Here is a 72,089-nt window from a genome sequence, read left to right as displayed (position 1 = left end):
CTTGGCGCGGTGGCTCACACCTGTAATCCCAGCACTTTGGGAGGCCACGGCAGGTGGATCACAAGGTCAGGAGTTTGAGACCAGCCTGGCCAACATGGTGAAACCCCTTCTCTACTAAAAATACAGAAAATTAGCTGGGCGTGGTGGCAGGTGCCTATAATCCCAGCTACTTGGGAGGCTGAGGCAGGAAAATCACTTGAACCTGGGAGGCAGAAGTTGCAATGAGCTGAGATTGTGCCACTGCACTCCAGCCCGGGCAACAGTGCAAGACTCTGTCTAAAAAAAAAAAAAAGGCCAACCAAAAAAAACCCCAAAACAACAAAACTGGTGTCTGCCTTCTGTAGTCCACTCCAGATGAACAAAGCTGCAGACAGGAGGAAGTGACACCTCAGAAACTTCAAGTTCGTACTCTGTTTCTCATTCTATCCACCCTCCCCTTTCTGTTCTTCCCAATGTCAGCTCTCCTCCTGTGAGTGTGACAGATTACTTGGTCATGAGATATCGAGGTGAACAGTAACACAAGGAAGTGTTTTCTATGTGGGTTTTCTGTGTATGTGTCCCTCCCTTCCTTCCTTCTTTCCTTCCCTTCCTTCCTTCCTTCCTTCTTTCCTTCCTTCCTTCCTTTCCTTCCTGTTTTTTTTAAGTTTATTTTTGCTAAATGAGCAACAAGAACCTCAAACTTACTGTTTCTCAGGATCAACAGTAAAAGAACCCTGCGCTGCTCATAATGTTTGGAGTTTTTCTCTCTCTGGGATTATAGGCCTTTTCACAATGCTGATGCACCATTTTTAGCTATGTTAGTTCTGTAATGTTAGTTCTGAATGTTTTCATAATATTCCCCTGGTAGTTAGAAGCAGGGAAAGATTTATTTTAAAGAAGAAAAAAAAGGATTATTATTTCAGCCCCAGAGTCACAAGTTAAGAAAGGAAACTTGGAAAGTGTAAATGCAATACTCTCAGCTCAAACTCCAAACCACCTCCGGTTTTGCCCAGCTCTATTTATTTATCATTTCAATTACAGAAGAGATCTGTTGCTACAAAGAGCCATATTGTGTCTATTTTCTAAAGGAAGAAAAGGCAATTTAAGGCAATTTAATCTTTAAACTCTTTTATACGATATTTTTTCTACTATTGAGCATTTTAGGAACTAGAAAACTTTACCTACAACCAGTTTCTTTTTATCTTCAAATCATCTGAATTCAATTTGTTTTTCATCTTTTGTGATACTTCCTGTGCCACTTTCTACTGAAACTTAATTATTATTCTTTACAATGATAAACAGGTTCACTTATTTTTAAAGCTCTATGGTTCTTATAAGCCAAGGATGTTTAAAGATTCCACTGATTTACATGCTACCTATGGCTATTCTCAAACAAATTTTGTATTTGGCAGTGTTTTTCCTACAGACTATTAAAGAATTCACATGGCATATATTTTCTCATAATACCATAAAGATTTTAAACTGCAAAAACAATAAAAAACAGCAATCATGTGTTTATGTATATTTTAAATATGTTGTTGGCTATTCAGAGTAAAATGCAATCTTCACATTTCAGTGGGAAAATTAGATACGTCAGGTAAGAATCATTTACCACTAATTCAGAGTAATTATTGAGCCTAGTGAAAAAAATCACAAGCTCAATTAAAACATCTAATAATAAAGATATAAATATGCTCTGGAAACACAGAGCTCTTTCAGTATAACTGTACATATTCATATGTTTTTATAGTGTATTGCAAAGTTTAAAACTAGAAAGTTGGCTATTTCTCCAAGTTTTCTGAACAGACCAAAATACTGGCATTAAATTTATGAGCTAGGATCACCCTTAGAAATAAAGTCGGAAGGCAAGAAAACTATTCTAAGAAAATAATCACAATTATATAAACATTTGTTCAAAAACTATACTTTCTGCAGCACTATTTATAGTAGTAAAAAAAATGAGGAAACAATATAAATGTTTAATAACAAGAGATTGTCTAAATAAATTAAGATTTGTCTTTAATCTGCTGCCAATAAAATTAATTTTCCTAATAAGTTTAATCTCATAAGAAAATGGTCAGGACAGTGTTAGATGACAAAAGCAAGATTTAAAACTGTACACATTATATGATTAACGCATCTAGGTAGACCAAAAAAAAAAAAAAGAAAATACTGAAAGGGAATATTCCAAAATATTGACAGTAATGAGATCAAAGATATTTTTATTTTCTTCTTTAAAATTTTCTACATTTTAAAGTTTGGTAAGCATGTATGCCTTCTCTAATAAAAATTAAAATTAGCTATTTAAAAGTTAAGGAAAAAAGATTTTAAAGTCAGATTTGATGACAAGCCCAGCACTAGATTAATGAGTATTTATTCTTTAAAATCTTGAAATCCACATACCATAATTAAGTACAGAATGTTTTATGTTGATCTGTCTAGTTGTTTTAATGTCTTTTTTGTGTATGAATGAAAATAAAGGGTGGTTACGTTTAAATCAAATGGAAATGGATGACAATGAGAGGAAACTTCTCTTTAAATCAAGTGGCAATGACCAGTTTTTTTAACTCATTCATTTCTCCAAAGCATTTTTGCCTAGGAAGATTACTGGTTGGGCTGGCTCCTACCTGTGAATCTGGAGAGTGTCTCACTTGTCTGAATGAAAGAAACACACCCTAAACTTCTGGGCCAAATAGAGGTCAATTAAAAAAAAGCCCACACATACCAGAACAAGCAAATATATGAATACTATGAATGGTGGAAAGAAGGAGATAGATTGTGTAAGGACCTCAAGACTTGGATTTCCTTATTGCCTCCCGTATATCCTGGATGGGGCTTTGCAGAAGCCTTCAATCTGGAATCAGCAACAGGTACAAACAAAAAAGCCTCCAAGAAAAGCTTTTTTACACTAGCCAAAGCACTGAGAAAGGGTGGCTTAACAGAACAGAAAAACCATTTACAGAGCAAACTGTTGGCATTTTACTCTGAAATAGCCAACAACATCTTTAAAATATACCTAAACATGTGATTGTGGTTTTTTATTTTTTTATATTTTTTGCAGTTTTAGATCTTTATGGTATTATGAGAAAATATATACCATGTGAATTATTTAATAGTTTGTAGGAAAAACATTGTCAAATACACAATTTGTTTGAGAACAGCCATAGGTAGCATGTAAATCATGGTTTCGGTGGGGCTTAGCAGGGAGCTGAAATTTCACCCCAGCCCCATCTCTCTCCTGTCTCTCACCTTATGGAAACAGCTTATGGAAACAAGTAGTAGTGCTCTCATTCTTCTACAGGACTGAGTGGGGAGCTGATGTCCCATCCCCAACCCCAACCCTCCAGCAAAGCAGTCAGCACTCCTGTTACTGCAGCAGGGTCCCATAGGAGGCTGAGTCTCCACCTCCACTGGGCAGCAACAACTCTCAGAGTGAGTATGAGATAGCAGGGGAGGGGATACAGTCACCACTATGCTTGGCTCCTCCCTAGCCCGATAGGTGTCACTGGGGCCAAGCGGGAAACTGGTAATGAGACTGAATGAGGCAGTGCAAAGCAGGGTGAGTCTGCACTTGTCATCCCCTGCGCCCCCAAATCTGGTGTCTAACAAGGCTGAATGAGTTAATAGGAAGCAGGAGTAGTTGGCACTTCACCCCCTGTCCTCCCCTCTCCTGGTGTCAGGAGGAGGCCCATTGTGAAGCCGGGTTTACACTTTCAATGGAGGCAATGCTGTAGTGCCAGTGTTGTCCCAATTTGCAGGAAGGTGTCAGCCTGACCAAGGTGGGAGATGAACTTCACTCTGCCAATATGCAGGGGCAGCTGGAGTTAGCACTCCACTTTTACAGAAGTGGTGTTATGGGTGAGGAGATGAGAGGTGGGGCCCAGCAAAGCAGAATATGCACACCCACCTGGCACTCTCATTACCCTTCAACAGTTGGACTGCTTGTAAAAAGGAAGATCAAGTAAAATCAAGACACTCACAATATAATAGCTAAAGTATCCAGGATGCATTCAAATATCACTTGTCCTACCAAGAACCAGGAAAATCACAACCCAAATGAGAAATGACAATCTCCAGATGCCAATACTAAGATGAATGCTAAGTTGGAATTATCTGACAAAGATTTTAAAGCAGCCATCATCAAATGTTTCAACAAACAATTGTGAATTCTCTTGAAGCAAATGAAAAAATAGAAAATCTCAGCAAAGAAATAAAATTATTTTAAAAAACTGAATGAAGATTAATAGAACTGAAAAATGTAGTAACTGAAGTGAAAAGCTTGCTGGATGCACACAGTAGTAGAGTAGAGATGACAGAGAAGAGAATCAGTGAACCTGAGGACAGATCAATAAAGCTTATCCATCCTGAATAACAGAGAGAAAATAGGCTGAAAAAAGTAAAGTCTCAGGGATCTGAGCTAACATTTGTATAATTAGAGTCTCTAAAAGAAAGGAGAGAATGGGACTGAAAATTTTTCAAATGAATGGCTGAAATGTTCCTAAATTTTCTGAAAGACATAAATGTTTTTGTGAAAGATTGGAGTTGAGTGAACCCTAAATAAGATCACATACCCCCTCTGATTACAGGTACTAGCTAAAAAGGATAAAAGCATCTGGGCTAGAGAGAAAGGGTACATTGTATTGCTTAATGATCCTTATTGTTCTTTTTATTAAAAAAAAAAAGAAACACCCTTAGCCAGGTGGAAAGCCATTTCTGAGCTACTTATTTGCATGCTTATTTTTTCAAATATTTGCTTCCCTTACTCCCTTTCTTTCTTTCTTTTGGATCTTTGTTTTACAAGAAAGCATTTTGTGTTTTCTTTACCAATAAGCATTGATTGAGCATCTACTGTATTCTGTTTTAGGCACTGCAAAAGGTTCAGGTGACACAAAAGGGAAAAAGATAAAGTACCTTCACTCTAGGGTTTCAGAGTTCAGTGAGGAGACTAGCATCGATATGACCATGTAGTAAGAGATGTCAGTAGACATTGTGCCAAATGGAGTCATCATTTGGTTTGGTTCTTATGGGAGAACATATATTTATTTGAAAATGATGGTGCTAAACCTATTATTAGGTGATAGTAGCAAAGCAAAATAGTTCATGTGTGGAAACATTTCTATTTGTTGATGGGTAGTGACACACATTACTCCAGAATAGAAAGATTATTCAGATTGGTAAATAATTAAGGATTGGCTTCATGAACAGACCAGCTTCCTTTAAGGTGGCTTTGTGCAGGGCTGATGGCATTCAGCAACCTCAGAACGGCTGCACCCAAGTTCAAACTCATTGGTTTCCACATTTAGATTATGTGACATCCTCAATGTGGAGCACCCAGAGGGAGCTCCAGAGGGAACATAACCACAGAGGCCAGGATCCTTCTCTTGGAGCCCAGCTTCATGGTGGAACCAGTGCTACTCAGCTAAGTACATTGTTCCACAGAGTGGCATAAGAGCTGGGGAGACACACTTCTGCCAACCCTCTGCCGTAGGGCTCCAGTGTGAACCAAGTGATGCCTTCTGGTGTTGCTCGAAAGCCTGTTTGTTAAATATTTTTAAAATCAATATCTGTATGAGGAAACAAAGGTTCAGACTGGCTAAGTCCTTTGCCCAAGGACTCAAAACCAAGAGAGGTGGAATTACCATTTCACAGCAGTCTCCTCACCATCAGGCTGGGGGCCTCTCTATCTCATCAAACTATCATTCTTTGAAGGATTGAATTCAAAGTGGATATAAATTCTGAATGAAAAAAATATGAGAAAATGTATTATTCATAGCTTGAAAAGTTAAACAGCAAACTCTTGTGGCTTAAATGTTTAAAGAAAGGGGAAATTCCCATTATTGACCAGATAGAAGGCATCAATGTTTCATTTACTAATGTTATGAGGTCTATGTGTATTTATCTTTAAAATTTGAGGAACTGACTTGATCAGCTCCATTACAAAATATTCTTTTTTCATGTGCCATATGCCTTAACCTCAATAAGAAATAGGTAGACCACACAATTTTCAGGTCCTATAATACCAAACAAGAAACAATCATTAGTGTTGATATGATTTAACTGAATTTTTATTTTCTTTCTTTCTTTCTTTCTTTCTTTCTTTCTTTCTTTCTTTCTTTCTTTCTTTCCTTCCTTCCTTTCTTTCTTTCTTTCTTTCTTTCTTTTCTTCCTTCCTTTCTTTCTTTCTTTTTTTGTTTTTTTTTGAGACAGAGTCTCACTCTGTTTCCCAGGATGGAATGCAGTGGCATGATCTCGGCTCACTGTAGCCTCTGCCTCCTGGGTTCAAGTGATTCTCCTGCCTCAGCCTCCTGAGTAGCTGAGACTACAGGCGCGCGCCACCATGACCAGCTAATTTTTGTATTTTTAGTACAGATGAGGTTTCACCATGTTGGCCAGGCTCTTCTCGCTCTCCTGACCTCGTAATCCGCCCACCTCTGCCTCCCAAAGTGCTGGAATTACAGGCATGGGCCACAATGCCTGGCCCTGAATTTTTCTTCAAATTTACCTTTGCTTACAAATGGTAATTAATTTTACTAGGACACATGTTTACCTGCGTCTGTCTCTTGATTTATCTGTCCCTGATCTATTTTGGTGTTGACCTGTTCTGCACAATACTATCAGGGTAATTTTCCTAAAATATCTTTTATCATATTGTTTACCTTCTCCTTATTTGATTACATAAGATATCATATTTTAACTCACCCACTATCTGTAGTGGACAACTACTGGTGACCAGTTCAGCCCACAAGGATGCCCCTCCTTTGGGAGACCCTTGATTCACAGGGTGACCTCCCAGCAGCCCTATGTGTGCCATGTCATCCAGCCTCCTGGCCTATAGTTGATTGAGTTGGTGGGGGACATCTGACCTGAGCAGAACCCAGTTATTATCTCTCTGGGGATTTGATATTGGAATCTAGAAATGACCGTTCTGTGCCTGAAACTGCAACACGTAAACAAAAGCTGAGAAAACCAGTCTGCAGAATGAGAGAGAGAGCGAGAAGAATGAAAAAGACAAGTCAAAGAAGTAAAGGTAATGCTCAGAGAAAGTGCTTCTGCCAGCTTTCCCAGATCTGACTCTCGATATTTTGTGAGTCTTGAAAGTGTCTCTGCATTTGGATTCCTTTAAGTACTCCCATATCATTTAAATAATTTCTCCTCTTTGGCTTATGTTTACTCAATTGGTTTCTGTTACTTGCAGTTAAGGTGTCTAATGTAATGCATTGGATTTCAAAGACTCTGTAAGATCTGGGCCTATACTACATGACAAGCCATTGTGTCCAATATTTTTTAATGTATTCTTTACATTTGTTATTCTCTTCTTTTACTCACATAAACCCACATCTCTCATTTTATTCAAGTTGAATATCCCAATCCAGAATGTTTTTCCTTTTTTTCCAAATAATAGTCATTCTTAATATAGCTCAAGCTGAACATCCTTTGAGACAGATTTGCTCCATCTTTCAACTCATAACATATATTAGTCAGGATTGGTAAGGTGTGTTAATAAATTACTTTGAAATATGAGTCATCAAACAAATCTTTATTTCTTGCTCATGCTACATTTCTAATAGGGTCATCTGGGGTCTTTTACCGTCATTCAGGGACCAATTCATGACTTCCAACTGGAAAAATAATCCATTCTATCTGGAACACACAGTAGCCTCAATTATTGAGATTAGATTGTTTCCTTCTGAATAATTTGTGGAATATACTATCCCAGTTATTTAGAAAAAAGACTTTAGGTATACCCAACATATGGCCTGTGAACCCAGAAATAAGTGAATAGAAACCAGGGGATTCCAAACTATCTGTTATGACATTTAGCACTTACCAAACAAATTATTTCCTGCCCAAGTAGATGCAAAGGCTTTTACATTTTGTTTGTAATGTTCTAACACTGAAATGTTAGGAAGACAAAAAAAAGGACAACAGGTGGCAGCCAATTTTGGTGAAAAGTTTCCCTACAGTTATGTTTTTCCTTCCTTTAGAAAAAATAGAAGCCAACACTCTGTCAATATTCAGTGTTCAAAGGTGAAAACTGCTACGTGAATTAAAAATATTCCTATTTGGTCAACATGATGTAGTCAGAAGAGATATGCTAATTTATTTAAGTTGTATCTTTAAGTAAGATTAAGAAGCTACTACTGTGATAATTTATCCCCTATACATCTGCTTATATTTTAGAAGGAAGTAAGTCAAGGCGAGAACCCTGCTCCTGTTTCCTTTTGCTTCTATACCACTTAAAATTTTCCTCGCTCCCACCTCACTGTCTTTAGTGAAATGACATTAGTGAGAAAGGAAATGAGATGGGAGAAGGGGTTCTTGTCACAGAATAGGGTTTCTGGGAGTGGTATTATATGAAGATAAAGTCCTGGTACCCATCCCAACTCCTCTAGCTCTTGCTGGGACTGTAGTCAAGATGAGGACTCTTTTCTTTCTTTAACCCTGGGTCCATCATACGCCATCTATCCAAAGAGGAAGAATGATTCTACACAAGAACTCAAGAGCCTTCCACCTCTCAGCCAAGATGAGATGAAGAAGAGTTATGGGATACTAGAATAACTGAACTTTATTTTCATTTTCTCTCTATAAAAGGTCCCTTTATTCTTCCTTAAAAGCAATTGATATTAAAGAATTTTTTGGCTAAAACATGAGAGAGGGTTAGTGAGAAGTGAAACAATCTTTCTGTAAATCTATGAAAAGCCTTCACAGAAGTCATTTTGTAATAACAGCAGAAGTGACTGTTGACAGCCCAGGAAGAGATGACACCCAAAACCAGTGCAGAGCATAGTTGTGTATTATAAGGAATGGGTAGTCATAATGCTGACCCTGTTTCATGAAGAAAAGGTGGGTATTTTCACTGTTTTCTGCCTCAGAAGTCAGGGAAATACAGGTTTTTTGTTTTTGTTTTTGTTTTTGTTTTTGTTTTTGTTTTGAGATGTAGTTTCACTTTTGTCTCCCAGGCTAGAGTGCAATGGCGTGATCTCGGCTCACTGCAACCTCCGCCTACCAGGTTCAAGCAATTCTCCTGCCTCAGCCTCCTGAGTAGCTGGGATTACAGGCACCTGCCACCATGCCTGGCTAATTTTTGTATTTTCAGTAGAGATGGGGTTTCGCCATGTTAGTCAGGCTGGTCTCGAACTCCTGACCTCAGGTGGTCCACCCGCCTCAGCCTCTCAAAGTGCTGGGATAACAGGTGTGAGCCACAGCGCCTGCCGGAAATACAGCATTTTTTTAGGCATTTCTCATCAAGTAGGATTAAGAAGAATACAATGTGGGGCTTGGCTGCAGATAAATTTCAGTTATTTTGCAATGTCTACCTATGTGGAGCAACTCCTTCCTTAATAAGGACAAGTGAACATAACAACACTGAATTTTAATTACTACAAAGGGGTTTCCTCAAATCTGATGAGAAGCAGAATATATTTTGTATTTAGAAATAAAGCCCAAGAGGGAAACAGAAGAAAAATGAATATCTGGTAACAAAAGTCTTAGGTTCACTGTTAAACAAACTGGGAAGAATCTCAGAAAATTGTATAAACCAACCACATCACTTCAGATTTTTAAAAAAGTCTAAAGACATTATGACAGGTTTTAACACACTTTCTTCTGGAACCCTCCTACAGTAATGATCCCATGTATCTTCTTGGAGCTTTCCAAGGAAATTCTAATAATTCTAATAATCGTAATAATTAAATTATTCTTTAAAAAACCTAGCTCCAGACTTTCCCCATTAAATTTTTAAATAACAGCTCATTGAGATATAAATCACATAGCATAACATTTACTCTTTTTAAAGCATATAATTCAGTGCATTTTAATATTCAGAGTTGTGCAACCATCATCACTATTTAATTTTAATACATTTCTATCAGCTCAAAAAGAAACCCCATCCCCATCAGCAGTCACTTTCTATTCTCTCTTTCCCCTATTCCCCCAAAATCACTACTTTCTTTTTCAATGGTTTTTGCCTATTCTGAACATTTCATATAAATGGAATCATACAATATGTGACTGTTTTAAGACATTTGGGCTGTTATAATAAAATGCCATAACCTGGGTGGCTTATAAACAACAGAAATTTATTTCTCACAGTTGTGATGCTGGGAAGTCCAAGATCAAGGCAATAGTAGATAAGGGGCCTCTTTTATAAGGACACTAATTCCATTTATTAGGGCTGTGTACTCTTGACCTAATCACCTCACAGAGGCTCCTGTCTTCTGATACCATCACCTTGGTAGTTTTGGGGGACATAAACATTCAGACCATAGCGGTTGCTTTTTGTGTTTGGCTTCTCTCTCTCTCTTTCTTTCTTTCTTTGACCAAGTCTTGCTCTGTTGTCCAGGCTGGAATGCAATGGCACGATCTTGGCTCACTGTAACCTCCACCTCGTGAGTTCAAGTGATTCTCCCACCTCAACCTCCCAAGTAGCTGGGACTACAGGTGTGCACCACCATGCCTGGCTAATTTTTGTGTTTTTAGTAGAGGCAGGGTTACATCATGTTGGTCAGGCTGGTCTTGAACTCCTGACCTCAAATGATTCCCCCGCCTCGACCTCACAAAGTGCTGGGATTACAGGCTTGAGCCACTGTGCCCGGCCAGGCTTCTTTCATTCAACATAATGTTTTCAAGTTTTATTCATGTTGTAACATATATCAGTACTTTGTTTCTCTTTGTGACTGGATAATACTTCACTATATGGATGCAATGCATTTACGCATCCATTCAAAAGTTGATTGACATATGGCTTGTTCCTACTATCCGGCTATTATGAATAATACTGCTATGAACATTTATGTACAAGTGTTTTCATTGAGATATGTTTTCAATTCTTTTAAGTATACACCCAGAAGTGGAATTACTGGGTCATATGGTAATGCTATGGTTAACTTTTTGAAGAGCTGCCAAACTGTTTTTATAGTGGCTGTGCCAATTTATAATACAATTAGCAATGTATGAGGTTTTAAATTTCTCCACATCTTGACAATGCTTGTTATTGTCTGTTTTTTTTTTTTAAATTATAGACATGCTAATGGCATCTCATTGTGGTTTTAATTTGCATTTCCCTAATGACTAATGATGTTGAGCATCTTTTAATGCTCATTTGTATATCATTTGTATATTTGTATATGAAGGCATGTCCACCAAATTCTTTCTCCTTTTTTAAAGTTGGGTATTTGTCTTTTTATTATTGAATTGTAAGAATTATTTATGTATTTTTGATACAAGTCATTAGACATATGATTTGCAAATATTTTGTCCCATTCCAGAGGTTGTATTTTCACTTTCTTGATGGTGTGCATTAAAACTCAAAGTTTTAATTTTAATGATCCATTTGTATTTTTTCTCTTTTGCTTTTATTTTGTCTCATATCTAAGAAAACATTGCCTAAGATCACAAAGATTTACTTCTATTTTTTTTTCTGAGCATTTTATAGTTTTAGCACTGACATTTAGTCTATCTTCTATTTTGAGTTAATTTTTGGGTGTAACTGAGGTACCAGTCCAACTTCATCCTTTTGCATATGGATATCCAGTTGTCCCAGTATCATTTGTTGAAAATGATTCTTTCCCCACTGAACAGTCTTGGCAACCTTGTTGAAAATCAATTGACCATGAATGTAAGGGTTTATTTCTGAACTCTCATTTCTACTACATTGATCTACATGTGTAGCCTTATGCCAGTACCACACTGTCTTGATTGTGGGATCTTTGTAGTATTCCTACTTAAATTTAAATTGATTTCTTCTTTCTATGACAGAGAGAACAACTTTACTAGCCTGCCTCGTCATTATAAGTCCTTCTTATCACAGAATTATGGAATCTCTCAGCTGGAAGGGAGCTTAGTGATTAGCTGGTCCAGTCACTTCATTTTACAGATGGTGACTGTAAGCCCCAGAGATTTGTCTACATGATGTGATTATATGGGCCTTTCTGCATACATAGTACCAAGTTTAAGAAATCTTATCCGTTTGTCCTATTTGCTTCAAGTATTTTGAAAGACATCAAATATTATAGACTGTGTACTGCTGCCTGATTCTCTTCTTCTCATTCCAATCCCAGGAAAAACTACCATTCTGAATCTAATATGTATAATTTCATGTTTTTATACTTTTCCAGAGCCAACACAAAATAGCATAATTTTTAAAAATCACTCAACATGTTTTCTCATTTCAACATTGTTTTAAAGATTTATGTTGATACGTATAGCTTTGATTCATTTATTTTAAATGTTCTATCATATCCCATTTAATGAATGTATAACTTTTATATATCCATTCTCCTGTTGAGAGACATTTAGGTTTTTTCATTTTTTTTTCCACTGTAAGCAATGTTTGTATGTGTGTCCTTGTGTTCAGATGTGACCACATCTCCAGTGGAGAAATGCCACTGCAGAGCAGCAGAGGACCTGCTTTTTTTTTTTTAACCAGATGTTGCAAATTGCCCTCCAAAGTGGTTACCATAGCTCCTGCTTTTCATATCCTCATTTGTATTTGATATTGTCACACTTTAAATTTTTTGCCAATTTGATAGGTGTGTAATGGCATCTTATTTAATTCACATTCCCTGATCACTAGTAAAATTGAATTGTTTTTTCTATATGTTTATTGGGCATTTTTGCCCTTCCATTACATGCTTGAAAATGTATTTTGGAATAGTATGGGTTTCCTTTTTTCTACAGCATGAAATTATTGCTTTTTATTTAGCTTGTAGTTAAATATGATTTCCCAAAGACTAGTCTATTCCTACTGCCACTGCTGTTCTCCTGCAGCCATCACTGATAGCTCCTCTACTGCTTATTTTCTGAATGGCTCTTCTGTGAGGGAAATACTTATTACTCTAATTCTCATAAGAAACATGCAGAGATATACTATAATTTCCATTTTAAAGATAAGAAAACTGAGTTTGAGAGGGACTAAGTGATGTATGTACATTTATACAGCTAGAAAGTAGAATAGTTTTATTCAAGTTTAATTTCATTTTTCTAAAAGCACTTTTTCTCCCTGCCTCCCTATTTTTCTTCTATCCAGTTTTGCTCCTTAGTTATTGTCTCTAAATATATTGCATGGTTTCCATTGATTTTGTACTTATTAAAGCTACTTTTCTATTTGTCCGGGATATTTCAAATTTTCTTTCGGTCCTCTAATAATTACTTTGTGATGTATTGACATTTCTTAATTGCAGTATTGAGTTTTTAAATTGGTCATTGTTTTTATACAAATAGATTGATTAAATGGATAGCAACGATGAGCCATTTGAGCCACCATTTAAAATTGTCAAATGAAAAGTGAGTCATTTTTAAATAACTCTAATTCAGATCATCCTAAGTAACAGTGATGGGGACGATGGCTTGTTTCCTTGAGTGTTAATATTTGTGATAACTTCTAACACTTTATTAAAAGCATGTAATATTTCTCCTTTGTGTAATCTATGCTTTAGCATAGGAGGAAGCTAAACCAGTATAAAATGCTATGTTCTTCTGTAAACCATATTGATGCTTGCACAATATTTTATGCACAAAATAATTGCTACTTGATTAGTGACTTCTTCTGTTATTTCAGGTAGTGATGGCAATCTGGCCTAACCTGTCTTTGTGAATTAATCCTATTCAACAAGCATAGATTTAGTCCCAATTGTATAACATGTACCGCGCTTGGCTCTGGGAATAATAATCCAATATCTCATACTAATTGAGTACCTACTATGTGCTAGGCACTGGGATAGGAACTTCACATGTATCTTCTCCAGATCCTTTATAGGGTTATTAGCTCATTTCTACAAATGAGGAAGCTGAGGTTTATGAAATTGGGCAATAGGCCCAAGGTTACAGAACTTATAAGCATTGGACACTTCATCAGTCACACACATTACTTAGTTGATTTTTACAGCAAGCAGTTGTTAGGCAAAATTCTTGTGTTTGATTACCTATGTTAGAGTCTTGAAAGAAAGGAAGAAGAGAAAATAAGTACCAACAGGGAATAAGAAGGAAAATGTTTAGGTCTAACTTGAGGCATCTGAGTGTGGGCTCCTGGGAAAGTAGTTAGCCCAGCATCCTCAGGACTTGGAAGCTGGGGACGAGAAAGGTAAGTTTATTTAAAATTTTACATGTGACAAGGCCTGCTATTATCTTTAGATGCTGTGGGTAGGTAAAGTAGAGAACAAAGGCCTGGCTCCTGAAATAAAAATGAATAACTTTATTTATTTATTTATTTATACTATTAATTCACCAGCGATTTTGTTTATAATAACTGATCTTCACAAAGAGCTGTGTAGTGGTCCATAAACAATTACTTTCAGGCTTACTTGTTTAGAAACTGACCTACATTGCTTTGCAATGGATTCTGAATATAGTACAAATGGATTTTATCATTACCAGCATCACTATTTTTATTAAATGTGAAATATGACAAAGAGGATTAATGCTTGTCAACAAGCCTACTTAGCACTTCATAGTTTTCCTTTTCAAATGTGCTTTTGCAAATATTAACCAGACAAATGATTCTACTGTGATGTGAATAGAAGCCACACAGCTGTAACTCTATACTCTCTGAATATGTTTCCTGCAATGTCAATTAATTTTGCTTCCTGAAGCATATTCTTTCATGTATAGTTTCATCCGTGCTGTGTGTTCTGCCTGGAATGATTAGAGGCCTGCAAAAGTGGATAAAAATAACAAATTAAAACAGAAAAAAACAACAAAACATAATAGCTTTTCAGGAGTTAGGCCCAAACTCAGAATCTGTTTTCTTTCCATTTTCTATGTTTTAATTTATAGTGTAAATTAATTGCCTTTCTCACACCCCTTGATAAGAGTGGTCTTTTGCACTCTATTAACCCCAGGTTCTAGAAAAAGGCAATATCCTAACAGGTGAATTAACATTAGATAACATTACCTCAAATGCCAAGTCATTTAATGTGTAATTGAAAAAAAATTTTGGAAGGAGTATTACAATGTCTTAATTTTTTTTTAACATTATAAAGGTCTTTACAAACTAACTATAGGCTCCCAACCTCGTGAGAGTGATTTGCCTATTAACAAAGCTCAAGAACAACTTCCACTACTAGTACACGAAGAAATAGCCCCCAGTTTCCAATTACTTTTGCCGCTGACAGTTCACTGGACTGTTAAGACACATTCTTCACCACTGTGTGGATGTGGTGAAGCCAGGCAGCCGTGTATGCTTCTCTTTTTGATTATGCAGTAATTAGACTGTTCCATTAATGGAAGAAGGGAAAAAAGTTTCTAGAGAAAATGACATCCGGTGGAGCTAGCTTTGAAAAACTCACTGGCACAAAGAAGAGTAACCTCTTTGTCATGAACACTGTGAAAGGTTTTATGCGTTAACTAAGCAGCATTAAAAATGAAAAGTTGGAATCTCAAATTAGCTCAGGCATCACTGTGTGTTTGTTTGCAAATAATAAAGCAAATAGGTGTTTTAGACAAGCTCATTACTCAATAATAAGGCCTTTCAGAGATGTACACAAGAGACTTTCTGGATGTGGACGAGCATCTCTAAGAGTTCTGGATTCTGTGTCTCAGCTCCGTGAATTCATTAAAGATCCCTTGACAGTGTTCGGAGAGTGGGAGTTTGCCCTTTTGTCCTCGAACCGGCTTCACCTGAGAGCTCAGCTCTTTCTGTAGGTTATTAATGTATTAGTCACCCTATAAAAGTTCCCTTGATTTATTTTTCTGGTGGAGAATTTAATTCGTATGCCTCTTAAAATTAAAAACTCAGTTCAGTCTCACCGCTCTATCAGTCCTGCCCAAGCCCCCACAGTCTTCTTTTCCCCTTTCTCCTTTCCTTCCCAATCACTTTTCTTTTTCCTCACTCAACTTTGTATTTTTAGTATTTTGTGTGAATGTGACATTTTCGTTTTTACCTATAGAATTTTCCCATTCTCTTTCCCCTGTGTGAATTGAAAACGGCAATTCTTTATTCAGTGCACTGCAAATGACTGGCAATCTATTGCAGGTACGAATATAACCAAATGTCTCCCTTTTTGGTCTTATAAATTCTTAGAAGCTTGGATGCCCTTTGCAGTTTCTCCTTTTTTTCTTTTTCTTTTTGTTAACAGACACAGTAAAAAGAGTTCGGAGAGGGAAAATGTTAAAATTATCAGTTAAATGAATTGCTCTGATGAAACACAATTTTTATTTATCTGGGATTTCATATTACTGGTTTGTAACTGAGTTATACCTAAGTAAATATCTGGATGATGGTTCTCTGGTTCCATTTCTTTTTTATTTGACAATTAAAAAACACGTTTTTAGCAGATTTCTATGATGACTATATTTTTCAAACAAAAATTCAGTATCCAGAATTTGACAAAAGATTTTTGTGCCAATTCTGCCGTTGAGAAGCATATTGTTAGATTTAGATTAGATTTAGATTAGATCTCAGTCTTGAATACTGTGATCTTTCCTTGTTTATGAGAAGACAGAACAATGGAAGTGAAGATACATGAAGGTTTTCACCGTGGGACTGTGGCGTGAGCAAAATGGAAGGGTTTTATTGTGCAATTTTTAACATACTAGTTGTATCTTCATTTTTCCCCTTGCAAGAGAGCATAATTCGAAAGCAAATGGGTGAAAATAATATAATTCATGGTGGAACCTCAAATAACACTGGTTTATTAAAAATCACATTTTAAAGTACTTTCTGTATTAATATCTAATTGTATCACACGCTATGACTGATCTTAAAGTACTTCACAGCTGTTATGAACAAATGAGTATGTCATGACACCTTGGTTGAGAACTGGTGATTTAAGTTATACTCTCCTGTGTCAAGGAACATAATGTAGTTTGAAATTATTTGTGATTCTCTACCTATTATTGCCAATGGAGAAAGGGGGAAAAAGGATGAAATGACAATTTAAAAGGGCTCCTTTCAAAAATAAGATTTTTCATTTTGCCAGTCTTGAATACCTCTGTTATCCACATTATGACTGTCATTAACATCATTAGCTTGATCACTGCCATCATCAGACCCTGAAAATCTGGAATTACAAAAAAGGACACTATGAATTTTGGCTCCTGAGGGCCTGACATTGTTGTTGTCGGTATTAAAACAAAGCACAAAAAACCTTTTCAACAAACACTTGGAAAATATACTTTTAAATTGATTAATTTACTCTTAAATAAATACTCTCAGACTTCTATTATGTATTTTATACTGCATATTCCATTCATTATTAAGACATGTAACATGCAAATTAAGGTTGGAAAAAGCAGACATTCAATGACATACACAAAAATGGAGCTGCTCCTCTTTATGCAATATTGGTGTGAGTTAAATTTTTGTAAATAAAAGAAAGTTTTAATTGAAACATGCTTTTGCATGAACTTTGACTGCTCAATTTTAAATTAACCTTGCAGCAAGTTATCTATTAAATAGAATACATTTTTTTCAACAATGGAAATAATTGCTTTCCAACCTTTTAAAAATATGTTTTAGATTTTTTTAATTCATATTTTCTTATATTGGATTTTCTTAAAGTTTGATACCCATTCAATGTGTAATCCTTTTGCCTCATTGTATAAACAGCTTATATGTAACAAAGCCTGTGCTTTAGCACAGTTCTGATTTCAGTTCTCAAAACTGTTGAGGAATCTTGTAACATTTGTGACCCAGTATACGAGCATATATTTACATATTTATTTAGAAACTCAGATGCAGCACTGACTTTTGAAAAATTGTCCTGTTTATAGAATGTCGGCATCATTATTTCAAGCAAGACCCCTTTTATCTCTGTACCCCACTCCTGTAATCCTGTTTTTCTTCCACAGCCACTTTATTCTAAGATATACCTTTTTGTTTGTATATGTTCTTATTAGATGTGTTTTATTTGTCAGTATTTTTAATGTCTATAAATGGTGTGAATATAATATTTTGGTTTACTATTATTATTACTTTTGTACTTAGCATTCTCTTTTGAAGATCCATTCACGTTGCACTGAAAATTCACTGGATATTTAGAAGCTAGGAAGCAGCTGGCAAGCAAACAGCCTTGATTCCAATATACAGTAAGAGAAGTCTTATTTACTGTTGGAGTACAGAAGAAGGTATGGTTCCGAAACCCAGACTGGTATTGAAACACCCCGAAGTATCATTATAGCATATCATTAAATACTAAAATATGAGATGCATGGTAATGTTTGGTAACATTTCAAATGAGAGGGAAATCAGTAAAGGATGGGGAGGTGAAAGAAAGCTGGAAATTAAAGGACCCAAGATTTGAAAATGCAGCAGGAAAAGAGATTTAGGAGTTGAAACTGGTGGGCAGAGGAGTGGCAATGTAGCAATGCAAGTAAAGGCATGAACTTGGAGGCTCTGTGATACATGATAGCAAGAAATAATTTAAATAATTTTTATAGACCTATAACAAGGTTGGAAAAGTGGTTTTGCTATGTTGTGTTTGCTATAGGCTTCCTCTGTCTTCTTTTTTTCATATTTACTTCTTTCTACCTCAAATTTTATCTGCTTCTCTGCTGTCATAGACAGCTTCTCTTACATGGTTAGAGAAGACGGTAGCAAAAGCTCCAGCCTATATTTTCTATACAAATAGTGATCCAAGAAGAGGAGGCTCTTTCTCACCCAGATTCTGTTTGTATGTATATTCATGGATATATTATTCCTGATTCTACTTGGATGCCTATCATTGCACCAATCACTGAGAACATGGGAATGGAGTACCACAATTAATCAGGCCTCTACCAATATCCCAGTGACCAAGAAATCCACAGGAGACATGCAGCTGGAGAAAGAGGGCAGTTCCTCCAAGGAAGGCAGGAGCTAGGCAGATAGGAGCAGCAGATGTCCATTAGTTTCCTATGTGACCAGCACAACAATTCGAAGAGGCAGACAGCACAGGAATTCCCATTCTTATTAATAGATGAGGACACAGTACATGAACCAAAGTCAAATAATTTGTAAGTAATTGAACAAGAACTTGGTCAAAATCTACTGAAGGTTTTAGAGTAGTGAAACCTAACAGTTATATTTTATTTTTGGACAAAATTTCCATTTGTTCTTTTGGTTTGTTTCTTTCCCCTGTATTCTTATAAGCTGTGAATCATATGACAACTCTTTAAGAATAAAATTCAGAAAATCAGTGCCAAATGCTTTAAGCACACATGAATATACTCACACACACTCATTTGCACTCACAGAGTTTTGTTATGTTTATTGAGAGTTATTGTGTTCAAGTCACCTTCTACATGCCTTACCTGTATCATCTCATTTATCATTTCATTTAACCCTAATACAATAACTCTAAGGTCTAGGCTGTATTTTTATTTAGTTTGCAATGTCACAGACAAATTAAATAATCTTCCAAGTCCGTATGGATAGTAGGTGGTACAACCCAAATCCATATACAACCCAATAGCCCAAACAGATTTTCTTACCCACCAAACCATACAGCTGAATAATGCATGCACATGTAGGAAAAATAAGTACACATACCTTTTACATGGGCATATTTTAAATAATTCATTTGTGATTGCTAATGACAGACAATCTGTAAACAAATTAAGCCACATGTTTATTCTATTGGAACTTATAAAGCTTCTTAATTTGATATTCTACTGTTCGTTAGAATAAATGGGCACCCATAGGTCTGAACCAAGGTAAATTTAACTGCCAATAGATAATCAGCTTCATTCTTTCTGGGTACATAAAGCCTAAATTAGTGGTGAGGGATAATTCCAGATGTTAAATACAGTCTGATAATTCAGAAGCACATTGTCCTGTGTACCATTCTGTACTTTTATCGTAATCTAAGCACCTCTGCCAGAAATGAAATCTTACTAAATGTATTTTTTATGTTGCATTCTGAATATAATTGATCTTGAGTTATGATATAAAAGACCAGCACTCAGCAGCTGGAAAATAACATTTTGATGGTAGCCCAGACTCGGGAAAAAACACCCCACCACAGAGCCTGTCAATATTCAGCTGACAAAGACTACTCATGCTTGTTTCAGGAGAAGATTTTCAATCTGTCTGCAAGTAGCTGCCAAAACTTTTGGATGAATAGGGAAGAATGCAGTCAATCACCCAGATGTTCTTCCTGCAGGAGGCCACACCCCCAGCTATTTGGAAACAACCAGGTGCCTGGAACAGGAAGACAGCACATCTGGAATAAATGTGTATGTGTGTGTGCATGTGTGTGTATGCGTGTGTGTGAACTTTTTAAGGAGATAGTTTGATGTCATGTTGAAACAATTATTACCGCTCTTGAAGTACCCAACTCTGAGATAAAGTATGCGTCATTGTAGTTTAGAGGAACATTTAAGTGTAGTTCACATTATGTGTTGATCATGTGACAAAATGTTGATAATTCTCTCTCAGGACATCCATGAATGCTGATTATCTAAAGCCCAACCCTATTTGGATATTGAATATTGAACACTTCATCTCTGTTATGGTTAATTTAACACTATATGCACCTCGGTTTTTCTTAACTCCCGCTGTCTCCATCCCAACTTCTAAAACTTTATCAAGGTTATCTAGTTCTGAGTGAATTCAAATGACTGATAAAGATAAGAAAACACTTAGTTTCTCTCTAGTAACAGTAAATGTGAATTAAAATAACAAGATACATTGTAGGGATTTTAAACAGAAGGCAGATATGGTCAAAATGCTTTTTAAAGGCTCAGCTCAAGATGTAAAACAGATCTGAGATTTTTAAAAACATGAACAAAATATGGTAATTTTGTACAAGGAATTATTATAAAAATACTGTTCTAGTAAAATACTGAAAGCTGGTATTGCAGTCCTAATCTTAGATGCAGTGGGGTATCAGAGTCCCAGTCTTGGATGCACAGAGGTAATGGCAGGTTGTGAAGACAGAAAACAGGACCAGGGAATAAGAAAGGTGAACTGTTACCAAACTGTGGAATAAAGGGAGGTGGGTAGAGGGTGTTTTTTTGGTGTGGGGAATAGGATGAAATGTGCTCACTCCATACTGTAGAGGCTGGTAATATGGCTGTGGTGAAGAGGGCACTTGACTAGGAGTCAGGGTGACTGGGAGTCAGCTAATGTACTGTAGACCCTTGGAAAATTTTCTCTACAAAATGACCGAGATCTGTTAATACGTTTCAGCAGTCTTTCTATCCTACCCCACACCTCCGACCTGTATTTGCATTGGGGCTTAAAGTGTTTTGTCTTATAGCTGGCACTAGAATTCCACTTAAAAATGATGTAGTTATTTAGGAAAGTACCTCAGTAACATTCAGATAGAAAGGTGACATCTTACTGAATCTATAGAAACATAAGCCACAAGTGAGATAGTTGCATTACTCTGAGCTAGAAAGAAACAGAAATTAGGACTGGAGAAGAGAGATAGGAGAAGAAAGGAGACAGGAGCCTGTAAGAAGATGCAGGGCTAAGGATTCACAGGTGAAGTGGCCAGTGGAAAAGAGTCCCTGTGGAGTGGGGTAAAACAGATTTAAGAGAAAGCCTACTTGAAAGGTTACCATTCATTTTGAACTTGTTAGCAATTTTGTAATGTAAGATTCCCTTCTTTTTCCCCCCAGATATCAAGAATATCTGATAGGTGTTTAGAGGGAACGGTGAAAGGGGCTTAGTTTTATACTTGAGTTGATGTGGTATAGAACGCAGAGTGTGTGTACCTGAGAAGGTGAGAAGTAAGACCTCTAAGCAAGAGGTCATCAGGATTATATATCCCACTCACTGCCATATTCCCTAGAATTTGGAGAAAAACTGGTGAAGTGGATTTCCAAAGCACATAGAATAGAATATGAGTTATTTAGATAAGTTCTACATAAAGATTTTCAAGGTCAGGGAGCCATGAGCTGACATCTAGGCTATACCAGAGGTCTGGACCCCTACTCTCTTCCTGTTATAATAAAAATGTTTCTTCTTCTTTAAGGAATAGATTTAATGCAACAGCTGAACACTATGATAAATCGTCTGAAACTAGAGTGGGCCATCTGGCTGTCGTGAATAGTCTTAAATAAATCGAACCCAAAGTAAGAAATATAAAGAGACAGTAGGTTCCATCTTAGTTGAGCAAGGTTTAAATGAGCATCTTAGAATGAGCAAGGTTTGGCTGGGCGCGGTGGCTCACGCCTGTAATCCCAGCACTTTGGGAGGCCGAGGCGGGCGGATCACGAGGTCAGGAGACGGAGACCATCCTGGTTAACACGGTGAAACCCTGTCTCTACTAAAAATAAAAACAAAATTAGCTGGGCGTGGCACCTGCGGTCCCAGCTACTCAGGAGACTCAGGCAGGAGAATGGCGTGAACCCAGGAGGCGGAGCTTGTAGTGAGCCGGGATCGCGCCACTGCACTCCAGCCTGGGCGACAGAGCGAGATTCCGTCTCAAAAAGAAAAAAAATATGAGCAAGGTTTAAAAATCATACTCTGGTTTTCAGAGCCTTCTATATTGTCATGTGGAATATGGACTAGTTGTCGATGATTATGACATCATGACTAGTTCTGGACAATGAAAGCAAAAATAGGATTATAAAAGAACTCACAGAATCCAGAATGCCAGAGAGATCCTGCAGATAATCAATTTCTCTGTTCCCATCCATTTGTAGTTAGAGACTCGGCCTTTATTTATCACTAATAGAAGCTTAGTGATGTTACAACACTATCTCTTGATGATTTCTTTTTCTTATACATCTGAATCCAAAGGTATCTATGTATTTATTCATTCATTCTCAAGCATTTATTGAATATTCACTACATGTCAGACACTGATACAGCACTGAGAATGCACAGATAAATAAGATCTGGTCCCTATCCTCAGGAGCACATACTCTGATGAAAAGATAGCAGGCAAACATTGCTAATGGAATTACAAGTCATGACACTTGGCCATTGTTTCAGTGTGAGCATGGTAAAGAGAGATTACCTTTAACTTTGCCTGGGGAAGAGGGAGAGGACTTCAAAGAAGGGGTTACTTGTGAAAAAAAGCATAATATGACCAGAACCAGAAACTTGGGGTACCTTCTAGGAAATAAAATAGGTTTGTTGAGCTGAAATCAAGCATAGAAATATGAAAGGTCTAATTTTATGGGTAGATATTATATTTCTCATCATTATTTTAACCACAAAACAAAACTAATCAGTGTGGATGAAGACACATCCACCTATAGATGAAGAATGTATCTACATATTTATATCTACCATAGATATGTGGCATATTACATAAGTTAATGTGAGCTAAGCTGTTGTAAAAAATAGACCCCAAATTTATTGGCTTAAGAAACAGTTTAGTTCTTGCTTATGTGATTCCAGAGCAGGTTTTCCAGGGCAGAAGGTAGCTCTTCTCTGCACAGAGATTCAGGGAAGCTGGCTATTTCTGTGTATGACTCTGTCATATCCAAGGGTTTCTTTAAACAAAATAGTTAAGACTGAGTCATCATATCCAGGCTCGGGACTAGGAGGGTGAAGTAGACATGCTGCTGCCTTAAAGCTTCTTGCTTTGGTTTGAATGTGTCCTCCCCAAATTCAAATGCTAAAACTTAGTTGTCAATGTGATGGTATTAAGGAGTGGGGCCTTTAAAATGTGGTTAAGTTATGAGGGTGGAGTGCTCATAAATGGGATTAGAACCCGTATGAAAGGGCTTGAGGGAGTGGGCTTTTTCCCTTCTATCTTTTCTGCCATGTGAGGACACAGAGTTTGTCCCCTCTGGAGGATGCAGCAACAAGCTGCCATCTTGGGAGCAGACAGCAGCCCTCGCCAGACACTAACCCTGCAAGCACCTTGGTATTAGACTCCCAGCCTCCAGAATTGTGAGAAATAGATTCTGTTGTTTATTAATTACCCAGTTTTCAGTATTTTGTTATAGCAGCACAAATGGACTAAGACTCCCCGCTAAAGTAGTATACATCCCGTTTACTTATGTTACATTCAATTGGCCAAAATCAGCCTCATAGTTGCATTTAACTACAAAGGAGGTGGGAAAGGTAATTTGGTCATGTGCCCAGGAAGGAAATAGTAGATTTTGATTTCCAGCACGCATTCTTTGTTACAGAAATAAAATTAAAATTGATGAAAATTAAACAGTCTAGATCATTCTAAATGGATGTAAACTTACATAAAATTTATCAGGATAATATATAAATTCCTTCATTTAGGCTAAAAAATTACTTGCAGATACAGAGAATAGTAAAGGCAAATTAACAATGTTCATGTGGGAAAAAGATGTGGAAGTTTTGCTTGAAGACTAATTCAACATGTGCCCACAGTTTAATGTGGTTCCTGAAAAACAAACCAACACACAAACAAAAAGTGAATATAATTATAGGCGGCATCAATACAAGTGTACAGGAAGAAAATGAATTATGTTCTAGAAAGATTTAATTCGAGATCTTTTAATAGTGTTCTGGTTCTATTTTTAAGAGGCACACGAGTAAGCAGAAAGGGTTTAGGATGACAGGGTAACAGAGATATAGAAACTATGTCATGTGAGGACAAGTAGTGTAGAAACCATGTTCTGTCCTAGAGAAGAGGTATGATGATGGAAGGGTGTGTGTGTGTGTGTGTGTGTGTGTGTGCGTGTGTGTGAATTGAAGTAGGAAAAGGTATGGATTAAAGTGGTCTTTAAAATTCAAAGAAATTTAAAGTTTAAATGCTTGAAGTTTAGCCATATGGAAGAGAGAGTAGATTCATTCTCTTCTGCATCACAAAACCAAGGAAGGAACATTTTGGCTTAATATGATGAAGAACTGCATAATTGAAGCTATCCAAGAATGGTGGAATGGGCTGCTTAGAGAATTATCGAGATTCACATCACTGGAAGTGCTTGATCAGAAGCTGAATGACCTCATGTCAAGACTGCTATAGAGAAAATTTGCTCTTAGAGTGGACTAGATGATGTCTAAAATGTTTTCTAATTCTAGCGGAATTGTTTTTACTCCCAACATTTCTGACACCAAATATGTGGTTTTTTCTTCACGCCAACAATCAATTTTCCAACTCTCTGGACACCAACTGAATGTCCAATAACTAAATTTAATTATGACATTAGTGGAGTTAGTGTCAGACTCCACAGGTTAAGGGCTCTGTCTCACAAGACTGCTTCCACTTCAGAAGCCAATTGCAAGTCCCGGACCTCCTGTACTTCTGACTAGTTGGCTATAACAGGAGCTCCCATGACTCCCTCCTTGGGTTTGACAATCTCCTTTTGAGCTAGAATGGCTCACAAAACTTAGTCAAACAGTTTTCTTACTCTTACCGGTTTGTTATAAAGGCTCCAAGTCAGGAGCAGCCAAATGGAGGAGATACATAGGGCAAGGTAGGTGGGAAGGGGTATGCCACCCTGCCAGCAACCTGGAAGCTCTCAGATAACCTAATAGTCCCCATAGGTTAGGAGTATTAATGAAGATTTTATTACATGGGCATGATTGACTAAATCATTGGCCATTTGTGAATAACTCAGTCTCCAGTCTCTCTCCCCTCCATTGATGTTGTTGGGGTGGAACTGAAAGTTCCAACCTTCTAATCATGCATTGGTCTTTTTGGCAATCAGGCCCAACCAGGAGCTATCTAGAGGCCCCCAGCTCAGTCATCTCATTAGTATACACAAAGATGCTCATGACTCCAGACGTTCCAAGGGTCTTAGACGCTGTTGTCTCAGGAACTAAGGACTAATGCCAAATATTAAAACAAAAGATGTTCCTGTCACCCCCGTTGCTCAGGAAAATAAAAAAGATTTTAAGAGCTCTGTGCCAGGAACTCAGGATGAAGACCAAATAACATATATTTTAGTCCATAACAATATAACCCTAGGTTTCACTAAATTTGACATTATTTCTATGGCTCTTCTGGATGATTCAGGCCAAAATAGAATTCCTGTTGAAGTATATGAATAAAAGCTACCACTCTAAACTTGGCCAAGAGACATAGACAGTGTGGCCAACATCATGGACACTCCCTTCCCCACTGGAAAAGCACTTTTATAGTTGTTTAACTAGTAATTATTTTCATGAACACCATTTTGCTTGAAATCAAATACTGAAAGACAAACTATGATTATTCAGACTTGAGAATTTGGCAGACATTTTGAAAATTAACAATGTAAGTCTGTCACTTAAAGAGGACAATGAACAGTATTTATTGTTCATGAAAACATTTGTGCTTTAAAGCAAAAATTAGCAGTGTGGACCACTTGTATTTGCCACATAACCATGGCAGCTTCCCAGTCCTTAGAAGAATTTTCTGATGAGGCCAGTAGTGATATTAACAAATGCGATTTTTTTGGATATTATATAATGAAATGTGTCAACATTTGAATGATCTGTATAACATAGTGAGCCATTATTTTCCAAATGAGCAATTCCAAATGAGCATTGATGTTATAAAAATTATGCATGAATAAAAGATCCAAAGTACACAATAAACCAGTAGATTTTTTATATAACGAAGTACAAAAATTATTGACATGGTTTCAGATTTCACCCCCAAATGACTTTAAAGAAATTTATACTTGCTGAGTTTTGGCATAGCATCAAAGAGAATATCCACAATTATCTGAAATTACTACTAAAATTTAAGTCCCTTTTGACAACATATCTTTGAGGCCAGAGTTTCTTCATGTTCTGTACTCAAACCACACATTGCAATAGATTGAATGCAGAAATAGATTTAAGAATCTAGTCTTTTTCTTTCTTTTTTTAGTCGAATGAAAATTAGAAGTTTATAGAAAATGAGAAAAAAATTATTACAAGCAAGCAGATAAAAAATCAAAACAGGAATTAGACATGGGTCTTGGTTTGATATCTTGGGTACTAAATGAAAACTGTCTGAAGTCATTAGTGAATCTAGCTGTTTTCTAATCAGGCAGATATTTTTTAAAAATTGTGAAAGAAAACCCCAAACAATGCCATTCATCTCCCTAAATTATTTTATTTTGAAAAATAAAGTTACTTTTCATATAAACATGTAAATATGTAATGGATTTATTATTTTTAAAAACTAATAAAAATTTTAAACTTTCATTTTATTTTGTAATATAGTAGATATTTTTTAAAAATCCTTTTGATTTACACTATGCAATTTAATATTTTCAATAACTATGGATGTAGGTAGGCATTATCACATTTTACTTTTCATAAAAGAAAAAAATGGAAAAGTTGGAGGACCCACTTGAGATCATGTAGTGAACTGTAAAATTATAACTCCAATTTAGATTCTTTAGCTCTAGATTAACCTTATGCTTTCTTATAAGCAAAGGCCAAATCAATCCAGACAGAATAGTGGCTGAAGAGGCAACTGTGGCGGCTGCACTAAGGAGGAACTTAAGGAAATTATTGTACTGAACTTGCAAAACTCGTGTGGTGTCATTAGAAAACAACATGATTTATTTTGTCACCGCCTATTCAAACATATGCTACAGGACTAATATTTGCCTTTACCTTTAAGCTAAAACTGAGGCATGGTTCCAGCTCAGTAATGAGTATGTCTAGAATAACACTAAAAATGTAAAACTTCTTTTGAAATTACAGCATCCTCACCTCCCTACCCCAAGATTAGGCCTTGCAAATTTCAAGAGAGCTGTGTGTCTTTCCCCTCCCCACCACCTAGTGAGTGCCACTGCTTTTTGATCACCTTCCTTAATGTAAGTTTTAATAGTGGAGCTGGGAATTGGGGAGGGGATAAAGGAGAGTCAGTGGCAGCAAGAAAGTTCTTACTTGACTGGTGGTATCACTGTGATCTGAGTTTCCTATACCAAAGGCTGATTCTTTCTCTCCTGGAGGTGCTTCTGTGGTTCTATAGAACTCCACCAGCTTCCCTTCCTCCAGTCTAAGTATTTCTGAACATTAGGCCCCTCAAAATGGGTAACTGTATTTCTTTTTCAGCTGGTCACTTGACTTCCGGGTACCCCATGGTACACGTTTTGCTTCCTTTTGCTTGAGTCCTTCTCTGTGCTCAGCTTTTCATTGCCCTCTTGATGAGGATCCAAGACAAACCCACACTATCTCTCTAAAGCTCTTGGTTCTCATCGATTCCACAGGCAGCCTTGAATTTGTGACCTGTCATTGGCGGGAGTATAGTAACTTCACAAACTGTAGTGCTTATCCACCTGTTTTTATCCACGGTGAGTCAGACAACAGTTCATGGCATCCTTCAGATTTTAGGAGACACATATGCAGCTTTTTTTTCTTTTCTTTCTTTTTTTTTTTTTTTTTTTTGACATGGAGTCTCGCTCTGTCACCTGGGCTGGAGTGCAGTGGCACAGTCTCAGTTCACTGAAACCTCTGCCTCACAGGTTCAAGCGATTCTCCTGCCTCAGCCTCCTGAGTAGCTGGGATTACAGGCACCCATGACCACGCCCGGCTAATTTCTTGTATTTTTAGTAGAGATGGGGTTTCACCATGTTAGCCAGGATAGTCTCAGTCTCCTGACTTCGTGATCTGCCCACCTCGGTCTCCCAAAGTGCTGGGATTACAAGCGTGAAACACCATGCCCTGCCTACATATGAAGCTCTTTAAGAGGTCTCACTGCATTACCTCTTTCTAGACTTCAGTTTAAGGGCAGGCATGCCTTACTCTTTTTGGTGTGTTTATTGGTGAGGGAGTGTTAGCTATATTCAAAGCACGGCACCTCACCTAATCTCCAGCTCCTGATGAAAGTGATGGTTTAATAACTACAAATCCAGTTTCAGTCAGCTCCTTTACGGTTCTGTGGAGGAACTCTCACCTCACTGTGAAATGTAGCGTTTATTCAATCTTGAGGTAGATTGCTAAAATGGTCCTCCCCACTTTCTTTTAAAGCTTATCCTTTTATCCAAATGCTGTGCAATGAGACTTTTACTTCATCCCATCAGAAGGTGGAGGGTTTGTTTTTAATTTTATTTATTTATTTGTTTATTTATTGAGACAGTCTCATTGTAGCCCAGCATGGAGTGCAGTGGTGTAATTTCAGCTCACTGCAACCTCCACCTCCCAGCCTCAAGGAATCCTCTAGCCTCAGCCTCATGAGTAGCTGGGACCGCAGGCACGCACCACCATGCCTGGCTAATTTTTTATATTTTTAGTAGAGACAGGATTTCACCAAGTTGCCCAGGCTGGTCTCAAACTCCTAAGCTCAAGCGATCCACCTGCCTTGGCCTCCCAAAATGCTGGAATTACAGGCATGAACCACTGTGCCTAGCCCAGAAGGTGGAGTTTATTTCATCAAAATCAGAACTGATCTTGTGATTTGCTTTGGTCATCTGATTGCAGTGGAGTGCTAGTTCCAAGCTTAGGCCTCATGAAGTCTTGTATGGTTTTGCTTTCTCTGGATACCTTGCACCACCATGTGAACAATCCCAGTCTAGTACGCTGGAGGCCAGGAGACTGCAAGAAGAGCGCAGTTGTTCCAGCTGTGGCTATCTTAGACCAGTCTACAACCAGCTTAACATATGGGACATACATATGGGAGAGCTGGACCAAGAACAGCAGAGCTGCCCATCTGATCCCCAGCTAAGGCATCAGTAAGCCTAGCTAAGACTGGAGACTGAAACTACCCAGCTACCGTACAGGCTTGTGAGTTATAATAAAAGCATGTAGTTTAAAGCTACTATGTTTTGGGGTGATTTATTATGCAGCAAAAACTAATTAATACAAGTCTCAATGAAAACTAAGACTAAAATAGTTCCATTTTGACATCCTGTTACAGTAATATAGAACTTGAAGGATGAATAAGGTTGAATAAGTGAGGAGGGGAAGGAAGAATATTACAGACTGGGAAGAAAGGGCAATGATAAGAAAATGAAGAGAGGCTGATATTCAGGAGTCAGTGAATATGCAAATGTGTAGATAATACTGTTTTATTTTATTTTATTATTTTTTTTTTTTTGAGATGGAGTCTCGCTCTGTAGCCCAGGCTGGAGTGTAGTGGGGAGATCTCGGCTCACTGCAAGCTCCACCTCCCGGGTTCACGCCATTCTCCTGCTTCAGCCTCCCGAGTAGCTGGGACTACAGGCGCCCGCCACCATGCTCTGCTAATTTTTTGTATTTTTAGTAGAGACGGGGTTTCACCGTGTTAGCCAGGATGGTCTCGATCTCCTGACCTCATGATCTGCCTGCCTCGGCCTCCCACTGTACTGGGATTACAGGCGTGAGCCATTGCGCCAGGCCGATAATACTTGTATTATACTAGGGCACAGAAGAAGAAGGTGAGTTTGGGTTCGACTGAAGAGACTTTGATTTTGGGATGGGAGATTCTGCTATCATTCCGAATGTAACCGAGAACCACTGAAAGTGATGTCTGTGGTTTTCTCCATCCCCAATGTTCAGGTTTCTCTTTTATTTCAGCCATCATGCAACCCTAGAATGTTTGCTAAAATAGAGGATAGAAGCAAGAGAACCAACTCAATTTTATTTCACAGAGTAGTGACTATCCATAAATAAGGCTTTCTTTCTCAATGTGTTTCCTTGTGCATAAACCCCAGCCTATTTTATGGTTTGAAGCACACTGACAGAAGATGAGCCAAGATACTTCTATCCTGACCAAAGAGAAACAGATGGAAGAAATAATTTCCTCAGAAAAAATGCTAGTACACAAAAATCATCCTGTTTTAATAAAAAAGATAAAAACATGTTTGGTTATTTATGAAAGGCTTTAAGTCTTTTCTTCTTTCTTAAAGTGACATGTTAATTTATTGCTAACCACTAGATGGCACTTGTGTACAGTATTTGAAATTGACTGCGGTGAAAATAAGAGTACCTGTGGTGTGGTCAGAATAGAATCTGAGGTTTTGCTGTTATGCAGCCCACTTCCTCCCCCACAAGAAGTCAGGAGGGGTGTAGGAGAGAAGGCGTAAATCTCTTCTGCGCCTTTTTGACTTATAAAGAAAAACGAAGATGGCAGAAGTGTTTCTGATTAGATCGAGAAAAAGGATGCTGCATTCTTGCCGGATGAATCAGGAGAGATGATGTTCTGTCGTTCTTTAGATATAGACCTGAAATACTAACTTTAAATTTATGGTTGCTAGTATGAGCCATGGTTCTCTATTTACCCAGTTAGTGCATTTGGGGGAAGCATGAATTGTGCCTTCCAATTTGTTACTTTATCACACTGACAATTTTGGAAGATATAATAACTCTTACCCTTTTGGGTGAAAAAATGGATCTCACAAGTCTGCTTATCAGATCACCATAGTTTGATTCATCTTTATGAGAGTTGGCTGCCTGGTTGTTCATTGCTGCCTCCAACTCATCTGGACATTTTCAAATGATGCAAAGGTTGATAGCAACTGTGAACATCATCCACAACTGTAGTGTTGAGAATAATGTAGGAAAAATCTTAAGCAAAAAGATCAGCAAACAATCAGGCAAGCAGGCAAACAAACAAAAATTCCATAATTCAATACATTCCAGTGCAAGTCTAGAGGAACTGCAATCTTGCCTAATTGTGTCCCTCATTTCTCTGGCCCTGAGACTATTATCAATATATAGAACTACCCAGCAAACTGTAACTTTTTCTGGGAGGTAAGATGCTGGCAATCTTCCAGGTCCAGCTTTGTCAACCCCATTAGCTTGTCACCACTGTGCTGATCCTGATCTCTTTCAGGGCTCATCTAATCTGGCCTTTCAGTAGCCTCAGCTTTCTCCTGTTTAGCCTAAGCTGCTGTAAGCACACGTTGTGAAGTACCACTAGATCTGATATAAAAGGGACATCTGTCCTAAGGAAGATTAGGGTGGGGTCAAGAAATCCCAATAGGGCAACAAGAAAACAGCAGATTGGGTCATAGGAGTAAAGAAAAATCAGAAACAGAAAGGCATGTGCTGGGGAAGTACAAGACCACACATGGGAGCCCTCTGTGATGCCTCTGGCCTTCAGGATGGCGTCTCTTGGTCTTCTCCTTGGTCACTTGGATCTTGTATGCTCTTTTCCAAATCTTTTTATGAAATCCTACCTCAGGAAGAGGATTGATAAATTAATTCCAACTGAAGATTGTCATTTCATAGGAAACAAAGCATGAATTTGATAAAGCAATGGAATCAAATTCTGATGGTAAGAATGCAAGTTTTGACAAGCAGTGTCAGTGATACCTCCCTCTCATTTGTGAAGCTACCATTTAGGCTATTTATGTTTGTGTTTTAAAAAAATTAATCTTTACCACATAAATTAATGTATGACCAGAAACCTAGTTAGCTTCCTGCATTCAACAGCACCAAACACGTTAAAGTTGTATCGGAAATAAATGGTGGCAAATTATTGGTAGAGTGCTGGAGTTGGAATTTGGGGAGGGCCACACATAAGAACACAAAAAAGTAAATACATCAGTAAGTATGCATAAGAAGCTAGAGGATCATTTGGAGGTAGAAACAGCAAAGGGGTTAGAGTCTGGCTGAATTGAAGGAGCATGAAAAGTTCCTAAGCACTATGAAGGAAAGAGGTAACCCTTCATGGAAGGGTGAGGCAAAGAGCCACAAGTCCAAAAGGCAATCTGCTTCCAGAGCTGGCATGGTCAGAGTGAGACAGAGCTCCACTGATGGCACTGTCAGACACCATGTACTGGCCTAAGAGTAAGGGTTCAATTGCTCTCTGCTGTTAGTTGTCCTCCCTCATACAGTGGCCCTGAACTTGGAGGCATTAACCAATGCCAGAAGGAAGTCTGAAGATTTGGATATTTTAGAGTGTTTGTGCTGCTATAACAGAATACCATAGACTAAATAGCTTATAAACAACAGAAATTTATCTCTTGTAGTTCTGAAGGCTAAGAAGTCTAAGATCAATGTGCTAGTAGATTTGATATCTAGGGAGGGCCTGCCTCCTGTTTCACAGATGGCCTCTTCTCATCATGTCCTCATATGGTGGAAAGAGCAAGTGATTTCTCTGGGACCTCTTTTATAAAGGCACTAATCTTATTTATGAGAGCTCAGTCTTTATGACCTAATCACCTCCCACAGGCTCCACCTTCAAATACCCTCATATTGGGGATTAGATTTTAACATCCGAATTTTGGGGGACATGAACATTTGGATCATAGCATTCCAACTTTGGCCCTCCCAAATTCATGTCCTTCCTGCATATAAAGAGCTGAAAAAGTCTTAAATTGTTCCAGCATCAACTCAGATCCGAAGTCCAAAGTTTCATGTAAATATCATCTAAATCAGATATGTGTGAGACTCAAGGTATGATTCATCTTGAGACAAATTGCTTTTTAGCTGTGAACCTGTGAAATCAGACATGTATGTGCTTCCAAAATACAAAGACGGGGACAAACATAGATTAGACATTGCCATTTCCAAGGGAAGAAATAGGAAAGAAAAAAGAGTTAACAGATCCTCAGCAAATCTGAAACCTAATGGAGCAAATAACATTGAAACTTAAGGTTTAAGAATAATCCTCTGGCTTGATGTTCTTCCCTCTAAGTGTACTGGGGTGGGGGATCTGGCCTTCTGACCCACCGGGTGGGGGGGTTCACCCAGGGGTCCCACCCCTATGGTGGCTCTGTACCTGGACTCTACCCTTGTGGTGGCTCTCTTCAGTGGTCTCACCTCCATGGTTACTCCATGCCTACGTCACATGCCCATAGCTGGCCTAGTCTGGAATCAGGTGTAGGTTGCTCTGTGATTTCTCTGCACATTTCTCTAAGGGGGGATTTCTGTGGTGGTCTTGTGCTTGCTGGGGCTTTTGCACTCTGGGTCTGTGATGGGAGGGACAGCCCTGATTATTTCTCAGTTGCCTTTGGGATCATTCTTCTGTTGTCTTTGACGAGAGCTCCTGACTTCTGTTTAGGTGGCTGGCTCACCCTATCAGATGATCTTTGGCTACGCTCTTCATGTTTTCTCTGGAACAGCCTTTCTCATTCATTTCAATATGGATCAGCTGAGAATTTTCCGTATCTTTAAGTCCTGTTTCCTTTCCTTCAACAATTCCATCTTTAAATCATTTCTGCCTTCTCTCATTTTACTATAAATAGTGATGAGGAACCAGACAACTCCTTCAACACTTTGCTTAGATATTTCCTAAGCCAAAGATCCAGTTTCATCCCTTGCAAGTTTTACCTCTCACAAAACACTAGGACACAAACGCAATTCACAAAGACGAGCTTTCCTCTATTATCTAAAAACATGCTGCTTATTTTTGTCTGAGACTTCATCAGAACGGCCTTTATATTTCTACCAAGTGTGTTTAGGATCTCTAAACACTCTGTTTAGAGAATTCTTAGGTATTCTCTAAAAAGATTGAAACTTCTCTACAGCTCTCCTCTTTTTTTTTTTTTTTTGTGATCTCAGAATTGCTCTTAGTAGTTGCTTCAAGTCAGTATTGACTTTTTCCAGCATGCACCTCAAAACTCTCCAGCCTCTACTGAGTTCCAAAGCTGCTTCTACTTTTTTAAGTGTCTATTATAGCAATACCCCCACTTATTGGTTCCAATTGTCTTAGTTCAGGGGGGCTGCTATAATAGAATGCCATAGACTGGATGGAACAGAAATGTACTTTTTAGCATTCTGGAGGGTGAAAGGTCCAAGAGCAAGGTGCTGGAAGATTTGATGTATGGTGAGAGCCCACACCCTGTTTTATAGTCAGCCTCTTCTCATTGTGTTTTCCATATGGCCGAAGGGATGAGAGCTCTCTGTTGGACCTCCTTTATAATGGTACTAATCCCACCCATGAGGGGTCTGTCTTTATGACCTAATCATGTCTCAGGACTTACTTCTGACTACCCTCACACTGGGGATGAGGTTTAACATGTGAAGTTTTAGGGACACAAATATTCAGATCATAGCATTGATCCATGCTACTATTGTTGGAAGCAAACCAAAGATGACCAGAAGATTCCTAAGTATAGTGAAGTGGATTTTGATCATCGATGAGAAATGGTCATCTTCAGGCCCAGTGGCTTCCTGTACTGGGCTTTTTTTCCTACCCAGCTATTACTCTTTTTCCTTCTGCTATGAATATGTTCCTTCCTTCAAGGAACTGACCTTTTTCTACTCCATGTGGTTCTTTTGCGTCTGCCAAAGATAGCCTCTCGGTCTTTGAGTTTTAGGTTAGGCATGTTATCAGGTCTCATCAAACATAGTATCTGGCATGTAATTCATTTATGATCTAAAACCAGCCAGAGTTCTTCCCTAGGTTTTATGTATGGAAAAATGCTGTTCTTTTTTTGTCTGGAATAGCAAAACTGGGGTGATTCAAGCCTGTAACTTTTGGTAGCCTTGCTCCTTCCTCTCCTTACTACATGGAGAAAGACTATCTGAAGTCATAGGAAATGAGGCCAACATGCAGAAACAGGCAAAGATGTGAGTTGAGCAGAGAAAGAGACAATAAAATAACTCATCTGTTTTGAGCTGGGTCTCTGTCACTGGCAACCATGAGAATCTTGACTAGTATATTCCCCAAACAGTCCAACTGAGGTTCCTAATTTGGCACATGCATTTCTTCTAGGAATTAACTAAATCATTTCTATCTGTAGCTTAGCTTGCCATATGATTCTAATAGGGATAATAGTATTTTTGGAAGAAAATATAACTATGATTCAAATTTTGATTATCCTAACTCATGATCTTTTTATGACCTGAAGCACAAGTATTAGCTATCCCTGAAAGAGATATTATTTAGGACAGAATCAGATAATATTTACAACAATTTACCACATTTTTTAATAGGGGAAATTATAGTGAATGGCGTTTTTACCAGCTCATGGCTTTTTTCTTAAATACTGCAATGACTGTTAGGGTACTGCTCTGGCCAATATTCTTCTCTTATATTTTCTATTAACAAGGACAGAAAGTGAAATGGAAGAAAGATTTCTTGGAGTTCTAAGCTGGCTTAGGCCTGACAGCAATGAGATCAGGGGAAGGAAAAACAAACATCAGCATAAACTAGAGTGTAACTTATTGCTTTTAGGTCCCATAGACTATTCCTCTTGCCCTCCACACTCTCTCGCCAAAGAAGAAACGTCAGGAACCTTAGTCCAACTCCCTTATTTTATAGATGAGGAGCCCCAAGAGGTTAATTAAATGAACTAACCAATGTCACAAAGCAAGTTCCTGAGGAACCCAGATTCCTAGTCCTCTTTTGATAGGTTAAATTGCATGTAAATACTTGTTCTAAGAGAAATTACTTTATGCTATCACTTAAAATGGTTATTTTCTTCCATTAATGAGTTCCAGATAGTAGATGAAGAAAGGGGCTAGGCAACCTTTATAAAAACATAAAAGCAAATACATGTATATTTGTAGTTTGTCTTTTTCTCTAAGCACCATCACACCATATCTTGATTTTTTCTGCCCCATGGGCCTGCCTTAGTTTATCAACTCTGTGCTGCTACTATTGTTGTTTGCATTTGTTGGAATAGCCTCCTTACTCCTCAGTCTGGTTCAAAACACATCTCTTGCTGGAAGGAACACAATTAGTAAATGATAAGCTCAGGTTACAAAGTAGGTCTGTCTAAGCTCTAATGAAATATTCTTTCTCTCTCTTGTTACTTCCCATGTGGCCTCAGGCAATAATGCAACTGCAAGATAAATGACCATTAATCTGGAGAAAAGTCTCTTGAAGTAAGTCTCAGGGCTCCATAAAGGACCTTGTCCAGCTACTTATTGAAGACTTGTGTGAGGACAGTGAAAGAATGCTGATCAAATTGTAAGTAGCACAAAGCTATGCTGTATATCTAATATGTCAGAGGTCAGAATCAAGGCTCAAAAAGGTCTTTAGATGCTGGAGTAATGGCCCAAATCCAATAAAAACAAAATTTACAGGGAATAATGTGAGGTCTTGAACTTCAGACTGAAAACTCAATTGGGGGGAGATGTAGCTTAATAGTAGATCTGTGAATAAAAATCTCAGGCGGTGGGGGCGGGTGGTTCTTAACTGACTATAAACTTGATATGAATCCATAGTAATAGGATTGTTCAAAAACAGAGATCAGTTTTGGGTTACATTCATGGATGTTTTGCATCCAAGATGAGAGTAGTGATCAGTCTCGTTCTTTGTGCTTCTTAGACAATACCTGAAGTTTTACATTCTATTTTGGGAGCTACACTTGAAGACGGACAGAAATGTATGAGGACATGCTCATCATGGGACAAAAACATTTGGAATCATTCATTCACTTATTTACTTACTCATTCAGTAGATCTTTACTGGGTGCCCACCATGCTCCAGGTACTTCCCTTGCCACCCAAGGCACAATTAGTGAACAAGGCAGACAAATAAGGGAACTCAGGAAATTTAGCCTGTAGAAGATAAAACTTGGTAAATATGTGCTTTCTATTTTCCAATATTTGAATGGCATAGCATCCTTCTGTGTGATCATAGAGCTAGTGCTAATGTATGTACATTAATATAGAGTAGTGTCTGGGCCATAACTTTCCACCAATTAAAAGTATCCAAGGATGGAATGGGCTTTTGCAACGAGGGTGCACAGCATCAGTGGATTGACTTCTTACAGCCCATTGGAGGGAGTCAAATATAGTAAAATCCTGTGATAATGAGCCCCGTGATAATAGGGATTCTCATATAACATACTTGACAACTGGCTCCTTTATCCATTCTCTTATTCAAAAGGAGCTGGCTAAATTTATTATATTCTCAGGAGTGGGGGGAATGGAGGAGCTCACTGGAATATGAGCAGGGGAGTGAGGTTAAGTAGGGAAATAGTAGGCCGCTGCATCTGGGGAAGCAGGTCTGTATTCTCCTGGCCCAATCTCTCCTGACCAGGCCTATGAAGCAGGTGCTGCCTAATTAAACAATTCTTGGAATTGCTACAGCAATCTTAGAAGTCCCAGCCAGCCCTAAAGCCCTGATGGGCCCCATCAATATTAATCTGAAACAGATAACCACCATCAGGTGGCACTAAACCATAACTGGGATCTGGATAGATCCAGATTGAACCAGCAAATGAAATGCCACACTTGTCATTTCATCAATTTTACAATGATGCACCTAGGCATTTTATGTGATTGAAATTTTTGAAACCACTTTTCAAATTACGGAAGGATTTTACTGTACCAAAAGGATTGCTGGACTACTTTACCATTGAGCTTCCAACCAGCTCTCTGCTTATCTTGCTATAACTATCCTAATTCTGTCCTGATGCGCTCATCCATCATGGCCCCACTACAAATGTTATGTTGTCTAGTCTGACTTCTCTAGTCAGAAATAACTTTTCTTTCCGTGTACTTCTTATGGATTTTTTTCATATTTATCCTCAAACAGTTATTAAATTGCATTATAATTCCCTAGCCCAAATACATTCCTCAGTAAATATTTGGCAAGCACCTGCTCTCAGGTAAGCACAAGAAGTAATTGCACCTGATCTTAAGGGATTTTTAGGAGAACTGGGCAGATCAGTTCAGACCAGCACAGGCCCTCTCACACAGCACTGATTGGGGGGATTCTGTCGAGTGCTGAATGGTGCAGCACTGAGAGGTGCATAGCTTAGAGATGAGAGAAGTCTGTGGGAACCAAGAAGAAAGGAAGACTCCCAGGGAAGCCAGGACGCCTTGCTCTTCAAGTTACTCTACTGAGGGACTTCTGGGTTTTTCACAGCATTCTTTTTTTACTTGATCTAATTTCTACCAGGTTAATGCTGTGCCGAACTGGTATTAGATGAGAATATATGTATATATGTTTATATATATGTATATAATTTTTAAAAAAATTTCAGGTTATGGGCTCTTTTTTTTAGGGTTTATGTCTTAAAATCATCAAGTGTTACATCTTAGCAACAATAGCGCCATTAAAAATAAAAATTCACCTGCAGTCTAAAAGTATTATTATCTTGATAGCTAGAGAAAAGTGCCAGAAAATCATTGTCAATATAATTGCCTTTAAACACAGAAATTTAAAACGGGATCATTTCCCCAAGCACTGTTTACTTTTTCTTTCTTTCTTTTTTAAATTCAGGGTGTTGGCTTTACCTTTGTGTGTTAACTCATTAACTATGTGCTTCCAAGTCAGCCTTTTTATCTGAGTCTCAGAGTTATCATATATTAAAATACCTCCCTAAATTTCAGAGGTGTCAACAAGATCATCTATAACACTTAATATAAAATTAATGCTTAATGTAAAATTACAGAATAAATGCCTGTATGGATATTTTCTATGCCAGGCATATGCTGCCTCAGTTTCCCATATTCTCCGTGCTTATTTCCTTGGTCCCTGCCTGCCATTGACTTTGCTTGATGAAGTTTAATTGCTGTTTTCCAAGATCAATTGCCGTTGGCAAATCTCTCCAAATACCTCATGTTTTTTCCATCAATAAATAAGGGATTAAAATTATTTTATTGAGTGCAGAGCAGTCTATTGGTCTTTAGGAAGGTTTTAGATGATCTAAAGAAGACTCAGTTCTTGCCTTCTAAAAGTCAATAGTCTTAAGGATGTATTAACCAAGACACAAATTTTCCATAAATACATATGTGTTCCATCCACTTAGAACTTATTCTAGCAAGGCACAAAAGGAGAGGTTGTGGGAGACCCTGGCTCTTCTTGGAGTCAAGGAGTTAAGGGGATTCCCTAAATACCTTGACTCTTCTCAAGAACGGCTTTAGATTTGCTATCTATGCATTCATATCAATCACTTTTGAGCTACTTTAAAATTTCTAGCTGGTATTCCAACTTGAAATTCAAGTATTTATTGTATTTTACTATACTACATGCTTCACATGTGTTAATTCATTTTTATCGCTGTAACAACCTTGAAAGGAATGAGACTCTGATAACCTCCATTTTACAGATGATCACATTGAGGCTTTTTGAAAGGTTTATTGCCTTAGGGCACACTTAGAGTAAGTGAAAGAGCTGAGATTTTAATTCAGGTATTCTGATTGCAGAATTTGTCTGCATGACAACAATGCTAAACTGCCTTAATAACAACTTCATTCATTTTAAAATTGCTTCTTTCAATTTTTAAATGTCTTTCCACTCCCTCTCCCAATTCTGACATACTGCAATGTCATACATACTTCCCCTCACACCACTGCAAACCTTTTGTGAAAAAAGGTTTGAGGTGCGATGGAAACACACTGGTTTAAGAATGAGAAGGCCCTCTAATTTTGGCTCCACCAACATATCTGGATAAACATGGGAATCTCACTTCTCTGATTCTGTTTTCACCTCTGAAAAATAGTGATAAATTATGTCTTCTGTGTGGGTTGAGAAAGTAATGACATACATGAAACTATATGGTAAACTGTAATGAGCAAAACTCATATTAGATATAATGAAAATATTATTGATTTCAATCATATCTTGTTAGTCTTTGCACTTTCTTTGGATCTTTGTAGATAGAGAGGAACTACCTTTTTCTTAAAAATCTTAGATAATGTTTTCTGGATCTTTCTAAACAACATGAAGAATTTTGGAAATAGACATTCTAAGAGACTGGTATGCTCTACTTAGTTTTTCATTTCCTATCTTAGAAATGCTCTTCTTTTTCACTCCTCCAGAAGATTCGGAGAAGGGGGAATAAGTTCCTAGATACTGCACAGTCATATTTGTATAGCAAGGAAAGATGAGGTCATTTGGGTTGCCTTATAAATGGTAGTTGAGTGCTGCACAAGCAGTGCTGGAAGCCGGAATTAATTGGCTCTTAAGAGATGAGGCTGAGGCAGGAGAATGTTGTGAACCCGGGAGGCGGAGCTTGCAGTGAGCCGAGATCGCGCCACTGCACTCCAGCCTGGGCAACAAATCGAGACTCCGTCTCAAAAAAAAAAAAAAAAAAAAAAAAAAAAAAAAAAAAAAAAAAAGAGATGCAGTTCAGTTATCATCCAACAAAACCATTTCTCCTTTCTAAATGTATGTATGTTATGGTGCTAAGCAGCAACGAGAGAACAAATCTAGGGAGAGTTCCAAAAAGTGTTCTGCTTGAACAATGTAGACTCCTGTCACCATCCAGACCTTCAGGAGTACTTTTGTGTGGGGAATAACTGGATCTACCAGAAAAGGTAGAACTTACAGCTTAGCTCTAGGGCTGAAATTCTCAAGCAATCAATGGGTAAAATGGACATTCCTATAATGGGGAGTTGGGGGTTCACCTGAGGGGAAATGATGAGGTGTGCTGTGCTGACTTTGTCTGGGCCAGAATGATGATTCAATTTGGTCCCCAAGGATGATTTTTAACATTGCACGATTTGACACTTGCATATCTTGCTCTCTTCAAGACTCTTGGTCCTGCAGCATGCTCTACTCGCTGTGCGTGGGACCTGTGAGATAATCAGTGAAGAGAGACGGAAGGATATGAAAATGAGAGAGGTAGGTATGGTTTTTCAATCTTTTACTTGACAGGGGTTCTAAATTAGACATTTTATGGATACATTTTCTTCAAATTTATGAGGTCTAGAAAACTTGGGCTTAACATATTTGACTTCTCTGTTTTACAGGAAAGGCAGACCTAGATCATATGATAGTGTCAACCTAAAAGGGAGAAGCTGAGGCAAAATTAGTATACTCACGGCAATTTGAATCCATGCTCCCTCAGTCAATTCTTAAGCTTGGCCCAGATAAATTCTCTACTTACATTAATGTTGCCTCAGCTTCTCCTCTTTAGGTCAACTATGCATATAACAGTGTTTTTACAATCCTTACTTGATACACCTCACCATCATGAATATATATTTTTACTGTAATCTCCCAATGGGTTCTTCTTGCCCCCTGCACAGAGACAGCCAATTCACTGAGACTGCGATATTGTTGTGAAGAAAGAGTTTAACTAACGAGAAGCTAGCCATGTGGAAGAAAAGGAGTTTATTACTCAAATTGGCCTTCCTGAAAATTTGAAGGCTGGGATTTCTAAGGATAATTTTGTGGACAAGGGGCTAGGGAATGAGTGCTGCTGATTGGATGAGGATGAAATCATAGGAGTATGGAAAGCAGTCCTTATTCACTGAGTCAGCCTCTGGGTAGGGGCCACAGGAATGGTTGAGTCATGGATCCTGGGTACAGGTGGAGTCAGTTGGTCACCAGAAATGCAAAAGTCCGAAAAATATTTCAAAAGACCAATCTTAGGTTCTGCAATATTGATGTTATTGTAGAACTTAAGGAATAATTGAGGAAGTTACAAATTTTGTGACCTCTGGAGCAATGCCTGGTTATTGTTTAATTACACCGACATCTTAGCAGAATTCTGGCCCCTTTCATACTCCTAATCTTGTGGCCTCTCATTAGTTTACAAATGTGGTTTCAGTCTCCAAACAAGGAGGAGGTGCATTTGTGAAGGGCTATCATCCTTGCTTTAAGGTTTAAACTACAAACTAAATTCCTCCCAAAGTAAGGTTGGTCTATGCCCTGGAATTAACAAGGACAGTTTAGAGATTAGAAGCAAGATGGAGATAGCTGTGACAGATTTCTCTTACTGTCATAATTTTGCAATGATGGTTTCATTACTACCTATAGAATAGTCTTGGGAAAGTATTAGAAACATTGCTTATGAGAATGAATCACTGTAAGTGAAAATTATGAAGTGGAAAGTTATTTAGATTACTCAGACTATAATATAAATGTATCATAAAGTATAAATTTCCCTGTAAACTGCTGAATATGATGACAGAGGAGGATATCAGCAAAAATGTTGAGTAAATTAAGGGCTAAGGTAGTGCCCAGAGATAACTCAACCATATTACTACTTAAGAACTATCAATCAAGGCAGAGGGTCACCTTATTAATATGACTAGGGAAGTCTCCCACAGACTGATAGGGAGAAAAAGCCCCCACTCTCTGTCATATTCAGATAGGTGATACAACTTGACCCAATATTCCATTTTTCTTCTAATTACTTCTTATAATATACCCAATTGAAAGGAGGGGCATTTAGAAGAAACCTATTGAAGATGGAGCAGCTTCCACTTCAAATTTTGAGGGGAGCACTTCTACTGTTTGATTAAATGCCCAAGAGCCCAGTGACCTTTCCTGTTACCCATAGCAAGAAGGGAATGCTTCTTCATAAACAGAAGGGAGACAAGAGCTGGTGAAAGGGCTTTACACAACTATACTACCCTTCTCCTTGAAGTCTTACTCTATTTTTCTTTTCTTTTTAACGTTTAACTTCTTTTGGAGGGTGGGATGGAGAACAAACCTTAATTATGTTTATAAAGCAAAACCTTATTTTGAGCTTTGAAATTCAAATCTAAGTTAAGGGGCACACTCTAAGTCCTGTGCTATAGAAACACAGAGGTAGGCTGGGCACGGTGGCTCATGCCTGTAATTCCAGCATTTTGGGAGGCTGAGGTGGGTGATCAATTGAGGTCAGGAGTTGGAGATCAGCCTGACCAACATGGTGAAATATGTCTCTACTAAAAATACAAAAATCAGCCAGGTGTCATGGCGGGCACCTATAATCCCAGCTGCTCGTGAGGGTGAGGCATGAGGCATGAGAATCACTTGAACCCAGGAGGCAGAGGTTGCAGAAAAAAAAAAAAAAAAAGGAAACAGAGAGGTAGCTTGGAAAGTTGAGATGGGGATAAGGGATCAGAAAAGCCTTTTTAGAGTAGATGATACTAGTGTGGAGTCCAGAAGGATGAGCTCCATGTGTACTGATATCACATTGGTGGCTTAAAATGAGCTATCGTGGGTGTATTTACACCATGGAAATAAACGAACACTACAAACCAGGCCTTGATTTATTATTTTGTTGATTGTTGAGACTCCAAAATTGGTAGAAAAATGCTAATAATGCAGAATAACCCAAAAAGTGTATTTTCTCTGTAGTCATTACATTACGAAAATAACAATATTTGAGGAAATAATCCTCAAATATTAAAAACTATTATCTGATTGAGCAAAGAAGTCCCTCATGTTATTGACCAATGAGCAAAGGCCAGCATTTCCATTGTTTTACTTTCACCTTACTCATTAATATTTAGTGAATTTTTTCCCCTAGAGAACCAGTTGTTAAACATTTACCAGCACATCACTGCTCTAAGACTATCATTCACCAAGAAAGACACTATAGAGAACACAAAGACTGGGGACAGGGTGGGGAATGTCGATTAGTTGGTTATGTACATATGTCAGTAGGCAGTAACAAATGTGACTCTTGAAAAGATGTGAGAAAAAGTTTAATAAGGAAGGTAGAAAGGGCTAGGAAGTTCAGTGTATAAGACAGTCATAGTTAACTGACATAATTGGGGCAAAGTTGATGGATTAGGGAATATTTTCCTTGAGCTATACAGAAAAAGGTAGCTCTTTTTTTTTTCTTTTATCTTTTTTGTGTGTGTTTTTCAGTCTTTTTACTTTTTATTTATTTTTATTTCATTACTTTTGGGGAAACAGGTGGTGTTTGGTTGCATAGAAAAGTTTTTAGTGGTGCATTTCTGAGGTTTTGGTGCACCCATTACCTGAGTAGTGTACACTGTACTCAATGTGTAGTCTTTTATCCCTTACCCTCTTTCCATCCTTCCCCCGTAAGTCCCCAGAGTCCATTATATCATTCTTATGCTGTTGCATCCTCATAGCTTAGCTCCCACTTATAAGCGAGAACACATGGTGTTTAGTTTTCCATTCCTGAGTTACTTCACTTGGAATAATGGTTTTCAGCTCTATCCGGGTTGCCGTGATTGCCATTATTTTGTTCCTTTTTATGGCTGAGGAAAAGGTAGCCTTTTGATAAGTAGAGATGGTAGGCAGACTCTTCAGGGCAAGAGAACAATGATACAAAGGCATTTGGGTGGAAGGGTGTGGGTGATTTTAGGACATAGTTAGGAATCAAATTTGCCTAGGAATTAGGTTGTATATTATAAGAAGTAAGTCATAGGAGATCTCATTAGAAAGACAGAATAGAATTATATTGGAGAGGACATTGATAGCCAAAATGAGAAGCCTATTGAAGAAATATGAGATGAGATAAATTATAAGTAAAGGGTTTTTCTTAATATAATGTTGATGGAACATGCCAGTTTCAAATAATCTTCAATAGATTTCTAAATTTATAATTTAAGGGCTGGAAAGAACATTACTCATTCAACCCTGTTCTCTATTTTTTACATGAAAAAATAAAAATATAGACAGACCTTTAAAGGTACATCCAAATTTAGAACCGCAGTCCCCTGGGTGAGAATACCAGGCTGCTCCTCCAGCTGAAGTTTGTAAGTTTCTCAACTCAGTATTTTCTGGCCTTTATGTTGACTGTTTACATGGGATGCTGGCAATCTTATTGGAATCCAGCACAGTGGCTGGAACATAGCAGAAGCTCAATAAATATATAAGCTGAGAGGATGCATGAATATTCTGGAAAAGAGTGATGACTCATTTCATATACATTGGAGGGGCAGGGAAACAAAAAACCAAACTCTTAGAGAAGTGACAAGAGAAAGTCAAAAGCTCATTCCTCTAGCTTGATAACTGATTAAAAGTGAAATAAGCACAAGAAAAATAATCACAGAGGGAATAAATGATCATGCCAGTATTAGGAATGGTGGTTTGGAAATCTGGAAAAAGCCATATATACATACATACGTACCTGGCCTGGTACAAACTTAATGTTGGCTGAACGAGATTGCTATATTGGACAGGCCTGTGAGGTGGTAAGGAATGCTCAAATAAGCATTGAGGTCTGTCACGTGGCAGGTCCTGACTCCTCACAGTAACAGAGAGACTATTAAATAAACCCAGTGCACACAAGACTCAGAAGCTGGCTCAAGTACACACTAGAGGCCTCTTTGTGAATTTAGTTCAGAGTGAGCATAGAAATGGTGATTACTGAAATGCCCTATAAAGGGTTTCCCAAATTGAGATTTGAATTTGCCCATAGATTACTAGGAAAGATTTGGTAGAATTACTTGTCTTGGAATTAGAATGTAATAGGACTAGAAATAGGGATCACGCAGAGGTGATATTCTTCTAGTTATCAATGGGAGTTTTCCAGATTGCTAGGACAAGCATGCAAATAGAAGATGTATTAGGCCATTCTTGCATTGCTATAAAAAAAAAATACCCAAGACTGGGTAATTTACAGAGAAAAGTGGTTTGATTGGCTCATGGTTCTGTAGGCTGTACAGGAACCATGGCACCAGCATCTGCTCAGCTTCTGGGAAGGTCTCAGGAAGCTTCCAATAATGGCAGATGGCAAAAGGGGAGCAGACGTCTCACATGGCAAAAGCAAGAGGGTGTTGGGGGGTGCTACACATTTAAACAACCAGATTTTGCAAGAAAACACTCACTATTGCAAGGACAGCACCAAGCCATGAGAGATCTGCCCCCGCGATGCAAACACCTCCCACCAGTCCCCACCTCCAACACTGGGGACTATAATTCAACATGAGGTTTGGGCAGGGACAAGTATTCAAACTACCTCAGAGGACAGAGCTCCATTTGAGGGACTTTTCCAGCAGTCATGCCCCATCTTCATGTCTTTGTTCACATTGTATTCCTCTCCTTATCACTTACCTCCACATACACAAATAATCTTTGTCCTAAAACGCAGCCCCATTGTTACTTATTATCATGATTTCTCCGTAGGCAGAAATTTCTTTCTATTCCTTGAACTTCCACAACACAATACTTAACTCTCTTACAGTATTTAAATAGCACTTACATTTTATTAAAATATATTTTGATATTTTCTTGTTGATATTTAAATTCAAAATTTCAGATTTACAGAGAATTGAAAATATAGTACAAATTATTCTCATATAACATTCACACAGCTTTCCCAAATGTTAAATCTTGCATAAACATAGTACAATTAGCAAAACTACAAAGTTAACATCCTATTAGCTTTTAATGCCTATTGTTTTTATATTAGGCTTCCCCCAGGGTGGCTGGGTTTTCAAGTCTTTCAATACTTTCTGTCCAGGACTGAAGATAGTTCCCTAGTTTCTTCCCTGCCTCTAGGTCCTCTTCCAGTGTTGTGTTCTTTTGTGTTCCTCCACATCCGCTGTGGTTACATGTGCCAGAGCAGAGACCAGACATTGTAATACAGACTGTGATGCTTTGACTGGGGGACCCACACTACAGGTGCTATAATCTTGGTGTCCTGTCTTGAAGTCCAGTGTTTTGTTTACTGCATACTCAATTTTTTTTTTTTTTTTTTTGAGTCAAGGTTTCACTCTGTGGCCCAGGCTGGAGTGCAGCAGCATGATCTCAGCTCACTGCAACCTCAGACTCTTGGGCTCAAATGATCATCCCACCTCAGCCTTCACAGTAACTGGGTCTACAGGTGTGCACCACTATATCCAGATAATTTTTTGTATTTTTTATTAGAGGCTGGTTTTTGTCATGTTGCCCAGGCTGGTCTGGAACCCCTGGGCTCAAGTGATCAGCTTGCCTCGGCCTCCTAAAGTGCTGGGATTATAGGCATGAGCCACTGCACTCGGCCCTTACTCAATTTAGATAAAATATTACATATAGAAGAAAATAATAACTGAGGATAAAAAGTGAGTCTTAGTAGTTACTCTTGTACCATTTTATCCACTGCGGAAATGGACTGGAGTGGGTAACATGAGGAAAAGTGAGCTAAAAAATAGGTTGAGTACTTTCTTCCCATCTCCTAGAATGCTATTATTTTACATCAGGTGCATCATGGGTAGGTATTGTGAGGTCAAGGGAGTCAGAAGCCAAGACCAAGAGTTAAGATTATGTTTTTTTTCTGTTTTCATAAATATTTATCGCATGTCTCCTGTGCCAGATACTGTGGGATGTTAGTGATACAATGGTTAGTAAAAAGAGAAGTGGTTTCTGTCTTCATGGAGTTTATCATCCACTAGAAAAGATGTGGGAAAAAGCCTTTACAATATGTACTATTCTAAATACAGTATATATATGTTAACTCATTTAATCTCATATATATATGTTAACTCATTTAACAACCCTGTGAGGTAGTAACCCCATTTTATGAAAGAGGTACAGAGTGGTTAAGTAACTTGGCCAGCAGCAGAACTGGGATTTGAACTTGGCAGTTTGGCTCCAGGCTTTGTGCTATTAACCATTTTACCACACTGCCTCTTGTGCAAATTTGACTTGAAGGAAAGGGTACAGCATGAAAGAAGAACATACAATAAACTTGCTTTCCATGGGAAAATTGGTTTCAGACCAAATGATCTTAGGGCTGACAAGGTGTTTAGTAGGGAAGTGGGGGTTTGTGGGTGGGGCATGGGGGAACAGGACAGGAAGAGAAGATTTTTGTGAACAAAGAGAACAATGTGTGTAAAGGCCTTGAGTAAAGAATAAACAAGGTAAGTTTGGGTAAATAAAAGAGGTCCTGGGAGTGCTGGAGATCACATTATGAGGAGAATAAGACGAAGCTGGAGATGGCTACCATACAGGGATTTTCAAGTCATGATCAAGATTTTTTTATTTTATCCTGTGAACAATTAGAAACTATCCAAGGCAAACATTCCTAAGCTTTCTTGGTTCATAGTACCCCTAGTCCAACAGAAATAGCTAAAATTTCCATTAATTAAAAAGTTAGCTAAATATTTATGATCTAACAATTTAAATGTTCTTTGAAAAAATATTATACGTAAATGGACAGAAACCAGTATTTTTTATTTCATTCTTAAATAACTACAATTTCTTACTAATTATACATGTTTGAGTGTTAGGCACTGCGCAGTTTCTCAAACCTTGGAATCAGATTTGATACCTCCACCTTTATTTTTTGTTCCACAGTGATTATTATGTGGAATTGCCTTTCTTATCACAGCAGTCACTGAAAGCCCAAGCTTCACACAAAAAAATAATATTGAAAGAAATGTAGTGCAATCTAATGTTGAAACTGTGCAGTGTCTGACTGATGTGGAGTATTATTGTTTTCCTCAAAAATTAAAAATATTCCAGAGAACTCCTATGAGTCTAAATGGAGTCTCAGGGCACCTTAGTGTACATTTTGAGAACTGTTATTGAAGTAGGAGATTCATATGAACACGGCGTGTTTTGTTTTTATTGTTTTTGTTATTTATTTATTAATTATTAACTAATTTATTTAGAGATGGAGTCTCCCTCTGTCTCGCAGGCTGGAGTACAGTGGCACAATCTCGGCTCACTGCAACCTCCGCCTCCCGGGTTCAAGCGATTTTCCTGCCTTAGCCTCCTGAGTACTTGGGATTACAGGCATCGTGCCATGATGCCCAGCCAATTTTTGTATTTTTTAGTAGAGATAGGGTTTCACCACTTGGCTAGGCTGGTCTCGAACTCCTGACCCCAAGTGATCCCCATGCCTCGGCCTCCCAAAGTGCTAGGATTATAGGTGTGAGCCACCATGCCCAGCCAGACACTGGCTGTACTCTTTTCCAGAGGCTATACTGGCCTATGGATTGGACAGAAGCAAAAATGGAATTGGGGGAGACAAATTCAGAAGCTGCTGTATTAGAGAAGGTAAAATAATTGTGGCTTATAGTGACTAGAGATGAAAAAGGATGGGTGAAATTGAGTAATATTATGTAAGAGAAAAGCCGTCAAAACACAGGTTTGGAGCCAGAGTAAGGACAGGGAAAATGAAAAATAGGGGCCCAAAATTACTTATTTAGGATATACTACTTTTGAAGTATAGTATTATATTGGTAATGATCTGTTCTTGGTTCAGGTGCAGGGATTCATTCCTTAGCACTCTGACATTTCACACAAATAATTTGCTAATCCTTTGTGTTTAAAATTGTCTGTAATTCTTGGTTTCCCCACACCCCTGCTATGGGGTAAATCAGGACTCATGTGATATGTAGAGAGGACTCTGGGTCCTGTCCAATCCCATGGTGGCTGCATGGGTGATGCTCTGTACTAGAGGAATGAGACACATTTTCTTCTTGTCTTTCTTTTTTTTTTTTTTTTGTCTCCAGACTCACAAGCAACTCAGTTAAGGCTGTAGACAAGGCCAGAGAGTCTGAAGGTGGCAGAGCCTCTACTCTTGACTGGCCCCATGTTGTTGAACCTCACGTCTGAGTTGGTACTCCCTTTCTGCTCCCTGGCTGAGTTGTTGCCAAAATATCTCAGCCTCAGTTCACAGGGGCCACAGATGGCTATCTGGTCCACTGAGAATTGCCACTTTGTCTTTGAGTGTGGCAGTTTTTCAGCCAGCAGCGCTCAATTTGTACTCTAATTCCAGCCCTTTTGATGCTTAAAAGTTGATTTTGGTCTTCAGGGTAACTGCGCCTTCTATCAAGTCTCCTCAGAAGGAAGGGAATCTCTTTTTGTGTCCTTGGGTAATGCAGAGGTGTCCTTTCAATAATTCTGACTGACCCAGGCCCCAGGCAGGGCCATGCTCTGTGAGGGCTAGGGCCAGGTGGAAGCCTTCCTGGGCATTCATGCCTGTGGTTAGGAACATTCTCTTCTCTTTTGTGAAAATGCCATAGTCCTGAGGTCCAATGACCTAATTATGAGCCCCAAATTCCCCTCATGCCTCTTAGGGCCTGTTGCAGTGTCTCATGAGTCCCAATGGGTCGATGGTGATTATGCTGTTCCGTCCTGAAAGTTTAAGGAGAAGTACAAGTTCATTTTGCCTCTTCTAGAAGACAGATTTTCCAAACCTTGTGCCAAATACACTCCCCAGTGTACCTATTTCTCTGTTTATTCATGCTTAGGGACTTATTTTCTTTGGAGATTTGAGGCTAGAAGTTGGAACATCACAAGCACAACTATCTTCTGGATAAATTGAATGAAACAATTAGAGATTGATAGTGCTTATCCCCAAATGCCAAATCACCCTGAATGAGATAGGCTTCTAAATTTGTCTTAAATCCACAGTGCTAACATGAACTGGATCGATACCCTAATTTATGGGAGGATGTTAGCGTGAGGAAGTCTCACAACAGACACACACATACATATGACAACTTTCCTGTAAATGTACAGCTGTGTGTGTATGATATCTTGTCTTTTCAACATCAGTGTAGGAACAGTAATCTAATTGTGTGGTGTGGCTTTGCAAAAGTCCACTTGTGGTCAAACATTGCCCCTTTGAGAGAACATTGGCTCTGAAACATAAGAAATTTGAAATGGTATTTGCAGGATGAAAGCAACCAACAGATCAGCATTTGTGAGGTGCAGGCAAGATGACTTCAAGCTGCAAAGCTGGGCCTTGACAGACGGATTTAGCACCATTAGCAGTGGCTTGTTGAAAAACAAAAATGACTTCAAAACTCTTTCCTCTGAACCAGAATGTTACATTCATCCCTTCGTTAAAACATCCGTTATTTGCTGACTTGTTTTCTGTCGCCCCCCCACCCCCCAGCCTCTCACTCTTTTGTGTCGGAGCTAATGTTCCCAGCGTCTACACTGCGTAGGCCCTGATTATTTGTGAGACAGAGTGAGTTAATGCAGATTTGCAAGCTGTTCCCATTTGTTAAATGTCAGAAAAACACATGCAAGTCACTGGCTTTAGCACTTAGCTGCCAGCTGGCTCTTCTGGAGGCAGGGGACAAATGACAGTCTATCACGCAGCATGCTTTCAAAGAAAGAGGGGACCTACTCCAGAGCCACAGCATCAGAGCGGCTTTTAACAACATAAGCAAAATAAGAAGCCAACATCAGTTTTTTTCTTCCCTTATTTCTCCCCCTGTTGTTGAATGAATGGCAGCACAACATTTGGGAGCTTTTTAAAGCCTTGGGAATATCGATTCCTCTGCCCACCATCTGAGAGAGTGATGGGATAATGGGAGCTTGCCAGGAATGCTGCACACTCTCTGGTGAGTGACAACAGAGATACTCTTCAAGCCTCGGAGGAGAGGGTGCACCGCTCCCCACCTCTGTCCTTCAGGTAGTTTTAGTTCCCACCTTCCCACTGCCAACCTCTCTGCAGGTGTCTGGATTAAGGTGGGATTTCTGCTTCCCCTCCCTATTGGAATAATGCTGCAGTCCTTGTCTGGGCCCTAGAATCTCCCATTAGAATTTCCCATTTGAAGCCCCTCAGCACACCCCCTTAAGAAGGTAAAAACACATGGGAAGAAAACAATACATGAACTTCCCTTTGATTCATTCATGCATTCATCCATCAGTTATTTACTCAGTATCTAGTGTATGTCAGGTACTATGGGGGCTGAAAAGAAGTAGGAGATATAAATTGTTCTTGCACGCAAGGCTCTAACAGAGTTGGTGATAGAAAAATAATCACAACTGAAAGTACAAGTGGGTACAAATGGTGACAGAGGAGAATAAAAAAAAGTTGTAATTCTCTCAGGTCAGAGGAAGACTTCATGAAATGAGTGGATAATGGGCTGAGCTTGGAAGGACGTGAAAGATTTTAATAGCCAGAAAGGAACAAAGAGGGCATCTGACTTTGGAATGATGCAGAAAGAGGGGCACGAGGCTGAAAAGATGGGAACAGGTATTGGTGGTGACCATACCAGCCTGATTAGGACAGAAAATTAGATAGGGGAGTTGTGGAGAAAGCAAGAAACTTGGTTGAAGCCAACTTAAGGAATATAGCCTTTCAATGGAAGTTTGGAATCAGAGAGTGCCATTTTCAGAATGGGGTCACAGATTGTTTTTATCCACTTACCTGTGTAAGATCCCATTCAATGCTCAGGTATACGGATATGATTTGGATATTTGTCCCCACCAAATCTCATGTGGAAATGTAGTCTCCAATGTTGGAGGTGGAGCCTGGTAGGATTATGGGAGAGGAACTCTCATGAATGGCTTAGCACCTTCCCTTTAGTGCTGTCCTTGAGAAAATGAGTGAGTTCTCATGAGATCTGGTTGTTTAAAAGTGTGTGGCATCCTCCCTCCCTCTCTCTCTTGCTCCCATCCTCGCCATGTGATGTACCTGCTCTCACTTCACCTTCTGCTATGAGTAAAAGCTACTTGAGGCCTCCCCAGAAACTGAGCAGATGCTGGTGCCATGCTTCCTGTAAAGCCTACAGAACTGTGAGCCAATTAAATGTCTTTTCTTTATCTATAACCCAGTCTCAAGTATTCCTTTATAACAATACAAGAATGGCCTAACATATATACCTAAATGATGTATGCACCCAGCTCAACCAGGTTTTCTCCATGGCAAGCCCAAAGAGGGTATATTACAGAGAACAACTGCATGGTTAAACTGGGACTCTGTTTCTAACAAAGTTCTTAATGCAAACCTGGCTTCCTGCTAAAGTTGCCCTTGTGCTAACAGAGAGGCTTTTCTTCTGATATTTTGTAAGCATTTTTTAAATTCCCTATTGTTGCTTCCAGATCTTACTCTTCCATTGTCATGAAAAAAATCCCTCTTATTTTAGGTTTTGCAACTGGTGGCTACTCCTCACCACCCTTTTTTATTTAGGATTATGATTACTGCCTTCCCATTTTAATCTCTCTAAGGTCCTAGGTGACCTCAGTATTCACATTGACAGCCTAAGTAAGAAGTGGCAAAAACATGCCATATGTTTCTACTCTTACTACCTCAGTGCAGATATCACTCATTGACGATGACACTCTTTTCCATTAAGCCTAGATGGATTCTTAGAATCCTTGTCAACACAGCACTTCATGAGACAAAATATATTTGACCTTCCTGTACCAGCCTTAAAACTTAAAGTAATATTTGTCCTTCTAATTCGAGCTCATAATTTCAAGATCACACTCTGTTTTTTTGCTGTGTTTCTTTTAATCAACTAACATCTGAAACTGGCTCTGTGGCCTTTGACCCTTCTTCTCTCTTTCCTAGCATAGTGGACTTCCAGATTCTCTCATTTTATTCCAGGCTGCTATTTAGCATCGTTTCACCTTATTTGTTAGCCTACTTATCTCCATGGTTCTCATCTCTGTCAGGTAAGGTCTAGTCTCTGCCTCCACAAATCTCTGCTCTCCAGCGAAGAACCACTTTCATTTCCACAAAACCCCAGCCCCAAATCCAGCCCTCTTATAGCAGATGACCTAAAGTTTTACTTTCTGAGAAATTTATGCCTTTATCCAGTCTATTCTCCTTTCCTGGGGAACAGATGAAGAATCTCTCCAGAGCCTCTTACGATCCATCCCCCTGACCTCTCCCCTATGACATTGTCATTTTCAGCCTTTCTCCTCATTTTTGACTTCTTCCTCTTTATTGGTTGTTTTTCTTTATTCTATCAATATGTTTAAGCCTCTTCTATCTTAAAAAACAAAAAAATCCTCAAAACAACCTCTCTGCACTCCACACCTCTCTGTAGAAATGGTCTTTTCTTTCTCTCTTTGGAGAAGAGCCAAACTTCTTGAGCTTACACACTCAGGCTCCAATTCGCTGCCTTCCGCTTTCCATCCCCACTCTACACTTCCACTCTCCTGGCAGAGAGTATGAAGGGTATCTGCAACTCAATCTAGCATACCTTTTAGACCTTATCTTACGTGATCTCTGAGAAGTGTTTAACCTTATTGAATATGCCTGAGGAAAAATGGCCAGATTTTATCAATGTCCTTATAAAGCTTCACTGATGTTAATGAGCTTGAGCAGTTATAGTCTTGAGTGACTTGCAAAATATATTTCCATGTGAAGGTAAGCTTAGTTCATTATAACTTTTTAAAAAGCCTACTTTTGGGGCTGGCTTTGAGATGTGATATTAATTACTCCCTAGAAGTTGGTGTTCATCACATAGTATATGCTCGATAAATATTGACTGACTAAATAAATGAAGTCAGCAGAGAATCTAAGTAATGCTCAACTCATTGGACTCCTGCTTCATCTTCTCAACTCTGGTGGTTTCCAGAGACTGTGAATATTAAGTGTGGGGTGGTGAGTGTGGAACCTGGCACCACTAAAAGAAAGAACATGTAACCCAGGCTGATGGTTTCTGGAACTGCAGGTGACTATTGGTGGACAAGTAGAAATCAATCTGTCAAAAGGGGTTATGAGGGCATTCAGAAGAGGAAAAATATTATGGGCAGAAGGTATGGCTCACGTGGTACCACTGGACTTATATATCGCAAATATCAGATTCCATTCTTAACTTTTTCTTCCTTCTCAATATTTGCAGGTTTTTCTTCATCTACATGCTTTTTAAACATCATGGTAATAAACACAGTAACATTGATGGAATACTTATTCTATGACTTGCATGCGTTATTCAATTTAATCATCATAACATTAATCTGTTGAACAAATACTAAGCATCTATCACATATCTGCCATTGGTTTTGATTCTATGATACAGAAAAGGAAAGCTGCAGTCCCTGTTCAGCAAGCTCATAGTTTAGAACTCAGGCACACAAGGACGTATGTCATTGTGATTCAGATAATTTGATGCCTAGAACATACTAGGTACTTAATGTTTGTCAATTAAATAATTAACGTTCAACTATTTAGAAGTTATAAGACTGGCTTCCTTTCCTCATCTTAATCTCTACCCTCACTGAATGCTCATTTCTCTCTGGCTATGAGATATTTGTGTATAAACTCCAAATAAATAGAGGAAAACGACATAGAAAGAGGCTTTACTTAACATTTTTCTCTTAGTCAGTCATAGTCGAATTTTTGCCCTTCCCTAACTAGCATTTAGAAGGTGGCTCAAATGATTCGATTTTTGTGGTATTTTCACAAATTGTTGCTAACATACAGAAAATGCTCCACTTCCATGAGGTGTCTCACTAAATAAAAGCTACAGGTTGTTTAGCAGTTCTTATAGAACTGAAAGGAGCACAGTTTGACCAGGAGTTACTGGAAAGGGAGACATCCAAACAAAACAATATAAATGGCCTTGGTGATCTCAGATGGTTGGCATCCTCTATCTCTACCTATACCTAGATATTTACATATCTAAATTCATACCGCTATCCAAATCCACATTTAATTATATCTAAATATATTCCTGATAATATTGCTTACAAAATTTGTCTTCATAAATTACTGCAAACTCCTTACCACTACTCCCCAAAAATCAGTGTTATTAGATAATTCCCTTGACATTTGATATATGTTTTCCATCCTGTACATGAGTACAAAAGAACTTTTCAGATACAGCTCAAAAAAGCACTGCAAGGTTTTCGCTTCTGTATCATGCATGCAAAAGCACACTTGGCCAAGACAAAGTTAGGGTATGCGATGTAAGAAGTAGACAAACAAAAGCTCAGGATGGTGTGAGGGAGAAAAAAGAGTATCTAATTCAATAATTTCTCATTGATAAGAGACCAGGAAAGGAGAAAAATAGCGATCTATACATAGAGTTGATTCTATTGGTCTTCCTAACAGGATTATGTCATCATGAAAAATGCTGGGTGGATGGCCCTGGATGCTGAAGTCTGTAGATGAGTCAGGGTGCATGTGGAATGCTGGTACCCCGGTGCACCCTGACTCATCTACATAACAGGATTATGTCCTGTGCTTGTGTCCAGTCCAGGATCCTCTCTAGGTGAAGAGAGAGTCTATAATGAAGCTTTTATGAGTGAAACTGATTTGTGATTGTGTGTAATGATGATGAAAATGATGTTTGTTCAGAGCTTTATTCTTATTAACGAACATTGTGTCTCTTTTAGATTATCAATTACATTCCACATTTATTAAGACTATTCTTATTATTCTGCCTAACTTTCTAATTCTTATCCTATATGTAGCCACCGCTTCACCCAAAATTGATCGTCTCTGGCCCTTGAAACTGGCTTATACTCTTATATATTATCTTACCTGGAATGCCCTCATTTTCCTTTCTATCTTCCTAAATTCTTTAAAGCATAGATCAAATTTCCATCTTTTCTGGAAAGTCTTCCCTTGAACTCCTATCCTGAATTCTCCTGACTTTCATTATCTGTATATCTCACTTGGCAGGTGTCTCTATGTATTAATTAGTTCTCTTTCAGTTATAAGTGATAGAAACCCACCTCAAACTATAAATTGTGTGGGGGAAGTCCTAGACCAGAGAAATTTAAAATGTGGATGTAGCCTCAGGGGCAGCTGATCTTAGTTGTTCAGTGATATTGTCGGGGTTTGTCATCTCTCTACCTCTCTCACCCTGGTTTCTTTCTGAGACAGGCTCTCTCTGGGTGTTGGGCAAGTTGCCACTGGCAGCCTCTGGCCCTCGTTTTCCTAGTTTAGCACTTCTTGATGAGAATGAGGAATCTTCTGAGAGACCTCTAGCATAAAAGTCCTGGGGAAAACCCTAATTTGCCAAACTTAGTTCATTGATCATTTCTGTACCAATTATTGTGGCCAAGAATATGAACTACTGGGGAGTCAGTGCCATCTGAATCACAGAGACTGTTCCCTGCAGGAACAAAAGAATGAGAAAGGTAGGCAAACACAAATAACATTTATAATACCTAGTAGTATAAAGTTCTGATGTATTGAATGGTTTTCCCTCTATTCAAGAATGCAGAACTTTAAGGTTTGGGACTCAAATTCCTTTGATGCTTTGACTATCCCTTACACATGTTGATGTTCAAAAATATACTGAAATGATTTCAGAGTAATCATGTAACATATCTGCAGGTGGTTATTTTGGTTGGTTAGGATATGATTTTGTTTTGTTTTTTAAAAAGACCGAGTCTTGCTCTGTCTTCCAGGCTGGAGTGCAGAGGTGCAATATTAGCTCACTGCAACCTTGAACTCCTGGGCTGAAATGATCCTCCTGCCTCAGCCTGTAGAGTAGCTAGGATTGCAGGTTTACACCACACCACACCACATCACACACACACACAAATTTTTTTTGAAAAAAGAAATTTATAGAGACAGGGTCTCATTATGTTGCCCAGGCTAGTCTCAATCTCCTGACCTCAAGCAATCCTCTCTCCTTAGCTTCTCAGAGTGTTGGGATTGCATGTGTGAGCCACTGCACCCAGTCAGGATAGGTTTAAAGAGACCAAACTGTTGAATATTACCCTCACAAGGGCCACCTACTTGCACATTCTTCCAGGGCCATGGGTTACTCCTCAGACCTCAGACAGCTGTCTTACAAATACAGCCATTGGTCTGGGGTCGGAGGTGGGGGTGCTAATGAGAGCCTGGAAATGGATCACTACAAATCTAATCCTTTTGTTGGAAAAGAAATTCTGTGTGCACATTCTGATGGTGTATTATCTTCACCAAGAGAAGAACATGATTAATAGCAGAACATAATATATGACTCTAGGATGGCTGGGGAAAAAAAGCCAATTTTCTCTTCAGCATTTGGACCCCCTTGGAAGTGAGTTGTATTGTAAATTCAAGAGTCTTGTATAAATCTGGTAAAATTTCTATTGGAATAGATGACCTATTTAGTCTATTACATCTCTAGTTTCTACAGTTCTGAGATTCCTTGGGGCGTGTGCAGAATGGAGCAATCGAAGAACAGCAAATTTCACAGTATGGTCTGCCATCTGTATAGGAACAGCAAGAAAACTGATGGGATTTCTCTCCCTGGCAGATATTTATTTCTCAAGTGCTTTTAAAACAGGAAGTCTGCAAAATTCTTCACAAGTGGTTAAAACATGAAGATTGATTTACAAATGTATATTTACGAGGAAGAACTATTTTACAATGTGTCTAAAATTTCCATTGAAAACCTAACCAAATATTTGTAGCTTCCCCCCAGACTCCTTTGCTCTACAATTTTAATAAATCAAGGAACATTTGTAAGTGCTAAATGTTAAACAGTTATTCACAGTTAATTTTTAATCAACTAACAACAGTTATGTGTTAATTGAATGCCATTAACAAACCATAACTTGATGCATTAGCTCTTTTGTTATGCAAGGAAACTTTTCCCTGAAGCTTTTATATATTGTCTGACTTCCTTCTAAATAGAACATCAATATCTATAGACTATGAATTTAACACATGTGTTTCTTGACATTTAGGTGTGTGTATGTGTATGTGTGTCCCTGCACCCATGTAAAACAAATCAGAATGTACTAAAGTATTGAAAATGAAAGAGAAATCCAAATACAGTCTTGATGCAGAGTTAGATATGCAAAAGCCAAAACAGAAGCCAATTTGACATTTTGGAATTTTAATCTTAACTCTTATTTTTACTTTGAATTTCTGAACTAGTTACTTAATATTTCTTTGGCTTTTATTTTCAAGAAAACAGGGCTGGATTGATTTTGATAGGGGATATTTCTTCATCCTAGACTGAAATAGAAAATTAACACCATTCCTACAACTCAAAAGACTAATAAAAATTAACATATATCAGCATTCTAATATATTATTTATTTATTTTTGAGATAGGGTCTTGCTCTGTTGCCCAGGGTGGAGTGCAGTGGCATGATCTTCGCTCACTGCAGCCTGGACCTCCCAGGCTCAAGTAATCCTTCCACCTCAGCCTCCCAAGCAGCTGGGACTATAGGCATGTGCCACCATGCCCAGCTAATTTTTGTATTTTTTGTAGAGACAGGGTTTCGCCATGTTGCTAAAGCTGGTCTCCAACTCCTGACCTCAAACAATAGGTACACCTCAGTCTCCCAAAGTGCTAGGATTACAGATGTGAGCCACTGTGCCCAGTTCTAATATATTTTTTAGATTGTAGCATAGCTTTGTGGTTAAAAGAAGATGCAACTTGGGTTACAGTGTGAGAAATTGTCACTACTCCAATAGAATGGGCTGGAGGCATACTAGGGCCTTAAGAAGAAGATCCAATGGGGGTTGAAAAAAATGGCCCCTGCAATATCAGCCATATTGTCCATGTATTCTGTTTAAGAGCTGTTCTGCAAATATAGTCATTGGCAGGTGCATGCCAAAATGTACTGCTGAAAGGTACTAAACTATAAAGACTTTTTCTTTCTTTATTTAAAATTTGTTTGCTCACACACATATTCTGTTATGCCCTCAGACTTACTTATAAAACACAAGTTCAAAGATAACATTAATAATAAGAAGAACATTAAACTAAGTATAAGCTCTTTCTTAGAGGAGGATCCTGTGTAATTGCCTAGAAAAACTGCCTTGACTGTGGCACTGGTCTCTCCTTGGTTCTAAAGATGTATGGGAAGCAGACAGAGAATAGTATTCATTAGAAAGAATTGAGATGGGGTTAATTAAGGCAACAGGAGAAATTTACATCAAAACTAAATGTATTGTTAGCTTGATCTTGTGGGATATCCTTATGATAATCTTGAAATTGCCTCAGTTATTACCAATCTTTTTTTTTTTTTTTTACTTATCCAGAGTGGTCGTTGACTAGCCTTAAGGTCTTCTAAAACATTTCAGAGCCATAGGTAATGTCCCTGAAGCATGCATAAAGGAAAATATAATGCATTGTACATTGTGTTTGTGCTGTAATTAGAAGATATGTTATTTCTATCAAAAAACATGCAATCTTATTAGTATTATGATATATGAGGGGGTTCTAACCAATCAGATGTATAGAAAAATATTCCATAGTTGTGTTTTCTGAAAGCAGTCACAGCATTTTGTGTATCTAAACATTGTTGAATTCTGACTTCTAGAAGGGTTAAGTGAGCTCCCAACCTATGCACTAACTTATCCACTACTTAAGACATAATAGGCCAGGCACAGTGGCTCATGCCTGTAATCCCAGCATTTTGGGGAGCCAAGGCAGGCGGATCACCTGAGGTCAGGAGTTCGAGACCAGCCTGGCCAATGTGGTGAAACACCATTTCTACTAAAAATACAGAAAAAATTAGTCGGGCATGGTGGCACATGCCTGTAATCTCAGCTACTAGGGAGGCTGAGGCAGAAGAATTGCTTGAGCCTGGGAGGCAGAGGTTGCAGTGAGCCGAGACCGTGCTATTGCACTCCAGTGGGGGCGACCGTCTCAAAAAAACAAAAACCAACCAAACAGAAAAAAGGTAATAAATACACAGTGAGAATTTCTATTCTAGGAGCCAGATGCATATCACATATATACTAGGTCTTAATTTTCAATTTTAGGTAGATCTTTACTTTCCCAGAATATAAGGTCTTTTCAGGACAGACAAATTTAATTCTATGTCATGCACTGGCATTGGATGGCTTCCACCAGGCATGCTGGCCACATTTACACAATAATGATGATAATTAATATTTGTGAAGCTTTGTGTAGGATTTTTTTTAGCTTTATCTTATTTGGCTCTCATAACCTTAATAAGTCAGTAGTAAAAATTCTACCAGTTTATGGGTGAGAAAACAAGCTAAGGGAAGTTACATGATTTTTCCAAGTTATTCTCATGTTAAAGTATGAAGCCAGGCCTTGAATTTGGATCTAATTCACTCTGCCACTTTAGAGAAATAGGCCAAGGGTTTAAGAGCACTTCAAGATTTTCTGGAATTTCTTGATGCCTAAAAGTGGAAAAAGGTGAAGATTGCCAAGGCCATTGGGCAGACCTTGTACAAGAACTACCTCCTGAGTTCTCGTTTTCTCTACTCCAGTCTGTAGGACTGCTTACAGTCCCAGAAACATACATTATATATCTTCTCTGTGTCCTTCTATAATGCACCATCACTGATCTTCAACTATTGAGGTCTGCTTCAGGTTCAGGTTTAGTGACACATTCACAATGAAGACTTTCTACAGTAGAAGTAATAACCCACTCTCTCCTCATCCCAAACACATACCCTTATGGCTTAGGTTTTGCTTATACTTCCAGGCTGGACCTGATTTTCTGTCCTAGTAGGGTTATTTCTGTACATAGGCCATTTTCCCTTTCAGGCTGTGAGGGCATCATGGCTTCCTTCATACCTAATGCACACCATTGATCATATTAGGGTTCAGTGAATGTTGATTGGCCATACTTCTAAACCATAGCCATTGTATTTCTTCTGTTGCTATGTTTCTGTTAATTTTATCTCTTTACTCCTTTGCCATCTTCTTAAGAAAAGAAACACACTAAATTATCTTCTGTATCCCTTACAGAATGTAACACAGAGTAGGTGTGTGTATTAGTTTGTTTTCATGCTGCTGATAAAGACATACCCAAGACTGGGTAATTTACACAGGAAAAAGGTTTATTGGACCTACAGTTCCACCTGGCTGGGGAGACCTCACAATCATGGCAGAAGGCAAGGAGGAGCAGGTCACAACTCATGTGGATGGCAGCAGGCAAAGGGAGAGCTTGTGCAGAGAAACTACCGTTTTTAAAACCATCAGATCTCGTGAGACCCATTCACTATCATGGGAACAGTGCAGGAAAGACCACCTGCATGATTCAATCATCTCCCACCAGGTCCCTCCCACAGTATTTGGGAATTATGGGAGCTACAAGATGAGATTTGGGTGAAGACACAGAGCCAAACCACACCACTGTACAATAAATTCTTGCTGGATGAGTCATTAGGCTTATGTTAGCCTATGCTTTTCTTAGGAATCATTCAAAGTTAATCATAGCTCAAATTATGAAATAGGTCATTCTTTCTTTCTTTCATTTATCTATTTATTTTCCTCAGAAATTCAGCTACTTGCTCTCCTCAAATTGTAATCTGGCTCAATTAGAATCCACCTTTAAGCAACCTTTATGCTTCCCCTCCCTGGTCAGCACCCATGGCTTCAGACTCCACTCTTCCATTCATGGGCTCTGTGTCCCATTCAATCCCTCAGTGTCTCGCTATGTTAATGTATTAATGACTGCTGTTTGAGTCATGTGTTAGCCTTCCTAGAAGTAGCCATTTTACTGGAATATTCTGAAGATACAATGCTTTAAATTTTAGTGTTTTGGGAATAATTTTCTAATGCTGAGAACTTTAAACACCATGATGGGCAAATGATAGGGAGAGTTCAAGGCACACGGGTGCTTTTTTAGTTCTCATAAATTGTACATTACAGGCATCTGCCAAAGTACAAATGTGGCATTGCATCCATTTCAGTCTTTTAAGGAAAAATAGGAAGGGGTGTAGAAGGAGAGACTCCTTGTAGCTATATTTATCATGGAAAAAGGGGTTTTTATATCCAAACTAAATCCTTTGTGTACATAGACTGCTTTTTTCCTAAGTTAGTTGACACCTGTGGAACGTCTCTTCTGGGAGGCAAGAAAAGGGCGTAGGAAAAGACAAAGCTATTAGAGAAGGGATCTGGCTGTATGATCCAGGATTATTGGTTGTTCCAGTTGTCTCAGCTGTAAAGTATATGATCTGTCTAAGGTTTCTAAGGGTCCCTGACATTGAAATTTTAGCTAATCAGAGAAACATATAAAGTGGTAGTCAGGGAGGTTCCTGAGTTTTGGTAAATCTTGTCTCTTGGAACCTCAGCTTCATCATAAGGTGGAGTGGTGGGGGTGGGGGGTGCGGGGAGTGTGGATTGCTTGATCTCTAAGGACTCTTCCAGCAATAAACATCTTTATTTGAAGGCAGTTATTAATTGCACTTTAGCTTTCCTTGGCTTTATCATTTGGGGAATAATTTTAGAGAAATCCTAGCACTTTGGGAGGCCGAGGTGGGCGGACTGCCTGAGCTCAGGAGTTTGAGAACAGCCTGGGCAACATGGTGAAACCCCATCTCTACTAAAATAGAAAAAATTAGCCAGGCATAGTGGCGGGCACCTGTAGTCCAAGCTACTCGGGAGGCTGAGGTAGGAGAATTGCTTGAACCTGGGAGGTGGAGGTTGCAGTGAGCCGAGGTTGCACCACTGCACTCCAGCCTGGGCGACAGAGCGAGACTCTGTCTCCAAAAAAAAAAATCTCCAACTATTTGCTTAAGTTGTTTATAAAAATATTTCTAATTGGGTACTTTTCAAGCTACTAATTACTAAACTAAAGATGAAATATCTATGCCTCTCAAATTTGACAATGTCTCTTTAAATTGCTTTTTTCTTCCTCACAGCTAGATCCACATCTGTAAATGTCTAAGTCATGCTGCCAGCCAGTCTTGCCTACAGCTACTTGATTCTGGGAGAGCCTTCTATAAAACTGATTACAGCATTTCCCTGCCACACAGTGAAAAAACAATGTAGTTTGATATGATAAAACATTGATTGAATACAGGGGATATGAAAGTGTCTGTCATCAGATTGCAGGGGCAAAAAGAGTGGCTTTCTTCTTTCTTTGGGGTGAGGTAGGTATGAGAATTGCATAGATATTCATTGAGATAAGCTTGTTGGTCTTTCCTGTGAAATCACTTGTTATCAGAGCTTTGCCTCCTTTCAGCTCTCAGTGAATATTTCCATCCCCCTAGAAGTGTGTGTGTTTTGTGATAGGGGAGACTGAGAAAATGAAAGAGGATTAGCGTTTGCTAAATATCCCCTCATTCATTCACCGATTATTTCCTTTTATGTTAATTGATAGACTGATATCTTTCTAAGTGTCTGGCACCTAATAGGTATTGAATTAAACTATTGAATAAATAAAAATATAGGTTTCCAATTCAATAAAGCAAAATATAAAACCAAATGAGTATTTTATTTTGGGGTGAAATGATGTATTGACAGAGGTTGGGGTTCTGTGAATGGAAGAGGCAAGGGGCCTGGTCACTCTGCTCAGGGAGATTATAATCTCATTAATTAAACAGTTTTGTACAAGGTTTAATAACAATGTGAGAAATAATTAAAACGACGATTAGAAAGCTGTTTTAAGACAACGTATTGTATGTGTTGATTTAGTGGGTTTCTAAGCTTTTCCTGAGAGAAGGAGCTGCCTGTAGCACTTTAAAAGAGGGGCTAGGTGGGAGGAGAGAGGCCTTTAAGTTGGGGGGGGAACAGGACATGCAAAAAGGGATATATTTAAATACAAGTATTTATTGAGTAGCTACTACAGTCCAAACACTCTATTAGGTTCTGGGCATACAACAATAAGATTTAAATCATGGATACACTCAGAATTTAAATTAGGGGTTCTCAAACTTTTTTTTTTTTTTTTTTGAGACAGAGTCTTGCTCTGTTGCTCAGGCCGGAGTGCAAGTGGCATGATCTACGCTCACTGCAACCTCTGCCTCCTGAGTTCAAGCAATTCTTCTGCCTCAGCCTCCCGAGTAGCTGGGATTACAGGGGTTTGCCACCACACCCAGCTAATTTTTTATATTTTTGGTAGAGATGTGGTTTCACCATGTTGGTCAGGCTGGTCTCGAACTCTTGACCTCAGGTGATCCACCCGCCTAGGCTTCTCAAAGTGCTGGGATTACAGATGTGAGCCACCGTGCCTGGCCTACCATTCTCAAACTTTTATGGGCTTAAAATTCACCTGGGATAGTTGTGACAATACAGATTCCTAGGACCCATCCAAAGAATCACTTTCAACAAGTCTGGAGTGGGACATCAAAAGCTGAATTTTGATAATCACCCAAAATGATTGAATATAGATTCTCTGGGGACTGTTTTGGGAGACACTGACCTATGATAGTACTCAAAGCATGGTCTCCAGACCAGCAGGGTCATCTGGAAACCTGTTAGAAATGCAAATTCTCAGGATCCACCTTAAACCTACTGAATCAGAACCTATGAGATGGGCCCAAGAATTTGTGATTCTGATGCTCAGTAAAGTTTGATGACTAAGTCTGGTAGATGTGGTGGGTCTGGAGATAAGTTGTGCCTCCTTCACAATTCTTCTGGGCACATCAATGAATCAACATTTATTCTTTGAATATGTGTTTGTATTATTTACTTCAATCTGAAGGCACCGGGTGATGTCAAAAACCAACAATCAAACTTTGTGTGAAATTAAAATACAGATAACTGGCATAGATGAAAAAAATAAGCTTAAATAGATAGCTTCCTAATGCCAAGTGGGTGTTCATCTGTTGGTAAAGTAGCAGATCAGATGTTAATTACAGCAGAGGAGTGCTCAGCTAGCAAGGGACAGTCATATTTCCTTCAATCATCTTCAATATTTGTACATTTCCCAACATTTGTGTGTTTTTTCCTCACTTACGCTGTTAGGGGACTGTGTGATATGGGGCTGGCACCAGGCAAGTAAGAATGCCTGGAGTTGATGGCCTTTACTAGCACTGTTACCCTTTGCAACTAACATAATTTCTCTCAGCCCAGATTTTCTCTTTTATGTACAAATAATGTGGGCCTATTTACCTCGAAGGGTAGTTGTAAAGATGATAATAGAAATAGCTAACATTTATTGAGGGTTTTCTCTGTGCCAGATACTGTGTTAAGTGCTTTACATGAATTATCACATTTAATCTTCCCTAGAACCCTATTATCATTGTTGTTCAAATTAAGAAATTGAGCCTTGGTGAGATTAAGCAAATCGCCGGAGGTCACACAGCTGGAATGTGGTAGAGCCAGGATTTAAATTTAGAATGTCTAATTCAGAACTCAAGCATATCACTGCCATGCTGGACTATAAAGTTTGAAATGAGATAACATATAAACTGTAAAGTGCAATTTACATTGAGAAGAAGAAAAGTGTCCATGCACTTTGTTTATTCACGGGATCATCTAATACATTGTGCATGTAATAAGGGCTCACTAAACACCAGTTAATAAATGACAACGATGTGTTCTTTAACTTTTTTCCCTAATCCAAAGGTCTTGTCTGATTGTGTTTTCAATGTTATATAACAAGCTTTACATAGGACTGAAACTGAGAAACTTAGAATAGTTCCTAGGGTAATATAGAGACCGAGGATGTTTTCTGAAGCTTCTGTGAGCTTTTGGGTTCTAGTAGCTGCTCCATATCTCTGGAGCAGATGGGATATTAGGGTGTTTGGTTCTATCTCCTTATCATAATTGGAGCTCTATGGGTTATTCTTTTAACATCTAGGCTTTTATATCTGTAGAATAATCCATAAATTGGTTAAGCAAGAAACAGTGGTTTTCTGCATTTATCCAGAACTATGTTAAGCCTTGTGGGATGTGAAAAAAAGTTTATGTCTTAAACTATAGTATTACACAAGGACTTTATAATTGAGCAGGTGGGTTGAAGGATGAGGCACAGGAAATGAAACAGCAGTGAATCACATAGCCTATAACTGTAGCTCATATTGACAGAATAAAGACTTATGGAAACACAATTACCAGATACACTGAAAAGAATTATAGAAAAGAGTCTATGGAGAGGGAGCTTAATAAATGTTTGTTAAATGAATGAATGGATAGATGGATTGACAGTTTAGAATGGGAAGGTTTGAACTCTAGTCCTTACTACTATGGATATGATTTAGAAGAAGTTACTGACGGTTTTGGGGCCTCATTTTTTTTTTTTTTGTTTGCAAAATGGGTAAAATAATGCTGACCTTAGTACATTTTAGAGTGTATGATGATAATGAAATAAAATAAAATAATGGATGTAAACATACTTTGTAACTGGAGAATAATATATAATTTTAAATTGTTTTCATTTTTGAATGTCTGCAGCATTCAAAAATATTTTAAAATTATTGTTTTGAAATATGCTGCTTGTGAATAAAGGTAAACGTAAAACACAAAAATAAAAGGAAGTTGAGCCCTGGTGGATGGACACAGGCCAATGTGCTTCTTGGCTGAGGGTGGACTTGAAGAAGAAGCCACTGTTCCCTAAATAGAGCCAGATTCCTGCTGCCTCATTAGCAGAATTAGGGAAGGCAGGTTCAAACCTGTCTCCACATTGAAACAGGATGCATTTAGATACAATCTCAGAATCAAGAGCCTGTATGTTTTATCGAAGAACAGTTCTTGAATGTCATATACAGATGTGAAGTGGATTGAAACAATAAGTACCTCATGCCAACTCCTCTTTGTAATTTTGGAAAGAAAAAAAGCAAAACAGAAGGATACATTGATTTCTATCTTTTTTTAAAAAAATCATTATATAAGTGATTTGTGAATTTTGATTCTTCTTTTTAAAAATGAAAATTAGAATAATAAGAAAAAGCTTACTTTCATCTTTGATTCCAGTTTCAATTCTAGTCCTTTGTCTTCCTTGACAGAGGGAATCACATTTGTGTGTTTGATGTGTGTGTATCCTCAGCTAGTTTTGAAAATCATTTGTTTTATATGTCTTTAACATTCATATAACTAGTACACAATTCATATTGTTCTATCATTTTGTTCACTCTGATTTGCTTTTGATTTCTAGTCTGCAGAGATACACATATTTAGCTAATTCCCCTTAACTAGACAATGACCTATTAAAAATATATTTTCAGACCATATAAGACTTTGTCCTCCCAACGGGCTCGTCACATTTAAGAAAAAAACACAGCACAGCTCCAGGACACACTGCCTCCCATTTCCAGTAGGACAGGCAGAGCCTGACCAAAAAGGCAAAGAACAGCTGAGGACGGTTCATAATCAATATCATGAAACACAATTCAAACAATGGCCTGCTTCTGAAAGCTACTGTTCAGTTGACCTGAAAATAATCTCTTTTCCCTCTCCAAGACTGTGTTCTGTTCTGTTCACCCCATCGTCCCCGTCCCCAGAGTCTTTGTGTGCAGAATCCGAATGAGTTGGGTTTGAGCTCTAACAGCTCTCCCAAGAGTGTTATTATTTTTCCCCCTTTAAACTGAAGGGTGCTAATTAATGTAGGAAAAGTTATATGCCAAGTTTGCTTTGCCTGTGGTTTCCTTAGATTAAAGGCTACTGGCAACTCCAGCTCTGTCAGAAGGGCTGGTGCTGTATTCTTATCCCCTGAAGGAGGCTTCAGCTCTGCTGACTCAAGAAGACTTCAGCTTTTGATTTCGAGTTATTGGATATTGACCCATCACTCACAGCAGAGTTATGGGCCTGCTGCCCTGGATCCAGGGAACTGGGCCCAGGCCTTGCTTATAGCACCTCCCAGCCCTCCCTTTCAGTTTCTGTTGAACCTAAGCCTGTAAATGTCAATTTCATTTTGTAAAGGCCAGGCAGTTGTCAGTTCTTCCAGGGGATTCAGGGAGAAGGAACTCAGGACGAGGCTTCCAGTGACACAAACATTCTGCAGTATTTTATTGCAGCTCTTCAACCTCAACCTCTCCCTCCTTCCCTATCCCAGTCTCTTCTAATACACCATCTTCCCTTGCCTTAGAAATTATCAGTGAACCAGCTTTTTATTGGGTCCAAACTGGAAATACAACCAGTTTCAAACTACTCCCATGTCTGGCAGATCAAGTGTGAAGTATTAAAAAAAGTTGTTTGGGTACAATTTCCTCTTTGTCAGAGACTGCTTCCAAACACAAAGTTGACCAGATCAGGTAATAAGACCGACAGAGAGTGATAATTTGGATAATCTTATTGGTGAGGAAAATCCCTATTTAACCTTAAACTTTAGTGTCACCACTAGTCCAGTTACTTCTCTTTAATTCTGATGGTGGCAAGATCCCAGTTTAAGATGAGATTCCTACATGCCCATGCCTACCCAACAGCTGGATTTGAGGACATGTCAGAAGACATTTGCATGAAAGCTAAATGGGCTCTTGGAAGGAAATTTATGTGAGGAGAAAAAGGAACTAGGCACAAAGACTTTGACCCAGTGGCAAAGCTGCCGAGGGCCACAAATAAAAGACAGAAAAGGTGGTTCCTCTTAAACCTTTCTAACACAGAAAGCACAAGAAACCTGGATTTGAAACCCCACTAACTGACTTTGACACAAGAGAGTAGAGGCCTAGAAGCCTTCCTTCCATTTCCATGCCAAGCACTTTGTCTCTTTAAATAGTCCATTGTAACAGTAAAAGTGTCTAGTGAGAGATGCAGGAAATGGAAGCAGCAGATAAACACTGACTCCTGAACAAAGACAGTGCCTTGTTCATAGGCAAAATCCCCTTAGTAGAATCAAAGATATGGAGCAGAACCTTAACTAGGAGACTGGAAACTTATGCCCAAGGAAGTCTAGCAGAAGGGTTGAGTGTGCAACTGGAAATGCTTGGTTATTACCTTTCTCGAGTCCAGATAAGCTGGAACTGGGGAGGGTTGGAGTATACGGGAGGGGAGAGTGGAAAAGGGTCAAGAGGCCATCAGCTGAGGGTGACAGGAAAGGTCAAGGCTAACAGGCACACCATAGATACTTGAAATCTCAAATCAAGAAAACGTGCAGAGATTTGCAACATTTAGTGAGCATCTGTTACATGCTTCACGTGTTTACACACAGGGCTTTGGCCTAATTATAATACAATAATATTTCCAATCTCTTATTCATTTTATGTATAGACCAAGCCACTAGGAATCTTTTTGTCCCAGCTCTGGGAACAGATCTTTTTATTTTATTTTATTTTTTTTATTTTTTAGACAGTCTTGCTCTGCTGCCCAGGCTGGAGTACAGTGGCGCGAACTCAGCTCACTGCAAGCCCCGCCTCCCAGGTTCACGCCATTCTCCTGCCTCAGTCTCCCGAATAGCTGGGACTACAGGTGCCTGCCACCACGCTCGCTAATTTTTTGTATTTTTAGTAGAGACGGGGTTTCACCGTGTTAGCCAGGATGGTCTGGATCTCATGACCTCGTGATCTGCCCGCCTCGGCCTCCCAAAGTGCTGGGATTACAGGCGTGAGCCCCCGCGCCCGGCCAGAGCAGATTTATTTTTAAGACACAACACTGTGTCAGCTTTTCCACCATCAGAGCATTATGACTAATATCTACCTGTGATTGTAAGGTACAGACATATTTTTAGATAGGCCTACTTAATTGTGGATAATATTTTAATATAATATGTCCAGAATTTAAAGATAAGAGTAAGCATCAGCATAATAATAACACCATATTTTTTGGCAATACTTTTACTTTTTTTGGATTGTAAAATTTCTGTTTTAAAATAAGGCAGGATGGAGGTTTTTCTTTCGCTGATTTTGTAGATGAACTCACAGAAAATTTGAATGACTTACCAGAAGGTACTTAGATAATGTTACTGTGTCCGGAATTGGTGGGTTCTTGGTCTCACTGACTTCAAGAATGAAGCCGCGGACCCTCGCGGTGAGTGTTACAGCTCTTAATGTGGCGCGTCTGGAGTCTGTCGCTTCTGATGTTCAGATGTGTTCGGAGTTTCTTCCTTTTGGTGGGTTCGTGGTCTCGCTGGCTCAGGAGTGAAGCTGCAGACCTTCGCTGTGAGTGTTACAACTCTTAAGGCAGCACGTCTGGAGTTGTTCGTTCCTCCTGGTGGGCTCGTGGTCTCGCTGGCTTCAGGAGTGAAGCTGCAGATCTTCTCGGTGAGTGTTACAGCTCATAAGAGCAGTGTGGACCCAAAGAGTGAGCAGTAGCAAAATGTATTGCAAAGAGTGAAAGAACAAAGCTGCCACAGTGTGGAACGGTACCCGAGCAGGTTGCCAATGCTGGCTCTGGCAGCCTGCTTTTATTCCCTTATCTGGCCCCACCCACATCCTGCTGATTGGTAGAGCCGAGTGGCCTGTTTTGACAGGGTGCTGATTGGTGCATTTACAATCCCTGAGCTAGACACAAAGGTTCTCCACGTCCCCATCAGATTAGTTAGATACAGAGTATGGACACAAAGGTTCTCCAAGGCCCCACCAGAGCAGCTAGATACAGAGTGTCGATTGGTGCACTCACAAACCTTGAGCTAAACACAGGGTGCTGATTGGTGTGTTTACAAACCTTGAGCTAGATACAGAGTGCCAATTGGTGTATTTACAATCCCTGAGCTAGACATAAAGGTTCTCCAAGGCCCCACCAGAGCAGCTAGATACAGAGTGTTGATTGGTGCACTCACAAACCTTGAGCTAAACACAGGGTGTTGATTGGTGTATTTACAATCCCTGAGCTAGACATAAAGACTCTCCACGTCCCTGCCAGACTCAGGAGCCCAGCTGGCTTCACTTAGTGGATCCTGCACCGGGGCTGCAGGTGGAGCTGCCTGCCAGTCCCGCGCCGTGCACTCACACTCCTCAGCCCTTGGGTGGTCGATGGGACTGGGTGCCGTGGAGCAGGGGGTGGTGCTAGTCGGGGAGGCTCCGGCCGCACAGGAGCCCATGGAGTGGGTGGAAGGCTCAGGCATGGCGGGCTGCAGGTCCCGAGCCCTGCCCTGCGGGAAGGCAGCTAAGGCCCGGCGAGAAATCGAGCACAGCGCCGGTGAGCCGGCACTGCTGGGGGACCCAGTACACCCTCTGCAGCCGCTGGCCCGGGTGCCAAGTTCCTCACTGCCCGGGGCCGGCAGGGCCGGCCGGCTGCTCCGAGTGCGGGGCCCGCCAAGCCCATGCCCACCTGGAACTCCAGCTGGCCTGCAAGCGCTGCACGCAGCACCGGTTCCCGCTCGCGCCTCTCCCTCCACGCCTTCCTGCAAGCTGAGGGAGCCGGCTGTGGCCTTGGCCAGCCCAGAAAGGGGCTCCCATAGTGCAGCGGTGGGCTGAAGGGCTCCTCAAGTGCCACCAAAGTGGGAGCCCAGGCAGAGGAGGCACCCAGAGCAAGCGAGGGCTGTGAGGACTGCCGGCACGCTGTCACCTCTCATTACAACCAGACACAATTTCTGCCCAAGAAAAGGAAGGCGTGATCCAGTTTCTCTTCTTTATGGACCACACACTTGACATGTGACTTCACTTGGCCTTCACAACAGTGCTGCAAGGTAAGCTTTATTATTATTATCCTTTACAGATGAGGAAATTGAATATCAATGAATAGGCAATTCATGATT

The 72,089-nt window shown here is 39.0% G+C and overlaps 1 long non-coding RNA gene across 1 annotated transcript; it reads left to right on the top strand.

The window, feature by feature from the left end:
* The first annotated feature begins 22,481 nt into the window (after window positions 1-22,481).
* Window positions 22,482-63,992, top strand: LOC107969482 (uncharacterized). The gene is made up of 4 exons (XR_010151908.1): window positions 22,482-22,645; window positions 36,406-36,545; window positions 41,066-41,156; window positions 63,439-63,992. It is a non-coding gene; the product is annotated as an uncharacterized LOC107969482 (long non-coding RNA).
* Window positions 63,993-72,089: the final 8,097 nt, after the last annotated feature.

The sequence above is a fragment of the Pan troglodytes genome, chromosome 17 (genome assembly GCF_028858775.2).
Source record: "Pan troglodytes isolate AG18354 chromosome 17, NHGRI_mPanTro3-v2.0_pri, whole genome shotgun sequence".
Lineage (NCBI taxonomy): Eukaryota > Metazoa > Chordata > Mammalia > Primates > Hominidae > Pan > Pan troglodytes.
Note: the sequence above shows the minus strand (reverse complement) of the source record. Positions and strands in the feature narration are given on the sequence as shown.